General features: G+C 51.8%; 3 protein-coding genes across 6 annotated transcripts; 1 reads left to right on the forward strand and 2 right to left on the reverse strand.

Moving 5' to 3' along the window:
• Nucleotides 1–3016: 3016 nt before the first annotated feature.
• Nucleotides 3017–3844, reverse strand: C21H1orf216 (chromosome 21 C1orf216 homolog). The gene has a single exon (XM_074162198.1). The coding sequence runs from the start codon at nt 3842–3844 to the stop codon at nt 3017–3019; it is 828 nt and encodes a 275-aa protein (XP_074018299.1).
• Nucleotides 3845–19928: 16084 nt separating this feature from the next.
• CLSPN (claspin) lies at nt 19929–36338 on the reverse strand. Of its 3 annotated transcripts, none has more exons than XM_074161930.1 (25): nt 36258–36338; nt 35438–35567; nt 34405–34868; nt 33527–33691; nt 33107–33196; nt 32802–32874; nt 32157–32265; nt 30935–31479; nt 29742–29933; nt 28706–28893; nt 27972–28174; nt 27570–27634; nt 26956–27161; nt 26319–26479; nt 26003–26229; nt 25652–25763; nt 24899–24980; nt 24487–24581; nt 23716–23880; nt 23502–23623; nt 23216–23343; nt 22633–22738; nt 21819–21901; nt 21455–21616; nt 19936–21259 (listed from the first exon to the last, which is right to left on the reverse strand). In XM_074161930.1, exons 1-25 carry the CDS (start codon nt 36276–36278, stop codon nt 21146–21148), a joined length of 4008 nt encoding a protein of 1335 aa, XP_074018031.1. In that variant the 5' UTR covers nt 36279–36338; the 3' UTR covers nt 19936–21145. The 3 variants fall into 3 exon arrangements, with proteins under 3 accessions (XP_074018032.1, XP_074018031.1, XP_074018030.1); XM_074161929.1 differs by having other exon boundaries at nt 25652–25766; nt 33527–33694; nt 36258–36328; XM_074161931.1 differs by lacking the exons at nt 35438–35567; nt 36258–36338 and adding an exon at nt 35596–35957 and having other exon boundaries at nt 19929–21259; nt 25652–25766; nt 33527–33694.
• Nucleotides 36339–40532: 4194 nt separating this feature from the next.
• On the forward strand, nt 40533–53495 carry AGO4 (argonaute RISC component 4). 2 transcript variants are annotated; one of them, XM_074162196.1, is made up of 18 exons: nt 40533–40551; nt 43579–43744; nt 44406–44526; nt 45603–45784; nt 46183–46319; nt 46409–46543; nt 46719–46806; nt 47235–47382; nt 47951–48070; nt 48300–48428; nt 48592–48725; nt 49473–49657; nt 49765–49924; nt 50531–50846; nt 51091–51225; nt 52017–52118; nt 52321–52520; nt 52629–53495. In XM_074162196.1, the coding sequence occupies exons 1-18, from the start codon at nt 40533–40535 to the stop codon at nt 52735–52737; spliced, it is 2586 nt and encodes an 861-aa protein (XP_074018297.1). In that variant the 3' UTR covers nt 52738–53495. The 2 variants fall into 2 exon arrangements, with proteins under 2 accessions (XP_074018297.1, XP_074018298.1); XM_074162197.1 differs by lacking the exons at nt 40533–40551; nt 52017–52118 and having other exon boundaries at nt 43602–43744.
• The last annotated feature ends 12513 nt before the right edge of the window (nt 53496–66008 follow it).

The following is a 66008-nucleotide window of genomic DNA, read 5'->3' on the forward strand; positions in this document are numbered from 1 at the left end:
CCCAATAACCGAGGAGGAAGCCTCTTGCTCGCGGAGCAGATCCGCCACTTTGATGTCCTCCCGCAGTTATTCTTTCATTCCTTGAGCAAATAATCTGGATTTTCACAATATTTACCTTGGAAATAATTATTTGTGTAAAGAGTTCGACCAAGATAAACAGGGAATCGCTCGGTCTCTCCGCGGGGCTGGGAGGTCTCACGTTCCCCTGAACCTGCCGGAGCGTGTGCTCCGTGGGCAGCAGCCGAGGTGGGAAATGGGCTTTAACCGAGCACCCGCCCATCCCGACGGACCCTCCGGGGGCTGGGGACCAACCCCCTCCCAGCCCCGGCTGCAGGCCACGTACAAGGATAGAAAAATGCAGCCGCTCTGCCCTTCCCGAATTGCTAACCCAGCCGCTTTTACAGGGGCTATTGCATCCCCGAATTCCCACAGATTCAGGGGCTGTAAAGAAGCAGGAAGGTTGGGGGGGGGAAGGGGAGGGGTTAGAAAAAAGGTGAAGGAAGGTTCAAAGGGCTGCTACAGCTTTGGTTTTTCATCTCTAGTTAATCTCTGCAAGGCCTGAGGCGAAGTCACCTTTGGGTCAACACTCAGGTGTTTTTATCTGCCATCCCCATCAGCCCGGACCAGGGGGGGCCGCGGGGCAGGGTGGGGGCTGCCAGGGGAATCCGGTCCCCCCAGTTCACGCCAGGGTCTCCCAGGGCGGAGAGTGAATCCTGCACCCCCAGCACCAGCTCCCCACCACCCGGGGAGAGACGGGAGGAGCGGCACACCGGAGTTTTTAAAAGCAAAAAAGGCTTTTAAATGGAGCACGGATGAACGGCTGGCGCTGGCACAGGTCACCCAGGGACGGGAGGAAGGTGCCAGGACCTGTGCCCTCAACCGGCCACTTGCCCACGCTCCGGCGGTGAGCTCGGGTGGCTGCTCCCCAAGCCACACGCCTGGCGGGCTCGTCAGGGAGCCTCCAGGAGAGCCGGAGAGGGACTCGTCAGGAGATGGAGTGACAGGACAAGGGGTAACGGTTTTAAAATGGAAGAGGGGAGATTTAGATCAGATATTAGGAGGAAATTCTTTGCTGTGAGGGTGGTGAGGCACTGGAACAGGTTGCCCAGGGAAGTTGTGGCTGCCCCATCCCTGGAGGGGTTCAAGACCAGGCTGGATGGGGCTTGGAGCAACCTGCTCTAGTGGAGGTGTCCCTGCCCAGGGCAGGGGGCTTGGAACTCGATGATCTTTAAGGCTCCTTCCAACTCTAACCATTCTATGATTCTATGAAATACAGGAACAAATCCAGCCGGGGCTCAGCGCTTTCACCTCCAAGGCTTTTATTAAGGTGTGTGACATGCCCACGATCACAGCTCTGGGATACGACAGCGGCGGCAGGCGCTGGTGACGAGCGAGCGGGAAGGCGGCGAGAGCCTTGCTGGGACACTGCTGGACTCCTCCAGCCCCCAGCGCTGGGGACAGAGGGCGGCACAGGTCCCTTTGAGCCAAATGGCCACCAAAACGTCCTTTTCAGAAGCAGAACTTTGCAGAGATCCATATTTTACCTACCGGCTGCAGCCCCGGGTGGGAGCAGAGCCCGGCTGTGCCCGGTGTGGGTCAGGAGGAGGCTCGGTGCAGCCTTGGACCCCGTGCCGGGCTCGGTTGGGTGATTTATTCGGGACGGTTTATCCGGGGTGATTTATTCGGGGTGCAGCAGCATGTAGCAGTCGGTGAGGCCGTGATCTGCCCAGGCTGTGGCCGTCCCGTCCCGCTGCCACACGCTGCTCCCGGCACCAGAGCGGGGTCCCGGCCACCTCTCGGCTCCGCTCCTGTGACCGGCAGCAGGAAGGAATTTGGCTGGGGGATATGAGGGATCCGGCACCTCTGAAACGGCTCCTCGCCCTCCTTCCGCAGACGAGACGTGGGGTTAGTGCCCGGCTCTGCACGGTCATCCCGGGCAGGCTCAGCCCTCGCCTCCCAGCGAAGCCGCCCCGCTGCCCCCCCCCAACAGCAACTTCACTAGAATACACGTCATATTAACACTTAGTAAAACACAGCAAACAAACACAGCGTCTCCTTTGTAATCTCTATTTAAGAAGACTGTTCCTTGTATTCTGCGTGCAGTCCCCACTGGATAAAACGCAGATTAGAAAAAAAAAAAAAACAACAAACTCTCTTTGCTTTCAAATGATAAATTAATATAAACACCAACAGCACAAGTTTGCAAGCAGCTTCCTGATCATGCACCGTGTTAGAGCATCCCCCGCGACAGACAGATGTGCACATCCACACACTGGCTGGAAGGAAAAGTCTAAATTAACTCTTCTCTAATACTGAGTCTAAAAAAAATATATATTAGATTTGAATCAGTTGACACTTAAATTTATTTTTAAGCATTCTGAGGTCCCTTTTCAGAATGATTTTTTTCTTTTTTTCTCTCTCTCTCCATCTCTCTGCATGAGTCTAGATCTTATCTGCAAAGCTTTGACACGTGCTTCATTAGGCGGCGCACTGGGGCGAGCCCCGAGGAACAGCCCCGGACACGCTGCCCGCACCGAAAGCACGGGCCGTGTTTAGCGGTGGCCGTTTCCGTGCGGAGGCACCGGTGCGGGCACCACGCGGGGGATGAAGTGACCTCGTGCTGGTGCCCGAGCACGTGCTGAAGGGCTTCGCCCGGATACGTTTAAAAGCTTCGCTGTGCCAAGGCCCCCGCTGCCAGGACCACGCAAAGGACCATAAATTAGATTTAAAAGGTGAGCCTCGTCACCCCGGGCTCAGCAAAGCACAGGTCCTTAGGTCTACCCAGCCCCGTGTGCCACAGTCCCCAGCCCGGTGGGACACGAGTTCCCACGCAGAGGGAAAACTGAGATGGATGCTCTGGGGACCCTCAGCTACGTTGGAGAGAGATGGAAAGGGCAGGGAGGGCACCCAGGCACCCAGCGAGCGCTCTGCACCGGTGTGTGACCCCGAGACGCCACCAGCCAGCCCTGCGCTGGCAGGGGGGGGCAAAGGGGGGCCGGGCAGCGCCAGGGGCGCCTCAGGGGCTGGGGGCGGCTGTGCCGGCGGGACACGGCGGGCCGTGCTGCATGCAGCGGATGAGCTCCTTGCGGTTATCCAGGATGGTGTCGAAACTCTCCTGCAGCCGGTTCTGCTGATCCACCACTTTCTGCTGGAGGCCGTGGATCCAGCGCAGCAGGGCCAGGCGCCGGTACATCACCAGCTGGATGTGGTGCTTCTCCTTCTCCCGCTCCTTGAAGCGCTCCTTGTCCTGCAGGTGCTGCACGGCCTCCGCCAGCGCCGGGAAGAGGGTCCCCGGCTCGGGCTCCCCCGGCTGGGGTGGGCTCCCGGGGCGGGGGGCAGCGTCGGGAGGGTCCCAGGCACTCCCGCAGGCGCTGTCGGGGCTGTCGATGCTGAGGGAGCTGCTGGCGTAGCCGTTGTCCTCCGCGGGGGAGCTCGGGGTCTTGTTGCATCCCTCGGCCGGCTCCTCGGCGGCGGCGTTTTGGCCCCCCGCCCCGCCGACCTCCGCTCCCTCGGGGGGGCTGCGCACCCCCGGCTCGGGGAGACGCGGCCGCGCGGCGCCCAGGCTCGGGGTGGTGTCCCTAAGCCGGCCCTGGACCATCTGTCTCTGCATTAATAACAGCAGATTATCGGACGGATTTGTGGTGTTTTCGCTCCGGCTGGAGCCCTCCTCCGGCGGGGACCCCAGCGCTGGCCGGCTCCAGTTCTCGTTGCTGTCACACACCTCTCCCACGAAGTTGGAGTTGGAGTCCTGCCCGCAGCCGGCCCCCGGGGCGGCCGTGCCCAGCGCCGGGCCCCCCCGGAACGGGGCATTTGCCGGGGCACCCGGCGGGCAGACGGCAAACATCTCGGCGGTCTCCTTCCTGCAAGAGAGAGGCAGGGCTGTAACGCATCTGCGGGGCACGGGGGGGGGCACAACCAGAACTCCCATCAGCTACGGCGAGATAAAATATCCCCTCACTTTATTTGCCTCTCTTTAAAGCTGCTGACCCCGAGTCACGGGCTCATCCTTGCCCGGGGTTTGGCCGCTGCTCTCAGCATGTCCCCGGGCAACACCACCCAGGGACAACTCCTCACCCGGTGCAGGAGCTCGGGGCAGGCACCCCCCACCCATCGCTGCTCCCTGCGAGCTCCAGCCCAAACCCACGCTCCCGTGGGTCCCCCGTGGGGAGGGCATCGCAGGGGCTGGCACGCTCTGGGGTCTGCAGTGGCTGCGATTCACCCGGTGCTGGTAGAGGTGGGCTTGGAAGGAGCTGCTTTTCCAACAGCAATAAAATCTATTTAAGCAGGTGGGACTGTACAAACTCTGCCGTCTCCCCTGGGGTGGGCTGGGGGTCACGTCTGGTCTCCACCAGTGCCCAAACTGGTAACCCCGGGCTGCCTCCTCCTCTGCAGGACCGGGAGCAGAGGGGACCAGGAAAGGGAAGGTTCACCCAGCGTGTCTTGCCAGGTCACTGGCATCGAGAGCCCGTCTCCGAGCTCTCTCCCAAGAAGGACGTGCTCCCAGGAATCACACCAAGGAAAACCCATCGAGTGCCCCAGTTTCACCCTAGGAAAGCAGCGCAGAGGCAGGAGGGGCCCAGGGTGCAGCGTGGCCAGCCTGGGGGACGGGACACAAGCCCCAGCAGTAACGTGGCCCCAGCCAGGGGCAGGGAAGAGCCGTGGAGATGTCCCCCCCGCTGCCACCCCCCTCGGCTGCGCACCCCAGGGCTGGCGGGGCCCTGCAGCATCCACGATGCCCGGGGCAGGAGCACCCAGACCCACCAGTGCCGTTTGCGAGGGCGAGGGTGGCACCAGAGGGAGGAGGGCGACAGTTCGATTGTGCCCGGGGGCTCCCGAAGGCCTGGGATGCCGGGACCGCGCACCGATGCCCCCCCCACCCCCCCGACACCGATCCCCCCCAAAATGACACCGGCCATTTGCGCCATCAAGCCGCTCCGCCCCGTGGGAAGATGCCCCGTGGGAAGATGCCCCCCTGGGAGGATGCGCTGCCCCCAGGGTGGCGGGGGGGGGGGAGCCGAGGAGCGGCCCCGCACCCGCAGAGCCCCCCCCCCACCGCCAGCGGGGGGGGGCGGCGGGGAGAAGCGGCGGCGGCGGCGAATCCCCCCACCCGCATCCGCACCGCGCCGGGGAACGGCGGGGAGGAGACGGGGGGGTGCGACCCCCCGAGCCCCCCCCCGCGCCCCGCTCCCGCCCCGGCCCCGCACTCACCGCCGCCCCGGGCCCGCTCCGCCGCCGCCGCCGCCGCCGCGGGTGGGAGCGGAAGCGGCCCCGCGTGGGGAGGCGCCACCGCCGCACTTCCGAGCGCCGCCGCCGCCCCCGGGATGCTGCGGGGGGGGGGGGGGAGGCAGACGGGACGGCGGGATGGGGATGCCCCCGCCGCCCACACCCGCACCGGGATGCTGCGGGGGGGACACACACGGGGCTGTCCGCCGCTCCCCGGGCCCGCCCGCGTCTGCCCCCGCACCCCCCCCCCCGTATGTGTGTATGTGGGGGGGCACCAACAGCAGAAGGACACGGAGCTGTTGGAGCGGGGCCAGAGGAGGCCACGGAGATGCTGGGAGGGCTGGAGCCCCTCTGCTGGGAGCGGGGGCTGAGAGAGTTGGGGGGGTTCAGCCTGGAGAAGAGAAGGCTCCGGGGAGACCTTGGAGCCCCTTCCAGTCCCTAAAGGGGCTCCAGGAAAGCTGGGGAGGGACTCTGGATCAGGGAGGGGAGCCCTAGGAGGAGGGGGAAGGGTTTGACCCTGAAAGAGGGGAGATGGAGCTGAGATGTGGGGGAGAACTTTGCTGTGAGGGTGGTGAGAGCCTGGCCCAGGTTGCCCAGAGAAGCTGTGGCTGCCCCATCCCTGGAGGGGTTCAAGGCCAGGTTGGAGGGGGCTTTGGGCAACCTGGTCTGGTGGGAGGTGTCCCTGCCCAGGGCAGGGGGGCTGGAACTAAGTGGTCTTTAAGGTCCCTCCCAACCTGAACCATTCTGTGACTCTATGATTCCTCCCGTGTCTGCCCGGCCTTGGGGGGGAAGGGGGAAACTCCCACCCATGTCAGCCCAGGCAGGGAGAAGGGCAGGAGAGGCTCAGAGGGGGCAGGACAACGTGGGCTGGACCCCCACCGCCACCCACAGCCCCGGCATGGGGTGGGAGCAGGGCTGCGTGCCAGGCTGGGTGCGTGTGGGTGCATCCCACAGGCTTCGGACACCCTGGCTCCTTCCCAGCCCCTGCTCTGTGGGTCCCGTGAGCCTCAGCATGTCCCCGAGGGGATGGGGGAGACGTCGGGACCCACGGCCTCAATGGGGCCTTTATTACCTCCACCAGAGCTGGGGTGTTCAAGTGCTGGGAAAGGAAAAGGCTCAACAACATCAAAACAGCTCCCAGGAGCGCCAGGCTGGCACCGGGGGTCACATGAAGCACCATGAGCGTTTGGGGAGATAAAGAGGCTTTGTGGGGCTGGGAGGAGATGCGCTGTGTGGTGGTAAGGCTGGTGGCCTGGGGCTGGGAGCTGGGGCGGGGGCAGCTGGGGTGCTGCAGACCCCCCCATTACCCACAGGGCTGCCCCGAGCAGGGATGGTCCCATCTCCTGCTGGGTCCACCCCGTGTGGTCCTCACCGACATCCCGTGGTAGCTCTGGGATAGACATGGCATGAGCACAGCGCCACCACCCCAAGGGCTCCGCAGCCCAAGCCCACCCTGTCCAAGTTCAAACCGAGTCTCACCAAGGGCTTGGCACCTCCTGCCTGCCCCGAAGAGGAGGAGGAAGGAGGGAATGAGGGGGCTTTCAGAGTGGATGAAGATCATCTCCAAAGCTCTGAACTGTGTGAGGTGGGACACAGGGGAGAAGCACCAAGAGCTGATGTTCCTCCATGACATTGCAAGGGTTTGGAGCAGTGGAATAACACTAATAAGTGATAAATAAGTTCTTTTAACTTCCCATCTGCCTGACAGGCCCCCAGGCAGCCTCTCCGGCTCCTGGCTCCTCCAGCCCCAAAAGCTTCCACACTTCCATCAACCAGGAATCGGTGGGTTGGGACCGAGAGCTGTAACTGGGGCAGTTGGGCTGCAGCACTCCTCCGAGGAGAGCCCAAGATTAAAGAAAGAAAACCTTCCCGTCACACAGGAAAGGCAGAAACTGGCTCAGGCGCGTCTGTGAAATGGGCAGGAGAGAAAAAAGGGTTTGGGCAAACAATGGGCTCTGCTTTGCCTTGAGCTGGGTGTTTGCTTCTCCGTGCCGGTTTGCGTGTCCCTCCCATCAGGGGCCTGAGCTCAAAGCAAAGCTAAATATTCACCTCTGAGAGCAAGGAGGAAAGTTTGATCCATTCGGGGACCTTCTCCTCCACTTGACTGGGCGGAGGCGCAGCTGAAACAGGCCTTTTTGTTTCATGGGTTTGGATTTCACCCAGCAGAAGGAGGCTGGAAGCCCGGCTGCAGTTTGGCTCATGGGGCAGGAGGGGGGTTTGCTCCTCTCTCGGCTTCACTCATCCCCACCCCAGGGATTCCCGCGGGGCCGGTGGGTGCGGACGTGCCCGAGCCTGCTGCAAACCTGCAGTCATCCCCAGCTTCACTGGGGCAGGCGGGAACCTCCGTTTTGGGGGTTCCTCCCCCAAACGCCAGCCTTGGCAGGAACCGGGTGGGTGCTGGGTTTGAGGAGGGGGCCCGGAGCAGCAGTTGCAGGGGTCTGTCTCGCCGGGTGCAGCTCAGGTTCAGGCCAGCACCCCCAGCCCCGGGATTATCTGTATCTGATGGAGACCAGAGGGATTTGCTGCTTGCGAGGAAAACGGCTCCGTGTCCCTGTGAACCAGCCGTCCCCTCAGCCCCAGCTGCCCCCCACCCCAGGGACGCTGCCAGCGGGGACCCCAGCTTGGGGCGCAGGACAGAGGGGACACTAGACACGGGGAGGCTGGGCTGGTCCCTTTGGAGCAGGAGAAAAGAGAAGATTTGGAGGTGGAGGGGGCTTAGTTATGGATTTCAGAGTTGTCTTCCCCTCCACTTCCCCCACTTTGTTCCAGAAATAAATTAAAAACTCTCCCTCCAGGAAATTAAAAGTCATTTAAGAAGACAGAGCACGGGACCTGATGTGCTGGGGTGGCCGTGGTGGGGCCGTGCTCGGCCACGCAGTGATGGGCTTGGCCAGGCACTCTCATGGCAGAGAGCACCCGGGCACCCAGGAGCCACCATCCCACCATCCCAGGACCTTGGGGCAGAGGTGGGGGAACCCGTCCCGAAAGAGTTAAGGGTGAAACATCGCCAAAAAAAAAAAAAAAATTACAAAAGAAAAAAGTGCCCTGAACCACATGCGACCTAACCTCCCCAGCGGCTCATCTGAGTTTAATAACGGAGGAGGGAAATCTCCCAAAAAGCTCTCAGAGAAATTAAAGTAAACAGCGTGCTGACCTCCAACCCCGCGCTGCCCCGCCGCTGACTCGGCCCCGGCTGCGGCGGCACCGGCGACGTGGCATTCGGTGTAATTGTAAACACATTCGGGTAAATACGATGGGGGGGGGAGCAGTGAGGGGGTCCCGGGGGAGCCGGTGTCCGGGTGGGACCCCCTCTCCCAGCACCCGGCAGGAACCGGGGACCGGCAGCCAGGCAAAGATGTGGCCATGGGGGATGCCATGGACCGATGGCTTCGGGCTGCGTGGCCGTGTCCCATCCCTGGCTGCGAGGGGCTTCAGGAACTGATGTGACCAGTGGGGCCAGGAGCCACCGGGACCATCACGCTGCCCCGTGACTGCAGGGTTGGGGCTGGGAAACCTAACGTCAGGAGCGCTGATGGAGGGAGGAGGAGGAGGAGGAGGAGGGTGCTATAAAGGGCTTGTCTTCTTGGCCTCACGAAATGTAAAAACAATGCTCTTATTTCCATAGATCCTGGTCAGTTTTGTAGGCTGAGGGAAAGAAAAGCAGCCCCGGGCTGTGAGAATGCAGGAGCTCCTCTCCAGGGAGGGGACGGCAAAGCCATTGGCCTCGAGGGGGGAAGCGGGAGCTGAGCGTCGCTGCCAGCCTGGCCCCATCCCTGTCCTTGTCCCCATCCTCATCCCTGTCCCTGTCCCCATTCTCATCCCATCCCTGCAGTGCCCTCACACGCAGCATCCCATCATCTGCATTCCCCATGGGTTTTTCTGGGGAAAACACCACTCAAAGAGAGGGGAAGGGGGCAGAGGGGGCCGGATCCAGGTGAGCCCCACTCCTCTGCCCCACTCCCCAGCGCCTGGGCTGGTCCCCGCTGCCTGCCCTCTACCTGTAAACCAAATTATATTTCAATCAGAATCAAAGGCAGTGACAGACGCGCTGTATTTGGTGAAAAATGCCAGGAATCCGCAGCCAGATTGGGTTTCAGAGGAGCCGGGAATCCCACAGAGGCCAGATGGTTTCCACCGGACTGGGGATCAGAGCCCGCTCCCCCCAGCGGCTCCCACCCCAGGGATCAGCCCTTGGGATGCGTTGGGATACAGGAGAGAGGAGGAGGAGGAGGAGCAGGGGGAGGAAGGGCCTGCGGGGCCAGGAAGCCCAGTGGAGGTGTGAACCTCCCGCCGGAGGGACAACCCATCGGTGATGGGGACTCAGCTCTGTCCCCGGGACACGCAGCCCCATCACCCGGCGGTGGGAGAGACCCCCCCTCGCCCCTGACCCGCACCCGGGGAGAAGCCCCCTTCCCCTTTGCTTTCCCAACTCCCAAAAAAGGGTTTCTCTTGGTCCGGGGGATGTGCTCTGCCGAGAGAGTGAAGCTGGTGTCCCGCAGACGTTTCCTCTGGGGTTTATCCGCTGCCGAGCTACAAAAGGGGAATGTTGACGTCAGCTCCTCCCCTTCCATCAGACCGGGACCCAAAAATCACCGTTTCCTCTTGGCCTGTGAATCACTAATAAACTCCAGACAGAAAGGGATGATTAGGAAATTGTTTGGGAAACGGGGAGGAAGGGGGAGGGACCGGCTCTCGCCGCCTCGGCCGGTGGCTCTGGGCGGCTTTGCCCCTCGGTGTCGCCTCCCTGCCCCGCGGGACGGGTCCCCGTCTCGGGGTCCCCACGTCTGCTCCGGCCACGGGCCACGTCCAGAGCCCAGCCCAGGGGCTCTCCGAGTCTGGCTACAACTGAAGTCCACCATCGAGGGGATTTGTCTGTCTGCGAGGATTTGGGGATGAAAATCCCCGTGTGCATTTAAGGGTGTATTTTTCCCTTTGATCGCGGTCCAGGGCAGCGGCGCTGGGTGGAATCTCTCCGTCAGTGGGTATCCGTGGCTGGGCACTCGCCAACCTCTGGGCATGAGCTCCTCGGCTGGAGCCCAACCACCGCCTGTCCCCGGGCTGTCTCACGGGGGACCCAGCCACCAGCCACTTGCAGCCCGTGACACGGCGGGGCTCTGGGCAGGGGGCTCCCGGCTTGAAAATAATATAATAAAGGCAGGAATGCTGGTGGGTCGTGGCTCACTGCTCAGCCTGTGGTTGGCAACGGCGATGCTCTTGCCCTGACCAAAAGCTACGCTGAAAACTGTCGGTGCCAGCACTCAGGTGGCACCGTCCTTGTCCCACGCTGGTCCCCGGCCACCCCATCCCGCAGCACAGCCCCCTCGGCAGCGGGGGGATCATCCCCTGCCTCCCTGCAGATGGAGGGGTCCCGGCCGCCCCGCTCCCTGCACCCCCCCAACTGCTGCACACTTGTCCTGGAACAGCAACGCTCCACATTTGGACTTCATAAGGCAGAAAACTTCAGGATTTTGAAATTTCAGTCTTGGACACAAATCTGATGCATTCCATAAATGCTTTAATTTATCCCTTTGTCACAATATTCGATAAAAGGTTTGGTTTCAGCTGCCCTGCTTTGATTAATAACTGTAACAGATTCTAACCTGAAGGAATCATCTTATATTGCGTTTGTGGAAATTAAATGTTTGATTGCACGTAGTCAGAATTTTCTGGTGTGGGAACTGCTCCACTGGAGAACTTTGAACAAGCTCTAATCAAACAACACTTTGGGGTGTTTTTTTTTTCCCCCTCAGCTTCTCCTTTACCTATAACAAGTCAAAACATCTGTTAAAATTCAATCAGAGCAAAACTGGCTGAAAAAAAAAAAATAATTAAAATTCGGGGTGTACAATTAAATGCCTGCCCACGTTGCAGCCAGGTGGGACGGGGGCTCTGCGCACAGGGTGTGGATGTGGCCGGCACAGGCTGGGGGGAGCGGGGTCCCGTGGGGGCTTCCCACCGCCCCGGCCCCCCGGTACCGGCACCACCCGGGTGCTGCCACCACCGCGGTGATCCCTATATCCCTGTGAGCCTCACGCTCCCACTGGCACTGCCGGGGATGCCATCGTCGGGGACGATGCCGATGGCCCGTGGGAGGTGCCAGCCCCGGTGTGGAGCGGGGGGTCGCTGGGTTGTTGCTGGTTCTGGCCGGGCTCCCCCCAGCAGAAAAGGCCTTTGCGGCAGACGGAGCCTTTTGAACCGAAAAGGACGTTTTCCTTATGCTTGACATCCTCTGCTTTTTGGTAAAAATAGAAACACTGGAATTCCAGGGCTGGGCTTGTTTTCCTTTCTCTTCCTTCCTTTTCCACAGCAGGGTGAGGGGTCTGAGTCTCCCTGAGCCGTGAGAGAAGGCAGAGGGATGGAAAGCAAGAGGGAAAACCAAAATCCCGTGGGCACGTGGGAACAGGAGCCCTTTTCCATAGGGATGGTGTGAGCGGGTGGCCGCTGCTTTTGGGTGCTAATCCCGGCCACGGCCGGGCTCTGCCGTGCCGCAGGTGCCCCCGTGCCAGACGGGGAGCGGTGGCACGTTTTTGAGGTCAGAAAGAGGAGTTTTCAGCAATTAGAGCGGCGTTCCAAGATAAACCCCCGCTTCCTGGCGGGTCCGTTCCCATCAGCCTGGTTGGGTCCCGGCGAGACGGACCCTGGCGAGGGGCTCTCCTGGCGGGAACAGCCCGGCAAATTCTCTCTGCATGGGTGAAATTCCCTCTGCTACCGAGGTTATTATCTCCCAACAGGAACCAACAATATCCTTTCATTTAGACACTAATTTGAACAATGTGCGCCGGCCGGGGGAGGAAGGGCGCTCGCTGCTTCGGAGCCTTTGAAAAATCCAGGCGGGAGCCAAACCAGAAGGAAAACAAAACCCCACAGTGATGTGAGGGGCTCAGTGACGCGGGGCCACGGGTCGGTGCCACGGGCTCCGGTCGTGCTGCCGGGGCAAAGGGTGACACTGGAAAACTGCCAGGCCCAGGGACACGTGGGGCTCCAAGGCACCGTGTCCCACCTCGTGTCCGGGGAAAATTACCGTCCAGGCCCTCCTGGAGCCGAGAGCCCCGTCCATGGTGTGGGGGGGTCTCTTTTGCCCACTGGGGAAATTCGTCTCCTCTGCTTAACCAGCCTGTTCCGCCTCATAATTACAATTTCCATGGGGCTGGAGGGTGCAGTAAAACACTTCTAAACTTATTCTATCGTAAAGCTCACACGAGGCACCGGAGAAAGTCAGTGTGTGTAATTGATAACTGTAAAAACATTTTCATTTCCGTTTTTCGGGAGCAGACAAGACAAACACGGCAGGGGGAAGGGAGCACCCGCCGATGGCACACGTGTCCCCTGCAGCCCCCCACGTCACCACTCCAGCACCCAGGGGCTGGTGCCAGTGTCCGACGGGCTGCGGCCACCTCGCCCTGAGTGGTTTGCAGCGGGACCAGCGTGGGCTGGAGTTGTTCCCAAGAGGGATCTCTGCTGGCACATGGCCAGCAGCAGCAGCATCCCCATCCTCATCCCATCCCATCCCATCCCATCATCTATCCCATCTCATCCCATCATCTATCCCATCGCATCCCATCGCATCCCATCGCATCCCATCGCATCCCATCCCATCCCATCCCATCCCATCCCATCATCTATCCCATCCCCATCCCCATCCCATCCCATCCCATGCAATCCCATCCCATCTCATCCCATCATCTATCCCATCCCCATCCCATCCCATCCTATCCCCATCCCTGTGCCTGGTGGGATGCAGCATCCCATTCCCACTGGCCACTTGGGTGCCGATCCCTCCTGGGCAAACCCCGCGGGGGCTTGCAGAGGGAGATGGAGGGATTTCTACTGTATTTACTCTTAAAGTGTAGCCGTTATGAATATTCACACCCGCGTGGGGAGAGCAGGCGCGTTCCCCGACGGGGATATCAGTTGGAACATCATCTAATTGATTATGTGGAAATTGCTCCTGGTGGAAAGGGAAGCCCTCGCCTCGCTCTCGGTGAATTAATTTAGCTTGTGCCATTCTTCGCTGTGCTCAATTAATCTTGTTAAAGTGATATAATTTTAGCTCGTACTTCACACAGAGGGGTACCGGGGAGGCCCCGGCTGATAACGAGGGGAGGTTAGTTAATGACGGGGTGATGGGGGCTCGGACCCTTCACGCGGGAGGGGACGGTGGTGGGAGAGGGGCTCCTGTTTCTGGCCCTGGCCCTGATGTGCGGGATCGGCCCCGGGACCGGCGGGACCCCGGGATGCCGTCCCTGCTGGGGGTCCCGGGGCCACCGGGATGCAGGATGCCGGGTGCCATGGCGGGGATGCAGGATGCCGGGTGCCTGGGCCATCTCCAGCTCCGCACAGAGACAAAGAGCGCCGGTTCCCGCGGCCCCCCGGCAGCTGGCGTGGGGGGACGTAATCCCACAAAAGTCCTGCTCCGGGGGGATCAGCGGGAGAGGTGAGGGGCACGCCGCCGAGCCCCCGCCATGCCTGCCCCTTTCTATCCCCGCTATTGACTGCCTAAACAGTTCTTTGGTGATTACAATGTAAATATAGCTTTTCATGGAGTAAAGGCCTTTTATGGGATCCACACACACTTAACCACTTAACCCCGGCGACAAAAAGAGCAGTGAATTAGCTGTTTAGAGGCTGCTCGTGCAGAAAAGCGGGCGCTGAATAGGATTTGGGGATCTCTGTGTATCAATTGCTATGCTCCAGGGGCACTCAATGGGGCTTTTGGCGTTCGAGCATGTGCCAAAGGGCTCGCGTGGGTACGGATGGAGGGTCGCGGGGGGGAGGGAGGGGAAAGAAGAAGAAAAAAAGCAGCTGCTTCTCTTTAATAAAACAATGATTTATTCATAGCGACTTGGGGAAGGGGCGGGGGGGACACGGGGAAGTGCCAAAGCGATGCTCGCCCTGCTCCGTGCCCGGGAGAGGCTCAGGGGCTGAGCTTGCCCGGGGAGTGGGAGGCACGGGGACCCCCGGAGCAGCCTGTGGGGCAGAGCTGGGTCCTGCTGCAGCCCCCAGGGAGGGGGTCCCTGTGGCTGTGCCCAGGCACCTTTGCTGGGGTGCAGGAGCCAGGGGCTGGGGGACAACCCCCCTGCTCTTCCCCTGCCCCACGGGCACTTCTGCAAAGCCGGGTGGCAGCCGGTGCCCCCCCTGCCCTGGGGGCAGCAGCAGGGCCATGCATGGGTATGGATGCAGGGGCTCAGTGTGTGGCCCCCCCATGCTGGGACGAGGTGTTTTGGGGCTGGCACTTGGTGTCCTGGGTTAAATGAGCCCAGGCTGCCATGGCTGTAGCCACCAAGGGATGCTGCAGCTGGGAAAGACCCTTGTCCCGCTGGGGTGGGCAGCCCGGGCTGGTGGGGGGTGGCCGAGCCAGGCAGTGGGGGCCTGGAGCTCAGCGGCCCCCCCAGCAGCGCTTGCCGATGAACAAGAGGAGACTTCATGGAGCGGGGCCGGGGGGAGCAAACTCAAAGCAGATCTGAAATGAATGGCCTGAAACGAGGAGAGGCGGCCGGACAAAGCCGGGGCTCGGGGTGGCAATGGGGGGGGGGATCGGGAGGGGGGTGAAAAGGTGGCGGCACACGGCCGGGTGTGCGGTGGGAGATCGGCCGGCACCGGCAGCAGCCAGGCTCCTTCCCGGCGGGATGCAGGTGTCCCCACGGCAGCGGTGGCCGCGCGGGGCCAGGGTGGGAGCAGGGAACATTCGCTCACGGGGAACAAAAATAAGGGGGCGCCGGGACCCCGCAACGGCCACTGGGCATCGCCGCTCCGTGGCAGGAAGGTGACACCGGAGGGGGGACACCGGCGGGTCCCGTCCCTCCTCGCCGGGCCACAAACGGGACCTCACCCAAGTCACGAAGGGCTGACGAGGAGCAGATCGAGTCGGGCTATGGCCCTATTTTTAGGCCGGTGCAGATGGAAGGGTGAAAGAGGAGGGGGGGGAGGCAGGGCTGGAACGGGAATGAAAGACAAACAAACGCCAAGCAGATGTTGGGAGCCCCCTGCTCTTCCCCTCGCAGGATGCCCGTGCGGCTCCCGGTGACACCGGCTCTGCCGCCCTCGACCCCCAGAGCCCGGGGGGCAGCGGGGGACGCAGGGCAGAGCGGGGAGCCACGTCCCCTCCTGCTCGTCCCCCCCCACACCCCGTGGCTGGGGCTCACACCGTCACCCCGGGGCGGCGGTGCCACACCAGCCATTTTTGGCATCTCCAGTTTCCAAATCCCAACCCCTCCAGCCTTCAAGAGGGTTTGGGGCCTCGGTGCCGTATGAAATCCAGCTCCTCCAGCCTTCCTTTCTGCCCCCCCCCTGCAGATGTTCAGGGGGGGTTTCTGCCAATTGAGTTGACCCCATCTAATCTTTCCTTCCTTCCTTTTCTTTTCCCTTTCCAGCAGGGGAGGGGGCTGTTTGCAGCCCAGCAGCGGCACCCTGGGAGCTGTTATCATATTTGGGGGGGGCTGGTGTCATCCCCCTCTCCGAAGATGACACTAGGGGTCTGCGGGGCGGCTCGCCGAGGCACCCCGAGCCCGCCAGCTGGCGGGCTCGGGGTGCCTCGGCGAGCCGCCCCGCAGAAGAATCCATCAGCAGCACCATCCCATGCCATCCCCCACCCCGTGATTTTTGGGGTGGAAAAAGCCACCTGAAGGGGCAGTTCCCGTTATCTCCCATCCTGAGGCAGGGATGGGGTACGCACGGGGCAGGATCGGGCCCCTGCGCCCCCTCTGGGGCTTGTTGGGCTGGGGAGGAGGAGGAGGAAGAGGAAGGAAAAGCCATTTATTTTTTCTAATTGGGTCAGGGGGTTTTCAAAGCCCTCCTCCAGGCTTCGTGTAAAAATAGGAATGGGGAAATGCCAACTCTGCATATCCTGAGCAGCCGGGGAGGGGGCGTTAGCACCTCGGGGGTTAATTAGGCTTCCAGGCTCCATCAACTGGAAATTAGGCAGGGGAGAAGCTGCTCTGCTGGTCCACGAAGTCCTCCAGCCAGGACCTTGGGGCTGGGCACAGCGGCCACAACCATCCACACCGGGATACAGCAGGACACCCAGACTCCAAACAGCATCCCCCCATGGAAGAGGGGAGGGTTTGGGGCTGCTGGTGGCTTTTGGGGTGCTGGGTGGGTGCGAGGACACACATGAACATCTCACCTTCCAAAGGGAAGATGCCTCTCGGGTACCGACCCTCCATCACCGCGTGCTCCAACATCATCAAACACTGAAAAAAAAAAAAAAATCAATGGGCCACCGTAAGGGGAGCAGCACTGAGCGTGTTGCATGAAAACAGCCTTGAGGAGCAGAGAAAAAAAATATTAGCTAAAAATAAAATTAATCTCTCGCAAAGCTGCAAGATTTGCTTCTTCCTCCTCCCCCCTGCGCTGCAATCTTTTATGTCGTTTTCTTTAATTACAGCTGGGTTAGATCTCTGCTGCCGGGAGAGGCGGAGCTGGAGTTGGCCATAAATTGGGCTTCTGGATGATACGAGAGAAAATAATAACCCCCAAGGACCCAACATCTGTCCACATGGAGCACACGTGATGTTATAATTAATATTAATGACTAATAGTTAATATAGAAGGAAACTTTTGCTTTACAGGTGAGCTAATAAACCCAGCCCTGCTGCCGGGGCTATTTTCCATGTCATGAGCTCAGCCGGACTCTGCTCAGCCAGGAGCCCCCACGGCTCCATCCCCGGATCCTGCTGGGTGAGGGGGGGCTGCTTCAGGCTCCGCTCTCGGGAATAAAGCGGCGATCGGGGGGTCCCAGCCATGCCCGGCCCCTCACAGCTCCCCGGGGGGTCCCAGGGAGGGAAGGTCTTTGATTTCAGATTGGAATTAGGTGGGGGCACCCACTCCCACGGGCACAAGGCAACACCAGTCCCACACGGTGGGTTTTTCCCCGTTGTTATCTTTTCTTCTTAGCAAGGAAAGCAACGGCCTGTTAGTAACAGAGAGCTCTTGTTTTACTATATTCTTACACTGCATTTCTGCATTTCTTGATTTATCTACTCCCTTCCTGTTACACTACACCCATTCCTGCTGCTCTCTCGCCTCCCCTTTCCTAGGAATGGAGAGCCCAAAGGAAAGGAAAGAGATGCTGAAAACATCACCGGCTCCGCAGCCAAGCACACGCTGAAGATGTTTCTCACGGGCCCAAAGCCCTGCCCCGCTCGTGGCTCCTGGAGAAAGGATGCACGCGCTAACGAGCGGCTGGGAAGCCAGAGAGGGTAAATAACAGTGACAGGGCTGCTCTGGAAGCCACCCTCCCGTCCCCACTTGCGTGGGTGCCCGGGGGGGCTTTTTGTCCTTTAACCCTCATATTGGGTCTGGGGCAGGCGATGAGGGTGCAGGACGGAGGAGGTGCAGACGCGCCCGTGAAAAGCACACACGGAACATACACGGAACATACCGTGCCTCTCCTCGTGTGTCCACTCCGACATAATTTTTCACGTGTTGGAAATACAGATGATTTTAGCCTGGGTCCATCTGGTTTCCCAAATAACCTGTCTATTTGATAAATAACATAAATTAAATTAGACAAGACAAACAAATAGTTTTTTTTCTCCCCCCCCCTTTCAGTCTCTTGGCAAAAAGGAAAAAAAAAAAAAAAGAAAAGGGGAAAAGAAAACATAATTCAGTGACTGCCTTGAGCCCCCGAGGAGCCGCGCGGTGGTGAAAGCCATGATTATAAACGTGTCTGCAATGTTAACCTTTCACACACACCGAAGGCCGCTCTTTCCTCTGCTTGTAAGTTCTTTTTTTAATTTCTTCGCTGCCACCGGGGTTCCCGAGAGCTCCTTCTCTCTGCGAAGGCAGCAGGGGAGAGTGGATTCCTCTCAGCAGGGCTCCCGCGCTGTGGCCGAGGATCAGGGCAGATCCCAAAGGCTTTGGTCCTCCTGGCTCTCGTGGGGCTGAGGGAAACTGAGGCACAAATAGTGTGGTTACTACAGATGCTTAACTCGGATGAGAACCCTGGTGTCCCACCAAGGTGCAGCCACTTCTTTATCCCATGCAAAGCTGAAACCAAATATCAACCCCGACTCTCAGCTGGAACCGTTTGGGGATCACCCAAGACACGACAGAGGGGAAAAGCAGGGAGGGAAGGGGACGAAGCTCATCCTTCAGCCCAGGAGGGCCCCGCAGAGCTGTTTCTGCGCGGGCTGAAGCCCCAGGGCTGTGCACAGGACCCTCATTCCCACCCCGACCCCTCTCTCTCCACCTCAACCCTCCTCAGTCTCTCCCTCCCGGCCCCACACCACCCTCGGCACCTCCAGCAGCAACAGGGGGGGTGGATTTTCCTCCCCGTTAGCACGGCGGCATCTCAGCGCCAGGAGGGGCGAGCTCAATCGATAGCTGAAAATGAGAAGCCAAAGCGGTGTTAATGTGCCAGACGGGCTGGGGGGCAGCCCCGGGCGAGCGGCCGGGGGGAGGAGATGGATGAGAGGGAGCATGGGCGAGGGTCAGCCCAAACCCAGCTCTGCTCCCCACCGGGACCATGGAGTCTGGCACAATGAGCATCATCGGCTCAGGACATGTTCAAACCCTCCTGCTATTGAGATTTTGGTTCCTACAGGCCTCCCCCCTGGCCTCCCAGCCCTGCCTCCCCAAGCACAACATGGAATATACTGCCCTGCGAGGAATTCCTGGGGCACCATTTATTGCTCACCAGCAGTATCTGCCGAACCCCAAACTCCTCAAAGATTGTCGGGGGAGGAAACATTTACTCTGAACAACAGTAGCCAGAAATCTTCCCATTCTCCATATTTCAATTTATAAGCTCTTCAGGCCCAACAATAATTTTCTACTCTTGGCTCTGGAACAAGCAAAACGTATTTTGAAGGGAAAAACCTAAAGGGAAAGTAAAACAAATGCCACCGCTGTGGCCAGCGCGTGCTGAGGAAAGGCCAGTAAGACGACTGGGACAAAGCCAACCCTCTAAAGGTGCTCTTCAAGCTACTACCTTCTAATGCAAAAATGTAGCAGTTACAGGTGTATGTAAATTTAATCCTTTGCAAGGCCATAGAGCGTGGAAAACTAAGAATTTCCCTGAGTCAAGAGTATAGTTTAAGCTTTAATCATTCCCCTTCCCCTTTTGCCGGGGGAAGAGCATTCTCTTGCTGCTCTCTAGTGGCAGGTGTTACTGGCAAAATGCAGAGAAGATGCTGAATTCTGCGGCTTCGAATGATTTTGCCCAGTAAATCTGTGCTGAGTTAGTATAACTTACACACTAACCCTGATAAAGAATTAACTGGATATTCAGATATCTCCTGTCAGTTATGTTGTTCTTCAAGAAACACCTGATAAACGACCTTTCCTCCTTCATTCTTTCCCTAAACTTCCCATCCCAAACCCAGTTATACCAATTGTTAGAATTGCTGGAATGAACTGACATAGGCACACCTCAAGTCAATGATAAAGGACGTTTTGTCTAAGAAGTAACAAACCCAAAACTATTGAAGCAGTAAAAAGAAACATATTCTTAGGGCAGAGAATTCTAAGCAAACCTAAGTGGAAGACTTGAGGATTTACACTCCAATAAACACAGGGGGATTGTTTGTGTTGTATTCCAATATTATCACAGCTGTTCCTAGTGAAAGGCTTAGTTGTGGCTACAAAGGAAAAGCAGCAATGAAAATAAAACAAACAAAAAAAGAGAAAGATAGACAAACATTTTGGAAAAAACCCCACATACACACCACCCAGTGAAATCCCCTAAGTGAAGTCCAACTGCCTCCCAAATTAAAAACATGTTTTATTGTAAAGTTGCACTCCAATTAGTACCATAATTCTTTATAAACATAATATACAGTAAAATATTTTACATGTAGCACACCAGGTGTGCCCGTAGGATGTTACAAAATTTACAGATCAGGAAACTTCTCCGACAGAGCCAGCAATCTAAGGGTGGGACAGCGGGTCCTAGGAAGATGTCGAGTTGTCCAGAGCAGGTCCAGGTGTGACCACTGACCGGTCTCCAACACATGCAGTGCATCATCAGAAATGACAGCGATGCTGCATGTTCTGGCTCAAGTTTCTTTCACACTATTCAGAACAGTTGTGAATGATGGTGCCTTATTATCTAATTTCCTCATGCTAGAGGAGGCCTCTCGTTACAGGCTGCTCAGAAATGGATGAGTTCTCTCGGATGAGGGCACTTTGCACGAAGACAACAGACTTTGGGGAGTCCTCAGTTGGGCAAAACAAACCAAAGAATTACCCTCACAAAAAAGTGAATAAAACCCCCTGACACCTGCTCTTCCTCTCCCACACCTGTTACTCACATTCTTCCCTCTCCACACACACATTCATATGCACGTGTAGCAATATAAACAGTAATAAAAACCTGGAAAGAAGTCTTTACCACACTGCCTCACAAAAGACTAGGGCCTTTTTAAAAAGTATACATATCAAATATAAATTAGAGCTTCTTAAAATGCCAAGCTAATAAATGCTTAACGTCAGAGAAAACAAGACACTGGAGGAAGCCATGGCTCCCTTCGTACTGCAAGTGTAAACAACCCTCGTTCTGCCATAGCGAACACCGCTTTCTTCTTACCCCAATCTGCAGAAATACCTCCTTCATCTGTGCTTTAAGCTAACTGTGGCGTTTCTGCCTCATTCCTCTCCCATCAATGGTATTTACTGAACCACAGGAGGTTCTGAGGACAGTAGAGAGTAGTGTAAGTGTCCGTAATGCTTGGGAAAGAGCAAGCGAGCATTTCACCCCAAACCAGGCGTGGGGTTTGTGCTCTCATTTACCACGGAGCACTGAGAGAAAGCAAAGGGGAACAAACAAGACCATTGCCTGGAAACTACTGGAACTGTGAATGAAGTGGCAGCAGGAGAGTGTACAGCGATTTGTTTACCTTCCTGAGGATTGCTGGCAGATTTGTAAAACAAACCACAAGTGGCAAAGAGAGGAGATACAACCTCCGGCCCTAAACAGAAATATTCAGCTCTCCAAGTACTGGAATATGCTTCGGCTTTGACTCGTTTCCTCTGTGCTGTCCACCCTGGGCCGTTTGGCCAGAGATGTTATTACTGCAGTAGGACCCCTTTTCTTCACCTGCAGGGGAGTAGGATACATTAGAATATATAAAAATCTTCAAAAAGTTCAAGTTCTGAATTGTCAGAGAATTATCTGCCGCGAGAGCACACACGAGGAAATCATAGAGAATATTTAAAACTACTCGTCAGTGCTTAGCGCCTCTATATCTAAATAACCTACACAACTGGCAGCACATTCCACACAAGTCTTTACCTGAAGTTTTGATTTCTCCTTTGCCTCTTCACTCTTCTCCGGGGAAAGCGTTTGGAAGACAAAATTCCTTGAATTTCGAGGTGCGTTTGGATTAAGATCTGACATCGCTGCCAGTTTCTGAAGGACAGCTTTGGGTCTGTTCAGGAGAGACCCGTTTTTTATCTGAGGAACAAAGAAATGCTGCATTAAACCACTCACAGGAACTAGACAGCTCTTGGAGTGGGTTACTCTTCACAGAAGAGACTCCCTGCTAAAACGTTACTCCTGGTCACACAAACCAGAGACAGCAGGACCCCGGGGCAGCTGACGCTGCTGGGTTCTACAGAGGCAGTTTGGAAATAGCATTTTGGGAACCGTTACCAACCTGGGGGTCACCAGTGGGTCTGAACGCTTCAAAAGGGTTCCTGGGTAAGAGCGTTGTGTCCTGTACCACGACGGCTGGGCTCGCTGGTGGAGACAGAGGAAAGTGTCAGTTTCTGAACTTCAAAGAATATAATTTCTTATCAACCAAAGAAATTAGAATTGACAACAGACAGTAAAAACAGTAGGGAAAAAAAAAAATCTGCATCAAATAATACAAGTCACACAAGTGACAGATGACTGGCAATTAGTTCTATCAGTTAGAAGGGAAAATTTGGGTTTGAAGCAGCTTCGCACACTTGAAGTCGTGCTTTTGCCACAACCAAGGAAAACTTAACATTTATTTTCACTCCATGACATAGTTTTTCCTTAAGCCACAGACATCTGGAGAAACTGCAAGGCTGAGTGTCACTTACAGTCTACTCTGCAATTTAAAGGCAAGTAAATGAAGAATAAAAGAATAAAGAAAGATGTAGAGGAATTTATTTCCACTCTACAATTTTTCTTTCTAAGCAGCAGCATACTATTTTGTTAAGAATCATAGAATCATAGAATCGTCTAGGTTGGAAGAGACCCTTGGGATCATCGAGTCCAACCATCTACCCTACTCTACTCCTCAACCTTGCAGTTGCACGTTTCCAATCCTTTTACACCTTTAGCTGTTCAAGTTCTGAAGACACGAGCTGGGACTGGTGTAAGAAAACTGGGCACTAGAATTTTCTGATCCGTCGTGTGCTTCACTGGAGACCATGGTGACAACTGGAAGTTAAACCTTCTTTCTCTTATTTGATTGTCAATTCAATAAAAAGTAAACTTACCTTTCTTCTGCAGGGACTTCGCAGTTACTTTTTTCGCTAGTTTCATGAATTGGCTGTCTTCACCAATTCCTTCCTCCTCCTCCTCCTGCTCTTCATTTTTTTCCTTCTGCAGCAGAAAGAAGACAAATTTGTAAAACTGGAAAAGTCCATATTAAGAATTAACATTTCATTTGGTATTTTAATTGAGTCTTTTCCTTATGTAAATTAATATATTCATTTTTATTTACTTTTTACTGTAAAAGTTTATTACAATTTCTTAGCTATTTTATCATCCTCATTCTATCAGTGAACACCAAACATGCAGCATCACATTCAACTGACAAATCTGACCCAATACTGAAACTTCTAAAGCGTGGAGTTATGCTCTCAGCATGAGAGGCTTATTCCAGCTTTGAAGCTGACTTGTTTTGCCTCTCCCCTCTGAATTCTCTCTACAATACTTGTAGAAGAGCAAAATTCACAATATAAACCAGAGACAAACAGTACTTTTTCCAGAGTTTAACTCGAGGAACTAACAATTGCACATCTAGCAATGGTGCAGAGAAAGACTGAGCAAGGTGCCTTTCTTGAAGCTAATAAATACCTGCTCACGAAGCCACTGCTCTCGTTCAAATCGCTCTTTCCTCCATTTCACTTCTGTCTCATCGAACTGCTCATTTTCATCCTCATTATCTGAATCTCTCTGAAACAAGTCAATCTGTGAATCGTAATCTAGACAAAGGGAAAAAAAATAATTAGCTATCAATCTTAAGAGAGGCATAAAATATTTAGACTAGTAAAAAAACCCCCAAAATCCAAACAAACTATCAAACACACACTCTCTTTCCAATCTTTCCCCCCCATCTGCTAACTCGGGATCAGAAAGGTACCTATGTTTTTCCATCTGAACCTCCTCATTCTGCCAGGGCCATCGCTGTGCAGGTCCCCATCGATGAGGTATCTCTCCTGGTACAGGCGCAGCTGGCGCTTGTCATCATCAAGCATCGCCTTCCTACCGACACAGGAGAGAGGGAGGAGGTCAGACCAGGGTATATCCCAGCCAGGACTTGACACACACAAATAGACACTAATAGTGTCACTGACATGTGAAATTTCTGTATTTGATTTTCTAGTTCCATTTCATTAGGGAGTTCCTCATCAATCATCTCTTCTTCATATTCATTCAGGTCTTCACCATCGTATTCATCCTCGCTTCCCACATCACTCCCCGACAGCTCGGCCTCGTCTTCCATGAAATCCTGCAGTTTTCTATAAAAGAACATTAAGAAAGTTCAGCTCGGTAGACCAATAATCATCACACAAATCTTCCAAAAGCAAGTTTTCTCTTTTGACATAAAATTAACATGTATCTTAAGTGAGAAATGATGATTCATCTTTAATTTTTGATAAGACTAAGGCTTGAGTTCTTGCACGTTTACACACACAGTCTGCCAACATACAACATCCCGAATTATTATCAACCACCAGACTCCTTTGCCAGTTGCCACCAAACATGATGGCAATGGTAACTGCCAGCTGGATGTTTTACTAACTAGAACAAATAAAAATCTTAAGACATGAGGAATGACAGCAATAGTCTTGCACCCCCTTTTTTGGTTAAAAAAATCTTGCATTGCTTTCATCAAATGCCTTTTGATTTCCATCCATAATGAGAAGTATAACAAAAATCCTCTACAAACCACTGGCAACGTAGTTAAACTCATGTGACGTGACAGCACCAAAGCAAAAAACCAGCCAGACCCAGCACCACACAAAGCTACTAATGCTGGGGAGGGAATAATTATACAGTAAATATCTAGTACTATTAATATTCTATTCTGCCTGGCAATTAAGATACAAAAAAGATGTACTTACAGTTTTTTCTTCATGCCCTGTCTATGTCTTAGCAGTTCTTCCTCTTCGTCGCTCATTTCTGCTTCTTCAGCATCACTACCTCCACTTTTTTCATCCTATCAAAGAGAGAATTTTCAGGAATTAAGGAGTTTCTGGGAGTGGATTGCTTTGCAATGACAGCCTCTTCTGTTCTTCAATCAACAAACACAGACTAAAGCACCAGAGATTTTTCAGAGGATTTGCTATATCCAGTGTATGATATTATTTAGGAGACATTTTAAATGATCCAAACATCGCTCTTAAAAACATTTCAGTAGCTTGTTATGGAAGTTGCAATGTTTTGCACTGATGGTTATATTAAAAGAAACAAGTAGATAAATGGAATTCTCTCCATCTGGGGCTGCAGCAGCTGCCTTGCTCCATCAGTTCCTACCTCATCACTATCAAAGACGTTGTCATCTGTTACAAGCTGAAAATCACCAAGTTCTTCATGCTCTTCCTCATCTTCCTCTTCCCTAGGGGAAAAGCAAATGAGGGAAGTACACGTTTTCATTTCACCTCCAGTGATGGCTTTGCAATAATTCAAGGCAAAATTTAAACCACATCAGCTGGTCTCAGGCAATTACCTGTGAGTGCTCAAAGAGCTCCAGTCTCTCAACAGCATTTAGCTTTAAATGCCCCAAATCCCCATAAGCATTAATGTTTTAAGACCTCTGGTCTTCACTTGCAGAAACCACAGGACAAGTACTAATTTCTGAGTTTGTTTCCCGCTAAAATTAGTCTTGGATCCCTCTGCCATTCCTATTTGTTAAGCCTCATTATCCTTTTGTCAGGCAGCCATAGACCTTCCCAGTTTCATCAGTGGAAAAAAACGCAAGTACCCAACTTACATTTGGTCATGGTTCCTGTAGTTTAGCAACAGTCCAGAAAAGAACCCAGAAACCCCACATTCTAGCAATCTTGTCTCAGTTTGATGAAAGTTTTTCAACATTTCTTTCACTATCAGTGAAAGGCAAAGATTTTCCCTTCACAGTAGCTGTGGGAAACAGCATATGCTGCTGATTTAGAGTGATTGCTTTACCTCCAAAACAGACCACACTTTGAAATTACATCAAATAAGAAGACACAAAGAGTGAAGCAAGACAACTACCACTATTTTGTAAATTTTGGGAAGAACAATGCTAACCTGTCTGTGGGAAAGGAACCTGAACAAAGCGCTAGAGCTTCTGCCATCGGATCTTCGATGTCACTGTCCTTTTCTGCCTTGGAAGACACTGAAGAGGCCCACGTTGGAGAACCTGCTACAAAAAGTAATAAGACAGCAACTTATTAGACAGGTTTATTTCTACTCTGAAAATGTCAGAGAGCATCCTAGAAATGACAGTGAGCATGCTCCCACAGAAGTGACAAATTGTGAGAGCTCTCAGAAGTCTCGAAGTCCCACGTTCTGCATTAGTGCCCAGAACTAAAGGGTACCTTTGTGTAAAGTTTATAAACCAAGCAACCAGCAAAGCTGACAACAGAATTCAGGACATACTCTGAGACACAAATTTTCCTGAGCAAAGATTGAGCAACTCTTCCATGTTCTGCTTTTTGTTGCTGCTGGTGTTTGGCGTGTGTTCAGCTTGGCTGCTAAACTGTCCTGAACACAAGTCCAGCAGTTCATCCATATTGGCATCCATGGCGTTCTCATCCATACTCGCCAGCGTCAGCTGATGCTTTGAGGGCTGGTACTTAGTCCTGTGCTGTCCAACATTCAAGAACCTGAAAGAAAGTTAGGACGTACAGATCAGCAAGATTTTTCTATTTCTGGTAAAGGGCACAAAACATCACCCTTCACACCTATCACTTACCCGTCTGCATCAAGCAGCTGGCTCTGAGTGTCATCTTCCAGAGAAAACTGAAACTGAGACTCCCCAGCCCCTGGAAATAAACTCTTTGGCTCAGGAGAGGCGTTGTACAGGTCCTGGGAATCTTCTATGGGAAGAGAGGGCTCAGATGTCTTTCCTGAGCTCTAGTCAAAGGAACATAAAGTATACAAGTTATTTGTTTTGCAATCCTAGAAGTCAGAAGTAAGAAAGGGATAAAACATTTAAGCTATTTTAAAGAATTAACACCACGCAGAAGTCAAGTATGTCCACACCACTCTGATAAATCACAGGAGTTCACTGGCATCAGATATTGTGTAGCTCATGTAAGCATGCTTAAAAAAAATATTTGATGTATGTATTTTAGATACCAAAACCAAATTATATTCTTAAAAAAAAAAATCAAATGCTATGTTTTTATAACATTTTTATCCCTTCCAACGTGGAAACATTTTAAACTCCAGGAACAGTTTGCTTTTCTGAAATCTTACTCATATAAAAGCATTTCACTAGATGCCTTCTCCTAGTATTACTTTTTGACACATATGACACTCAAGATAAAATCCATTTATTCACTACCCATTGTGTTAATGTATCACAGGAACAGGACCAAGAGTCTCACCTTGGAGGCAGAGCTGATAAAGCTTGTTTTGAAAAAACCTGGGGAAGGCGACCTGAAACCTCCTGCTGCAGAGAGGAAGTTCCCTCCCCGAGAGATCTGTCTGTTACAGGGCTGATAGGATGGAATCATGGAGCCGATCAGCTCGAAGCTGCTGTTATGGCTGTTCTCCTTTGCTAGTGTTGGTAGAGAAAACGAATCGTCATCCTCTGGAAAGAAAACAAGTATTTAAATACAGTGCTACAACTCTTTTTTTTTTTTGTCATCCAGTAAAACTTCACGATACTATTTTGCAACTCCAACACCTTGCTACAAATTCCTTATTCTGGGCTCATGTTGGATTTCTTTTTTCATAGAGGATGCATGTTGCACTTTTTTACTGAATTTCATCTTGATTTCTCACTGTTTTGATATTTTTTCAGTATCGTTTTGAACTTTACTTTCCTCTAATTTTCTCAAGCTCTCTCATTTCTTTCATCAGTCTAAACTTTTATAATCACACTGTATAACTCTACAGGTGATGAAATAACAACACTATTGAATACCAATCCCAAATAGAAACTTCTATGTGTGCCATGTGAAAAAATATGGGAGCTACAATAATAGTTCTACTTTACCTAACTTGCTGGGTCCTTTGTCTGCAGCTTCTTCCATTTCGAGTTTCTCATCAGGAAGAGAATACCTGAAATTCATTAAATAAAATGCATTTACTAATATATACAAGATGAATTGCTATTGTCTGTCAAACCTAATTGCAAAAAACCAAAGTAACACACAACAATACATCTAGTACACTGATTAAGATACAGATTATTCCACTACACAATCACAGTCATTAAGTTTTTTTAAAGAAATATATATGAATGCACATATAACTACTAGAACAAGAGAGAAAAAATACTTATTAAAAAAATTACTTTAAATCAAACCACCTATGTTTATTTAAAAAAAAATTAAGTTTTTTAAATTTAAAAATTTAAAATTGCTCAGGTACCATTTTTAAAGCTTGGTTTATTTACCCCATTTTGGAGGAGCTGTCCTTAAAAAGCATCAATGTAGACTCTGTTGAAGGCGGTTTGGGAACAGAATCACAGTGCACAGATTTCTCCAGCTTTTCTCCATCAATTGATTCTTTGTCGGTTTCTTTATCACCATCCTCAACATGTTTCTCTTCTACATCTTCATTATCTTCCTCTGCTTCATCCAGCAGAAATTCTACATTCTAAAAAACACCCCCAAACACAGCAGAGATACGGTGACCATGGCTTTGATCTGGCAACTTCCTTGCGTGCTTTTCAAGAATATGTTTTAACACATGGAGGACGAAGCTGAGCGACATTCACTGTTCCTACGCACACCTATTCCCCTCCGAGAGAACCGACACAGAGGTGCTCGAAACGGCCAAGCTATTCTGATCCTTTTGAAAAGAAAAGGCCATGGGAAACTCTACCCTGACCTCCGTTTGGCCCCACTAGCAATGAGCCGAGGACATATGAAAAGAGAAAGGGGCACCAGAATCTTTTATACACTTGTATTTGTTTTTAATATTGTTTAGACAAATAAAGAAAATACTAATAAATTCAGTTTTAGACAATCCAAACCCTGAACATACAAACTGTACCAATTTTTTTAGTTTCTAGGAAGAATTCTTGGCAATTTCCCTAATATTTATAGTGTACAAAAGTCCCGTTTCACTGGGGAGAGGCAGCAGAACTGAAGCTGACTAGGTGATATAGAAAAGTTGCATACAGACCTCATGATTGCCTTCTTCCTCTTCCTCAGACTCATCTGTCATGTCTTCTTCCTCCTCCTCCTCTTCTTCCTCCTCCAACATCTCCTCATTATCCAGTTTGAACAGCGCTTGCCGCTTCTGCCGTTCCTCAGTCCTGCGGAGTTTCATGGCCTCCTGGAGTTTAGCCTTCAGCGCCTGTAGCTTTTCACCTGGATAGAAAGGAATAAATTAATATATTAGATGTACTACAGTGAACCCTTAACTTCAGTGCCTTCAAGCATCCAATCTAATGTAACTACACACATAAAAAGGGAATTAAAAAATTGCTTGTTTTTAAATGTTTGTCTGAATTGATCTGCCAGCTGGAAGAGCTGGAGCCATTAGTTTTGATGAGCTCAGTTTAGAGAGACCACACAATGTCATGAATTATCAAGATTCCTCATTATCCATAAATGCCAGCGGTGCAGCACTCCGAGAAGGGGGTCTGTCTCTCCTGTGTGTCTTTTGGGAACAAGAGCATCCAATTGCCACGGGCAGACGTGCTACAGCACATGAAATAATTAAGAGCAGCTAAAAATAATACGTGCCCATAGAACCAGCCAAATAATCTATTTCTTGTAATGGACACTATGGGAGAGTCACATTCCACACCTTTTTGTTTGCAAATACATAAAATTCTATTAGAAACTGTAGTATAGAAATAAGGAAGCGTGAGAGATTTAATAAATGGTAATACTTCACAAGAAGCCTGGGAGTGACATTCTGAGAGCTGATGGAAAACAACTCTAGACATAAATTTATATAGATGGGGAGATATCCAGAGAACCAGCTGTAAAGCTCTGACCGAGCCTGTCCCACTCTGGCTGGTGCGATTGAAGAGGTCTATCGAGACATATTTTTAAAACAATCTCTCCATTAGAGGGAACAGATAATTTTACAGATGAAGACCCCTTCATCTGTATTTCACAGGGCAGCACTGGCAAAGGAGAATGAGAGAGGAAAAGAAAGACAAAGTGTTTTCCAATTGAACCATCATCACTTCTCCTCCCAAACCCACCTGGCTTCGTGTGGATGGCTCTATCCAGGCTCTCTGCAGCCAGCACTGCTGGCACCACGGCTGCTTTCAGCTCCTCTTTTCCTTCAGACGTAGTCTCCTTACGAATAATGGTCATGTTTATGGTCCGTTCAGCTTTGGATTTTGACGTTTTAAGGGTGTGCTTCAAGAAACGTGCTTTCAAGGCTTCTATCTCTTTAAATTAATTACATTTCAAAATGCAAATTAGATATCTGATAGCATTTAAAAGCATTGAGTGTTACGGTTGTATCAAGAGTAGATCTTGAGAGTCTTGATTTTTTCAAGGAAGTCAGTTAAAAACTCTAAGCCTTTAATACTCTAATATTTGCAAACCCATTCTATTTGAGTACCAACAACAAAACGTTACAGTATATTTTGCTCTAACTTGTACTTAACTGATATTAGCTAATGTTAAATTACCCTACCAGTAACTATGATCTATCCATGAGCCCTCAGCTCACTCCCAGCCTTCCAGGCACCAGGCCTCTCCACATTTCTGCTCACACACACCTAAAACCAGGCTGATGCCCGACGGAAACGCTGCTTCTTGGCAGAGGACAGTTTCCTGCGCACCCAGAAGTAGTACCCAATCCAGAGAGCTTCTTAATATCTTCTAATACATAATAAATTTAATGGAATTCTAGAATTGCCTAACCATTTGCAATCTTTCCCCGAAACAGGGTCAACTATTTAATATTCATTAAGAGATGTTCAAAATTCCAGTACGTAAAAGACATTCAAAACATTCCTGCTACAACAGTAAGTTTTCGTTTGCTATCCAGCCTTGCCTTTTAACAGAATCCATGGAAAACGCTCTGGAACACAGGCCACTTTTGTTTCCAGATAGTTACTGCATGCCTTGTTTTAAATCAACTTGAAAAAAGTGCTCCCGTGTGCTTTAAATACCAACATAATTCACTATAGCAAACTGGAAATAAATCATTCATCATTAAGTAGTTATCACTGAGCATCCCCTCAAGCTTCCAAATATTAAGGACTCGGAACTTCCCTTTTAAACATCAGCTGAAAGAAAAGGGATACCAATGTCAAGCAAAGACTCTGCAAAGTGAACACGCCTGACTCTACCACCTAAACATTTCTCAGATATCCCAGTTAAAGTCAGATTAACTCTATTTACTTGGAGATACGTTACAGGATTACGATCAAAGAGATACCTTTATTTGAATCGGATTCCTCAAGGTTTATAAAGGATTCATTGCCAGAGGAGATTCTTGGCTTGATGGACAGGTCGATTCCCAGTTCACGAAGTTTATCCAACTTGGACTTCCTCACTTTCTCAGGCTGTGCCCCCAGCCCAGTCCCCACTTCTTGATTGCTTTTTTCACATTCCAACTCTGGTGCTGTTCCACCTCTTTGCTCAAGGGCATCTCCTCCAGCTGCTAAAGGAATTTCATTCTCCTTCTGTTCACCATAGTCAGTGCTCAGGAAGTCAGGGCGCTGCTGTTCTGTGCTATTATCAGTTGTATCAGTCCTAGTTGTAAGAGCCTCATCACTGGGCTTTTCAGCACAGTCCTCTGTTGAGCTCTGCCCTACATCAGCAAGAGGCTTGTTCACAGAACTATCAGCATCTCTGCCAAGGCTTGTTTCTGGTTCATTAGCTGCCGATGGATCACCTTCGATCTGCCCATCTTTGCAACCCGTACTCAAGTTCTTAGTGTCTGCAGATTCTTCACTCAGGGATAGCTGGTATTTAGTGGACCTAACGACAGCAGAAAGAAATCTATCACCCGTGGCTATAGTGAAAGCGGAGAAGAGGCTGAGAACAAACTCAGAGAGGAAGCGATCATTTTCTAATTATTGTCATTAATGTGTAGGAAGAGGTGAAGGAAAGAAGTCTGGAAAACTTCATTGTGAGGAGATCAGGACGTGCAAAGCAGCGTAATGAGTTTGTATTAGTTACATTATCACAGTAAAAAGTTTCTGAGAGATTTTGTGACTACAGTAGCTTAAATATTTTACTACACATTACTCAAAAGAAGAAACAGTCTACTTAAAATGTCGTGGCCCAGCCTAAAGCACATTAAAGTAACTGCACAAGCATCTGACTTCATCTGGAGTCACTACTTGGCCCCAATGACTTCAATAGTACGACTGGGTCATGAGGGCAGCATTGCCTTATGCCAACAGCGACACACTCCTCATTCCCAGGTGTTCACAGAATTAAAGAAGCCTCACAAGTTTCTTAATAAAACTTTCCAGTCAAAGCAACAGGTAAAATCAAACAGGAAAAAAAATCTGTGACTGTACACAGATCAGGTGTGTACATCATACAACACCTACAGCATGCAGAAGTCTGGTTATGCCCAAAAGCAAAGCTGGGATATCCTCAAAATATGAATATTTATGAAAAAATAGGAGGAAGGTTTAAGTCCTTACTTCAGCAATGCCATGGCATTTCCTCGACACACTGGTCGAGGTCTACACTTGAAGAAGTCATGAACACTTTTGGCCTCAGGCACATGATATGGGAGAGACACAGACGATTCTGCCAGAGAAAGGAGGTGAAAGAAAATTTTAGAAGTCAGAGGCATTGATTTGATATCTCTGAAATTCAAAGGCGCTTGACACAAGTATTTTGCAGCAAAGGCATCTGACTAGGCACAAAGAGCAGCGTTTGAACTTGAATACAGCAAACACTGCTGTTTGGGAGAGAGTTCCAATAGCAACAGTCTCAGAGACCAAATTTGCAAGGTGTCCATGGATTCATCAGGAAATTAACTGTGATGTTAGTACTAGAATGGCAGGACCAGATCCAATTCTATTATGTGCCTATCCCACTCTAAATGTTGCACTAACTTTACAGGCTCAAGTATTTGTACAATGATCTTTCTTTTTTTTTTCATTAGTTACAAAGGTATCGTTTAACAGGTCCTTGAATAAAACTGGTCATGCACCCTTCAACCCTCAGTAACTCATGGTGGGTGAAAGAAAGCTCTAAACTTTTGGGTAAATTCTTTCAATTTCTCCCCTGAATTTCTTAACAGTTTATACCCATCTAAGTACAAAGAATTTAAGTTTTACCTCTAATAAGCCGTTGGGTCTCACTATGCAGTTGTTTAATGGCTTCTTTACTTAACCTTGCTGCTTTCCGCTCCTTCGGGAAAGGAAAGAAAAGAAAGGCTGAAGTCAGAAAACAAAATATGGGACTCTATCTGTACTTTCTAAATAGCTTATTCTTCCCTTTCAAACAGAAAGAAGTCAGAATAATGCAGCCAGTTAAAAAAAGATTGAAAATAGCAAATCAACAAAAACATTGGACAGCGTGCATACAAAAATCATTTGAGTCACTACAACAATGGAGAGCTTTAAAAAGAAGGATACTTCACCTTCCTTTTTGGTTCCTTTAATACAGGTTCCTCGTTCTCATCATCAAATACGTGTTTGTAGCCTTCACCCTCAGAAAACCACTCTTTGTTCTGCAGTGCGTAAAAAGAGATTCACTTATTTGTCTAGATACATAGGCAAACAAGTAAAAAGTAATTGTATAGAATCATCTCTAGTCATCAAAACCAGCAAGTACTCTCATAAACCAACACAAATGCCCCATAATACTCATGGTAGATTTCCAAAGCTTCTATTGTAGCATTATCTTTAAAACTTTCCAGGACAACATTCCTCCACCTTTAAGAACAAAAAGCAGCGGACTATTCTTCTCCTCTGTCACTGCAACAGAAGCGCATCATTGTAAAAAGGAATTTCATAATAATTGGTTTCACCAATAATCTTGTATAACTATCAAATGTTACCTTATATTTTTTTATTTTGTTTTTCACTGCCGCTCGTATTGATTCTATCGACTCCTCATCCTCTGGGGGGTCATAATTTTCCTCTTCTAAGCCGTTATCAAACAGTTCTTTGTCATCAAGAAGACACCCGCTGTCATTAAAAGGAAACCTCTCGCCACCATCTACCTGCTTGCCATAAGAACAAAGTATTTGTGTAATTCATTTCAGAAGGTCCCCTTCAGTTCTTTGACATTAATTTTACTGCCAAAAGGTCTTGATGAAAGAAATTAGAAAAAGTACAAGCCATCTTCAATCCAGCATCTTTTGTGTCCATACAAGCCAGTCCTATTCACGTTATAGCACTGTAAAGCTGATAAGGGAATTCATGGAGCAGTGTTCCCTACACCTATGGTAAGTAGGGAATTTCAGTAACTACTGAAGACCAAAACGGCTCAGAGAGAATAAGTTAACACTTGAAATATGCATTTTATAAATAGCAACAATATGCAATCTCCCAAGCAGCCATTAATTTAGACCAGAATTCCAATTTGGAAGTAGCCTGAAGTTTCTTCCAGAAAGCAGCACAGCAACACAGAGAAAAGCCGAAATACCAATCAGTTTGTGCACGTAACAAACCCCCAACGAACCCAAAGAACTCAAAGAATTTCTTCCTGGCCTAACACGCACTGACATTAAATCATCAAGCGTTGGGGTTTGTACTTTCTTTGCAGAGGAGACTTGCAGAGGTATGTGGTGTTCCGTGGATCCCTGTGGATCCCACACCTGCTGCAGGAGCATGGGCACTTGCAACGCTGAAGCATTGAAACACAACGAGCAAATGCAGTAACAGATTTAACTTAGTTGAGAAAACAACTGAGATTTTCTGCCAAAATACATACCTCTGTTCTAGGCTTCTTTTCTTTTTTCAGCTGTTTAATGGACTCAAATCTTCTCTCCTTCTCCTTTTTTCTTCTTGATTTTCCTCCAGCTGTTTTTGCCATCTCTTCTTCAAAATCACATTTATGTTGTTTATGTTTTCTGTACTTTTTTCCGGTTTTTAGGGATCTCTCCTCTTGCAACTTGTTCTCAGGCAAGCCAGAATTTCTGCTTGTTTCAAGGTTTTCAATCTCCAAACGGTCACCAGTATCACTATCATCACTATCCAGCAGACCTTGGCGAATCCGACGAGGTTTCTTGTTCCTCTGGGCAGTAACGTTCTCTTTTTCCTCTTCGCTTTCCTTGTCTCCACCTGGAGAATCGTCCTGCACAAAAGAGCCACCATCCTCTCCGTCTTCGCTCTCACTGTCCTGAAGCACCTTCTTTCTTTTTGTTTTTTTATGTACAAAAATCTCCTCCTCTGAATCTGACAAAATACATTAAAAGAAATGATTGAAAGGAGAGGAAAATTCCACAAGTTAATTAACAAACAATCAGCAATACTTAACGTTACACATCTGTTAAATTTCACAGATGCCAACAATTCTAGCAAATCAGCTTGAACTCAAGTTTTCAAAATCCACGTCTCCCCGTAGCGCAGTAGAGAATTGACCCAAACTGATGTTATGGGTTTTAAGCTTTAAAAAAAAAGGCAAAGCTGAAAATCCTTCACCCATAGATTAGCAACTTGCCTTGAAATAGTAATAAACCCCACAGTAAGTAACTAAATAAGTACTTAAGTTAAGCAAATTATAAAAGGAAAGGAAATAAGCAATTAAGGCGCTCCTATACTATTTCCTTTTCTCTACCCCAAAAAACACTTTTCAAAGATTTACAGGTGTCTGCCCACGTTCCGAGCAACACAAAAGGCAATTTGGATTCAAACAAGTCAAACAGCAACAACTTCCTAAGCAGATTATTTATAAAATAAACAAAAAACGCTGCGCTGAAGGCAGCGGCTGCCGGGCACCGCAGGTTCACGGGAACAGGACAGACCTCCACCATCGAGGGACGCCGTCCCCTTGCTGAGGTGACCCGGGGAGGCCGTTTCACAGCTGCCCTGTCCGCTGTCAGAGTCACTGTCCAGGGGCTTCTGCAAGTCTGAATTCACATCTTCTAACGGAAGCTACAAAGGAAAAATAAAGCGTCCTTACTGTGACAAATGTTGTTTCTGTAGGAAGGACTCTTAGAGGCGAAATTCATTCCAAAGCCTTGGGTGAGCCCTTACGCAGCAGTACATACACACACCACGGCTATAACGAGAGAATTAACTGGCGTTCACCTGAAGGGAGACCACGCCACTCTCATTAGCGCTGAGGGCGAGCTTCAACGCACAGAAAAGAGAGCGGACGCACAGACCGCTCGCCACTGATTATTATTTAAAGCCATTAGAATGAAAAGAACACTGAGAGACGTAAAAATCTACGGTTCCACACCCGCATTTCACCTATATTAATTAAATTCCAGGGGGCGGGGCGGCTCGGCCCGCGCGCCCCTCCCAGCATGCCCCGCGCCCGCCCGGGCCCGGCACCGCCGCCTTCCCGGCGGGCACCGCGGCGGCCAAGCGGAAGGGCGCGAAGCCGGGTACGCTGGGAAGCGTAGTCGGTGCGACGCGAGGGGCGAGCCCGGTGAGGGAGCGGTGCCGCCTGGGTTCCAGAGCGGCCCAGGAGGCGCCGCCACTGCTGCTGCCTCGCTCGCTACCCCTCCTGGCCCTCTACCGCTCCGCAGCCAGATGACGTCCGACACTACTGGCAGGCTGCGGACTGCAGCTGCTGCTACCACCACCAGCTGGTTTTGCGGAACGGCAGCGACTCACCTCAGTGGGGGCCACCGCCATAGCCCCGACCCGCCACCGTTCCCGCCGCACAGCCGCGTCGGAAACCGCTTCGAGTCTTCGCGCGCTGCCCCGGCCCCGCCCAGCCCCGGCGACAGCCAACGGCTGCCGAGGGTTGCCCCGGAAGTTCCGCCCCTCGGCTCTTGATTGGGAAATTTTTCCGCGTAGCCCCCGCCCTCTCCGCCTGGGCCAATCATCGCTCGCGCTTCGAGGCCACTCGCACGCCCCGTAACCTCGCCCTGCGGCTGAGGGGAGGTGAGGCGGCGGCGGGACCGCGGGTCTGGCGGAGGGTGGCCCGGGGGGCTCGGCCTGACCCCGGCCGTGAGCACAGCCATCCCGGTGCGGCACTAGGCTGCATGGGCGCATCAGGGGTCTGTGGGCCCGGCCCGGCCCCGCCCCGCCCCCCTGGGGTACGCTGGCCCCTCAGAGTTCAGGCCGGGCCCTGTCCCAGAAGGGGCCTGTGTTGAGAGGGCAACTTGGCCCTGACTCCAGAGCCAGTGTGAGCGAAGGCCATTGTCTGATCCTGCTTTACCTCTGGAGGCTGCAGACCTCCTCCCGGGCATCTTGCAGGCTTGTGCTAGTGGGAGTGTAAAAGCCTTCCCCTTGCGGTCGGTACAGGTGAGTACAGATGAGTCTGAGTAGAATGAGACCCTCCCTGCAGTATTGCATCCATCTCTGGAGCCCTCAGCACAGGAAAGACCTGTTGGAGCGGGTCCAGAGAAGGCCGCGGAGATGCTGGGAGGGCTGGAGCCCCTCTGCTGTGAGGACAGGCTGAGAGAGTTGGGGGGGTTCAGCCTGGAGAAGAGAAGGCTCTGGGGAGACCTTGGAGCCCCTTCCAGTCCCTAAAGGGGCTCCAGGAAAGCTGGGGAGAGACTCTTGATCAGGGAGGGGAGCAATAGGATGAGGGGTAATGGTTTTAACCTGAAAGAGGAGAGATTTAGATGAGATATTGAGAAGAACTTCTTTGCTGTGAGGGTGGTGAGAGCCTGACCCAGGTTGCCCAGAGAAGCTGTGGCTGCCCCATCCCTGGAGGGGCTCAAGGCCAGGCTGGATGGGGCTTTGGGCAACCTGGTCTGATGGGAGGTGTCCCTGCTCATAGCAGAGGACATTGGACTAGATGACCTTTAAAGGTCCCCTCTCACCCAAACTATTCTGTCATTCTGTAAGTTTCTCTACGTCTGCTCCCTACAAAGTGCTGCCACCACAAAACACCACCAGAACGCAGGGCCCCTATTCTGCCAAAGAGGGGAAAGGCTGGCAGGTTGAGCTCAAGCCTGATGCTCAGGGGGCTTCTCCAGATCTGTAGCAATTCATGGAAAAAACAGAAGTATTTGATCTGGTTAGGTGGCTGCAAGGTGTGTGACGCCTCTTCTTTCCCTCCCCAGAACTTGGAATTTTGAGGGGTGTTTGCAACCCACTGCTGATAGCTGGAGGGCAAGCAGCCACCTGAGGCGAGTGTCAGGGCCCTTCTGAAGGAGAGTGAGGGATGTCTGGCATTTTTGAATGGTTGGAGTCAAAGTACAGCGATCTGCTGTCACTCAAGGCAAGCTCAGAAAAGAAGTACGTGTTCTGGAGTTTTGGTACAGGCTGCGGTTCTGTGGGGTATCAGGAGCAGACGGACTAATCTGCTGTGATAGTTCCCCTGGAGCCAACCAGGCTGGGAACGGAGGAAGCGAGAAAAGGAAATGTCCATGAAACCCACAGCAAACATCGCAATACAGCCCTGGTTTCCTGTAGCTGCTACAGGAGCTACAGTAATTTAAGAATTGCTATTTAGTAGTGGAGGGGACAGATGCGGACTCTGCAAAACCACCATTAATCCATATAATTAAGAGATTGTCTCTAACCCGCTAGACAGAGAAAAAACAATCCTTGGTTTTAGTAACAAATGAAATCGCCTGCTTTTGAAAAAGGTATTCGCATTTGTAAATAAATAAAAAACCATGGAGTTTTCAGAATGTTGTGCAAATCTAAACAGAACATATTCAGGTAGTGTTTAAGACCCTCTGCCCTTTTTCTGCAGAACACTGTTCTTTGCTGAAGAAGCCCTTCGCTGTGCGGACATTTGCTTCCCGATCCTGTTCTTTGACTGGTAACTGGCAACACAGAGCGGGTTGTGGCATTACACTATAAATTCCAGGACTTGGGGGATCTTTCTCCCAAAAAGATTAAAAAAAAACAAAACAAAACAGTTTATTGTACCTACTCACAGCTGTAATGTCATTGCTGGGTTCGGAACAGATTTGGGAGTCAGCTGGCTAAACGAAATTCAGACTTTTTTTTAGCTCTGGGTAAAAGCTAGTTTGTGAATCTATTTTTTTACGAAGTGACATACCCCCTCCCCACCTTCTGGGTGAGATGTTTAGAAGCAAATCTTCAGAGCTCAGCCTTGTCGTAACCAAATTAGGTCTTTCCACTGGAACCGTGTGGCTGTTCCTGGTGAAAAGGAGGGTTAAGGAACAGAAACCGGGCTCTGAAGCTTTGGCAGCCACGGTGCCTCAACGGGTGCGTAATATTTATCAAGTTAATTGCTTTGCTGACTTTTTTTGAGTTCATAATGCATTAAGTATAGGCTTGAGTTGTTGGACTCAGCATCTTACAGGACCAAGCCTTTGTTTTGCAGGTTTCTTGAGGCAGAGATTGTATCTTTGGTTTTTATAAAGTACTGTTTGCGTGGCCCTTACATACATGTTTTTTATCCCTAGATATGGGGAATAATGGGATGGAAACGTTGCCAGATGGAGAACGTCACAGGTGGTTGTTACTGGTCATGTAAAACTGGTGTTTCCTTAAGTGTCAACTGGTGTCAGGTGATTGTATGAGAATCTCCAATTTAATTCCATTTTAAAATAGGATTTTGATGTTTCAACTCCGGGAATATCAACCATGCAGGTTAAAAAAAAAAAAAAAGGGGCAAATAAAATGGACTCGGCATTTATTATTTAAAAAATGTTTTGGCTTGTGACCTTGTGAGTCAGGTGAGAATTGTTGGCCAAACAGAACGTGGGGTGTGTGCAAGGGAGCAGCTCACCGGAGTAGCACAAGCTGCTTAAAAAGGCAAAAAGCGCGTAACCCCCTTATTTAAGGGCACTTGGCCTGAAATGTTGGCTTTTAAAAAGATGAATTTGTTGCCTGGGAGCCCTGTCCCTGCCAGCGCTGGCCGAGACCAGCCCCGGGGGATGCTCTCTGACAGGCTGAAGCGGGGCCCCGGTGCCCCATAGCACATTGCCCATGACGGTGGGGCCTGGCTGGTTCCCTGCTGCCGGGGGTGAGCTCCCGCGATGGCTATCGATCTCTGTGCGGGTGGCCAGTAGCCATTAGCCCTCACGCTGGGCCCGCCATCTTGGGCCCACAGAAGGGCTGTGGGGACGGCCCTCAGGTGTGCGGAGCCCAGAAGGTTCACCCGACTTCCACACCTCAGGTGTTTTAAATCTCATTAGTGCTGTTCAGCTGGTTTATTCGAGGTGTAATTCATTAAGCCGGGCAAGTTCCCCGTTCCGGGGGGGGTGGGGGGGGCGGCAGCCGAGGTCCGGTGGGAGTCGGCGCGGGGTGGCCGCGGGTGGAAGCGCCCACGGAGTGTTTTCAGGCGCCGTTCAGTTAATTATTAAACCGGCGAACAGATGTGGGCTTCGGGGAGGGGGTAAAGCAGGAGGGACGGTACCGGGGGTGTGGGGGGGAGCGCGGACACCGGGCAGCCCCTCAGGCGGCTCCCTCAGGCGGGCGGCGGGGCGGGGCCGCGCGCGGGAACCCGCCGCCGCCGCCGTCACCTGTTGCCGCCGCGGGGCCGCGCCGGCGTCGAAAGGGTGCGGGCGGCGTGCGCGCCCCCGCCGGCAGGGGGCGAGCGCGCGTGCGCGAGCCGGCGGCGCCGGGCGGCGTGGAGCGGCCTCGTCTTCCTCCTCCTCCTCCTCCTCCTCCTCCTCCTCCTCCTCGCCCGGGGGGCGCGCGCGGCGGGAGGCGGCGCGTGCCGGCGGCGGGGGCGCGCGCGGTGCTCGGCGGCGCAGCGGGGGGATTGTTTGCGCCGCCGCTCGGGGAAGCGGAGCGCGGGGAGTGACACCCCCCCCCCTCCTTTCCTCCTTCTCCAGCCCCCTCTCCCCCCCCGCGGCCCGCCGCCGCCCCCCCTCAGTTCTCGCACCGGCACCCCCCCCCCCCGCTGCCAATATTCCCGAGATCAAGCGCTACGCGGCGGCGGCGGGGCCGGCGGCGGGGCCCGGGGCGGTCGGCGGGGCCGGGGGGGACCGCAGCGAGGCCGCCGCCGCCATGGAAGCGCTGGGACCCGGTGAGAGCCGCGGGGGGGGCGGCGCGGGGGCCCGGCCGGCCGCGGCCTGGCGGGTGGCGGTCAGCGCCGGCCCTGTCAGGCTGCGGGCCCGGCGGGCCGTGTCAGCGTTGGGGACGGAGGCCGCGGGCCCGGCCCCGGCGGGGGCAGCCCCCGCCGTCCTCGGGCGTTCGCGGCCGGGCCGGCAGCCGCCGCGGCCTGGGGCGGGCGGTCCGGTGCGTGCCGCGGGCCGGGCCCGGCGGGGAACCGGCAGCAGGCCGCCGGCGGCGGGCTGACACGCCAGCGGGCTCGGGGGCGCGTTGGCAGCGCCGGGCGGTGAAGTTTGGGAGCGGGTCTGCCCTCGCAGCCCGTGAGGGGCGGGCGGCCGGGGTCTGTGCCGGGGCTGCGGGGTGAGGGACCCCCGGGAGCGAACGGGCCGCGGGGGGGACAGTGACAGCGGGAAGGGGGGGCCGGGGGGGGGCTTCGGTGTGTGCTGTGCAGTGCTCCCTGCACCCGAGTCCTGCGAGCTGCACCATAACAGGTTGTGGTTTTGACATGAAGCTGTTGCTAAGAGTTTAAGGTGATGCTTTCTGAACATAAAGACGTTTTTTTTTTTTTTAACAAACTTTGGGTAAATGTCGGTGGTATTTTGCCTGTGGCACTTTCCTGCTTGTGTCTTATTCCGTGACTATTCTTCTATCAAATGCCTGCAAGATGTATTTCTTGACCTAAGTACTCTGCGCATCTTACCCATCAAGTTCCCGATGGAACTATTGGTGGTGTTAATTTTGGGGCGATAGGAAATGTTTATTGACACAAAGTGCAATTCCAGAAGAATCCAGATTTTAAGCCAGCGGAGGGCTGGCTGGGAGAGCCTGCTGTGTGTATATGTGCTGTTGCCTGTCCTCTCTGGCTTCCCACTGTAGAAGCAGATCCTCTTTTAGTTTTGTAAAACTGCTTCCTGTCTGAAATAACTTGGTCGAGGGTGCTTTGGTGCATAATCCACGCAGAGCAGAGGAAATTAAAAGAGTAACAGCACATGTCACCCTAGTCAGGCCGATCAGGTAAAAATCCGGATGAAACTCAGTGTGACTTGCAGGGCGGCCTGGCTTCAGATGGGGAAACGGTTCTTAGCTTGTTGTCTGGAATCCTTTGAGAAATAACTTTAGGAGGTGCAAGTTTTATCTCCCTTGATCAAAACCGCCTGAGGTCAGCATTGCCATGCTGTTTACAGAACTTGTCAATACCAAGGGAGGAAAATGGGTAAATATAGTTGTCATTTAATCTCTTGCAGGAGGTCAGTGCCTGCACTTACTTCAGACTAATTAGCACGGGATTAATGGATCATCTCTCTAGTATCCAAATAAGCACAGCAAACTTTGATTGCCCTTGATGATTCATGCTTGACCAGACAGCTGTAGTGTTTTAAAGTACCAGCTGTACCCCACAACTGGTTTTGGTACGGTGCTGTGAGTCCCTACTGTCCTGGTGACAGTTAGTCAGGGGGTTGCAGAGGCAGCGACGCGTGGCGTGGGACGGCTGTGGCCCGGCAGCCACCCCGCTGCTGTGGCTTCGGGGAGCTGACGTGTCAAGTGGGCTACGGCTGCTTGCATGCTCTGAGTGCTACTTCTGCTTAAAAATATGCCAGGGTTCCTGTCCTCAGACCGGCAATTTTAATGGGTAATGTCATAGCCATTGGATGGCTTACAAACCCGGTGTAGAAGGTGCCTTGGATTTGGTCCTGGCTTTAGTTTAGGATTGTGTTGAAGTTTGTTGCTGCACCCTGAAGTGTACCCAAATGCGGCTTTCATCCTCCCTCAGCTGATCTGCCTCTCTTCCCTCCCGCTATAAACTCTGAATCTCTGACTTAAATGGATACTGGCAGGTTGGCACAGTCTTACGATACTAAATTTGCCCGAAGTTCTATGATTGGTTTATTATTGCATTCTTGTGTTGTAATATTTTTCACCCCCTCTCCTTTGCTACTCTACAACAGAGGGAGAAAGCTTTGATCACAGTAAGCATTGGCAGATACAGGCAAAATCCATGAAAATACACTAATTGAGTTTGCTTTATATGCGAAGGCTGTGATAGATATTTAGAAAAAGGTCTGTTTAATCTTGTTAACGTGGTATCTCAGATCTTAACACTTTGAGGAAGTTAACTAAAGACTTAACTAGTGACTAGCTTGCGTGAGTACTTTTTCAAGCCTAAGAATTTCCTCCTTAGAACTGTTCCTGAAGCTCTTGCTTTTGTCCAAGTAAGTTCTTCTCCACATCTCATAGGAGTCTATACCTGTTTTATGCTTTCTCCCTTACTCTTCTTTTTAGAAGAAAGCCTGAACCTTTCCTCACTCCTTTCTTCATGTTGGGAGTTTTAAATTGGCTTAAATTGTGCTGTAGGGGAAAAGTATTTCACTACTAACAAAAGTGATCCGTTTGTGATGTAAAGGAAATGACAAAACTGTTTTAGCTTAGATCCAGCATGGAAATATGTTTTTAATTTAGTTTAGAATAAAAATACCCTTTGCCTATTTCCAGATAATATCAATTTTCAGATAAAAATTGGGGATGTATGTCCTAAATATGCCAGGAGTGACAACTGTTAACATCTGGACTTTAACTCTTGGGGGAGGGGGGCGGGAAGAAAAACTGTGGCTTGTGTGGCTATCGGCTAGTTCTAGAAATGGTGGTATGGTGGGAATATATTTGTCTTTACATTATATAAAAATACTTAATATGTAGATGGTTGCATTCCATCTCGGGACTCCGTAGAGTTCGTAACCACAGTCATGAATAAATGTCACTAAAATTTTGAGGATGAATTATGGCACTAACCTGTATATGCTTTAGGGAACACATTTTTTTACCGGGAAGTTCCGAGCAGCTGGAAGGCTGTGAGCCACTTGGAACAGCTCCATTTGCAACCCCAGCGAGCTACTGAAGATTTCTTTCTGCCCTGTCAGAAAGATGTTTCAGCTAAAGCACACCTGAAATGATACTGCACTGAATGATGCGTCCCATCTCATGCATATTTATTTGCCTTCCCCAGGGCCCCCGGCAAGCCTTTTCCAGCCGCCCCGGCGCCCTGGCCTGGGAACTGTTGGGAAACCCATCCGCCTCCTGGCCAATCACTTTCAGGTTCAGATCCCCAAGATTGATGTTTATCACTATGATGTAGATATCAAACCAGAAAAACGCCCCCGAAGAGTGAACAGGTAAGAGTTAATAACAAAAATTAAAGAGTATATATATGCCTCAATTTAAGAAAACTCTACGTCCTGGAAATTCTTCATCCGCTAAAGGCCAGGTTCTGTTTGTACCGTGGTTAGCAGTTGCTCTTCAGTGAACTGTAATATAATAGTCTCCTTATTTTTATTAAGATGTTTTGCAATTGGCCTGTAATCTGGAAGGCTCTAGGAAATGTACGAAGTGTTGAACCACAGCTGGTTTTATTTTCCAGTTTACAAGTGAATGTCCCTGGTAATTGTTCCTCGGTCTATTACACAAACACGTGTGAGCGGCTGAGGGAGGGCATTCAGTTTGCAGGTTGATGCCAACGTTTCAGGGTCCACACGTTGATTGATCCACAGACCACCCTCTCCCACTTCAAGGCAAATGTGTGCTCCCGTGTTTGAGCATCTCTCCAGATCCCAGTGCTCGTGTCTCTGCTGACAGCACGGGTACCTGCCTCGCGTGTAGGCACCCGTGTGCTGAAACCTCCCTGTCTGAGCCTGGAGGTGACTTGGCTATTCTCTAGTGTGTTGCTGTTCTGCTGCCTTCCTCATTTAAGAAAATGGGAAAAAGGAATTTTAAACTGTATAAGACTATTGCTGCATTCTTGTGTTCTTCAACCGAACCCGGTAACTCCCTCTGCAGAGAGGTGGTGGACACTATGGTGAGACACTTCAAGATGCAGATATTTGGGGATCGGCAGCCTGGCTACGATGGGAAACGCAACATGTATACTGCACACCCGTTACCTATCGGCCGGGACAGGGTAAGTCTTACTATAAGCAGTTCTAAGCTTTTGTGGGAAAACTGTTACAGTGTTTGAAAAGTGCTCTTTTATTGACATAAACCCCAAATAGTCTTGGAAGTGACAGGTAGTGCCAGTCAGGGATCTCTAGGAACTTATTGGTGTTCTACTAGAGTTTGTAGTCTTTGAGTTTCTGATTCCCAGCTCTTTAGTTGGAGAATGTGTCAGTGTGAATTAATACATTGTGCTTTTTCAACTGCAAGTAGATTTTTTTTTTTTTTTCACCCCGATAGAAATTTCCTTTTTAATTTGTTAAATGATAAAGTAGTTGTAGATGACAAAATACGCTGTTTTGGTTTGGCTGCACTGTTGAGATACCTCCTCCTGTTCCACAAGAACATGTGGCACAAGTACTGGCAACAGCCACACCAGCGGCACTGGCCCTGCGTGTTCTGGGTAACGGATTCCAGTCTGCATTAACCAGTCCTGATACACAACTTAACCCGTCTGCTCGTCTCCCTGGGGATCTGGTTATTGCTGGTACAGTGCCACGAGGAACACATAAAATGAGTTCACATTTATGCTCGGGGATGATGGTGTGTGAGAATAATCACAGAATCATTGAATAGTTTGGGTTGGAACGGGCTTTTAAAGGTCATCTAGTGCGACCCCCCCTGCAACGATCTCAGGTGCTGTGCTAGAACTCTGAGACTCGTGTTTCGCAGTGAGCCTTCTTTCTGACCAAAACGGGTTTTTTTGCCTTCCATTTGGTTCACAGACATCTGGGCTGACTTAATTGGTTGACTTAAAAAAAAAAAAAAAAAAAAAAAAAGTGTCACGGTTCTCCGGAGCTTTGATGTCACCATACTAATTACTACTTAAAACTTATACTTAAAGATACCTCACTGCAGTTTCTCAGATGAATAAATTACAAGCTTTCAAAATTCCAAGGAAATCAATTGTAATATTTCAAGAGAATTACACAAACTAGGTGTCAAAAATATAGATTTAAAGGTTACCTAGGAGAAAAACGCAAGGTTGGGATAGTCCGCAATCCATAACAAAAGCTTGTGCTTTTTTCTGTTTGATCCTCTCAGGTGGACATGGAGGTGACGCTTCCGGGAGAGGGGAAGGACCAGACATTTAAGGTGTCCATTCAGTGGGTGTCCGTTGTCAGCCTTCAGTTGCTGCTGGAAGCTCTGGCTGGACACTTGAACGAAGTTCCCGAAGATTCTGTCCAGGCGCTTGACGTAATCACACGGCACCTTCCCTCCATGAGGTGGGTGCTTTGGGTGCCTTCCCGACTGCCACGATCCCATCTCTCTCCTAACGTTTGTATTAGTTATTACTCGCTGCTATTCTGCTGCTTTTACGCTTCCCTGCAGTAGAAGGGATGAGGGATGCTGTCGTGTAATCCAACGCCTGCCTTACAAATTTGCACTAGAATAGGGAAATCTGATCTGAACTCAGGACCTGTACCTGCTGGTCATGTTTCTAACAGGAATTTGCTGTAGCCTTTCCAGCTGCGCTGTCGGTAAAGCCTTTGTGTGCTTGCCGTAAGTTAGCTCTAACAGTTCTAACGGACTGTAGAAATTATTTTAAACACTATAGGCATGAATGTAAAAAGGTGTATCGGAAAAGAATGATCAAAGGGTTCATGTTCTTATTTTTTTTCAGGTACACTCCCGTCGGCCGCTCCTTTTTCTCCCCTCCCGAAGGTTATTACCACCCCCTGGGAGGCGGCAGGGAGGTCTGGTTCGGTTTCCACCAGTCGGTCAGACCTGCCATGTGGAACATGATGCTCAACATTGATGGTACATGGGAAATTCTGGCTCGCTAGTGTATCAGAGTTCGCGCTGCTTCTAAATTAAATGTCCTCTTTTTTTTTTTTTTTTTATCCCAGTGTCAGCAACTGCTTTCTATCGTGCCCAGCCTATCATCGAGTTCATGTGCGAGGTCTTGGACATTCAGAACATCAATGAACAAACCAAGCCCCTTACGGACTCCCAGCGTGTCAAATTTACCAAAGAAATCAGAGGTAAAGGCTTGTTCTAAAGCTGCTGCAACAAAATACTGGAAACCTGCTCACATTACACTGTAATGAAAACTTGCAAGGCGTTGGGAAGCCGGCACATTCCTTTTTGCCCTCGTCTTTCCCAAAGGTGACTCCTACGCCTGAATTTATTTAGAGGACTTTTGTGTTGGGTTTTCAGGTCTAAAAGTAGAGGTTACCCATTGTGGCCAGATGAAGAGAAAATACCGAGTGTGCAACGTTACTCGGCGACCAGCCAGTCACCAGACGTATGTACATGAGCACTTTCTGACCGTTTTAAAAATCTTGAGCCTGTTAGATATAGTGGGTACATTGTTCATGCAAGAATAGTTGATTCTGGAGGTGGAGCAGCTGTCGCTTTACAAGAATGTTTAGTCTTAGTGGAGAAGAGGAGTAGTGTGGGTTTAGACCACTGCTTTATTTCCTTCAGCACAGGAAAATTGAAGCTATATCCTGACTTTTTAAATATAGTTATTAAAGGCTAAAATTTTTAAAATAGCTATGAAAAATTCAGTATGTAGCCTATAAAATCTTTTCATAAAAGAAAAGATACAGTGGCTAAGGAAAATAAATGTTTCCAGCATTTCTAGTCTGGAATAGGTTTTTCCATACCATTTTTTTCTTTAAAAAAAAAAAATTCTTGAAAAGTCTAACCAGAACAAATCGTCCTTTATAGGTTTCCTCTGCAGCTGGAAAACGGGCAGGCGATGGAGTGCACAGTAGCTCAGTATTTTAAGCAGAAATACAGTCTGCAGCTAAAATATCCGCACCTTCCCTGTCTCCAAGTAGGACAGGAGCAGAAACACACGTACTTACCGCTTGAGGTGAGAATCTCGCTTTCTCTTGCCCTGCGGTGTATCTTCCGTGAAGCGGTGCCAGGCCCCCTCTCGCTGTTCTGGGCTCCCCAGTTCAATAAGGACAGGAAACTGCTGGAGAGGGCACAGCAAAGGGCTACAGATCATGAAGGGCCTACAACATCTCTTATGAGGAAAGGCTGAGGGACTTCGGTCATCTTAGTCTGGAGAAGAGCAGACTGAGGGGGGATCTGATCAACACCTATAAATACTGAAAGGGTGGGTGTCAGGAGAATGGGGCCAGTCTTTTTTCAGTGGTGCCCAGTGACAGGACAAGAGGGAACGGACACAAACTAGGACATGGGAAGTTCCATCTAAACATGAGGAGGAACTTCTTTTCTGTGAGGGTGGCAGAGCCCTGGAAGAGGCTGCCCAGAGAGGTGGTGGAGTCTCCTTCTCTGGAGACACTCAAAACCCACCTGGACACGTTCCTGTGGGACCTGCTCTGGGTGGACCTGCTTTGGCAGGGGGTTGGAGGAGGTGATCTCCAGAGGTGCCTTCCAACCCCATATCATTCTGTGATTCTGTCCCTGTGCAGGTGTGCAACATCGTGGCAGGCCAGAGGTGTATCAAGAAGCTCACGGACAATCAGACCTCGACGATGATAAAAGCAACTGCACGATCTGCACCGGATCGGCAGGAAGAAATCAGCAGACTGGTAAGTGTTCTTTCCAGCTGAATAGTTGGCATTTGTCACTTCTTATGGTTCTTCCAGAAGCATTGTAGCATGTGTAGTGAGAAATAGAATGACCAACAACTGCAGAAGTTAAAAAAAATCCGACTTCTTTAAAAAAAATCCTTTTAAATAGAAAGCCTATTCGTGGCAAAGAGGACAGAGCCACCTGAAGCATTCCTTGTAGCTACGTAAATACTTTTCTTGTCACCAGGTGAAAAGTAACAGTATGGTTGGTGGGCCCGACCCGTATCTGAAGGAGTTTGGAATCGTTGTGCACAATGAAATGACAGAGTTGACAGGCAGAGTTTTGCCAGCACCGATGCTGCAATATGGGGGCAGGGTGAGTTCCACATCTTGTAAAATACCTTGTCTTGAGGTTATTTACATTAATTAAGTGGTCCCCATATCTTCCCGTGAGGCTTCCTTTGTACGAGCGCTGTGTTGGGCTATAGTCAAGGCAAAGCGGCATTTTGTTTTCAATTTGCCTTTGGATTTTTACCTAGAACAAGACTGTGGCGACACCCAACCAAGGTGTGTGGGACATGAGAGGGAAACAGTTCTATGCTGGCATTGAGATTAAAGTTTGGGCTGTTGCCTGTTTTGCTCCTCAGAAACAATGCAGGGAAGACTTACTAAAGTAAGTATTTTCCTCTTTATTCGGGGAACTTATTTCAGGGTTTATTTTACTCATATTTCTGAAAGGCGTTATGCAATATAAGTTGATCTTAATGCATCTGAGAGTAGAAAGAGGAAATCATGGTTCTGCAACATCTTAAATATTTACAATTTGGGAGGAGACTGTGACAAAGTGCCTAGTTGGCCAGTGACGAAAAGCGTTAATTCCCTCACCACCAAGGCTGCGTTTCCTGCTCTGGAGGCTGCTTTCCGTTTGTATTCTGCTGTTTTTACAAATAACTGATGATGGTCATTCGTTGTAAAACAGGAACTACTTTTTTTCTTAACCTTTACTGCCACCCAGGCAACATACACCACATTCGTCCCCTGTCCTTCAAATTTCTCTGCAGAATCCTAAAGATAGAGGTGGTGTGAACCACTGAAACGTTTGGAAAAATCGCAGCTGCAGTAATGCTCAGATAAGTTTGGTGGAGGAGTAATGGTCTGCCAGAGCATCAGTATTAGTTTGGGGAAATCTGCCTCAATGTTCAACTCAAATGTATGTTTGTTTCCCCAAGACTTCTAAAATTGCAGAAACTGGGGCTTATGGAACCTCCTCAGACAGGATTGTTAAGAAATAATTACTGTAGTGTCAAGTTGCAAGTGCTGTGAAATAGCTGAAATAGCTTAGATCTTGTTGATAAAATTAACGGCAAAGTGAAACATAGTGGAAAAAGCCAGGACAAATCCATTTATATTTAATTTACAGGAGTTTTACGGACCAGCTGCGCAAGATCTCGAAGGATGCGGGGATGCCCATCCAGGGCCAGCCCTGTTTCTGCAAGTACGCCCAGGGAGCGGACAGCGTGGAGCCCATGTTCAAACACTTAAAACTAACGTACGTTGGTCTGCAGCTGATCGTGGTGATCCTACCCGGAAAGACGCCCGTGTACGGTATGGAGAAAAGACTGTCAAGTGTTAGTTATTTGTACGGCGATGGAACTACTGACTGTTCAGGACATTGGAACCACTAACTTCTTTTTCTTCTTTTTCTGTCCCAGCTGAGGTAAAGCGGGTTGGTGACACGCTTCTAGGAATGGCCACTCAGTGTGTTCAGGTAAAGAATGTGGTAAAAACCTCACCACAAACACTGTCCAACCTGTGTCTGAAGATAAACGCAAAGCTTGGAGGAATCAACAATGTGCTTGTACCTCATCAAAGGTGAGATTAAATCTAAAGCTCTCCTTGAAGTCTGGCTTGTCAAGCAAAATGGTGTCATTTTGTTTTGCTTGCTAAAATGGTACCTTTCAAATCATTATGTGCTTTAGAAGTACCCACAGTCTGAAGTGGACAGAGAAGGATGCTTCTGCGTTCAGACTCTGCCGAGTGAGCCCTGTGCTGAGGCTCATCTCTAGAGTCAGAGCCACCCAGCAGTGGGTGTGAAGACAACCTCACAAAGGCTTTTTTTTCCCCCAATATCTCTCTTTCCTGCCTTTGGGTTCTCTAAAGTCTTACCTTTTCCTCTTGCCACAAGCATACTGTATTTCCTTCCAACTTGAAAGAAAAAGGAGTAAGGAGGGGCGACTTGTGATAAATGCTTGTAACTTTGTCTGACTTTAATCCTTTCCTTTTCACTTTCTGTTCTCTGTGGACTGTAAGAGCTTGACGCAGAGAACTTTGTCCTTAAAGATTCTGACAGGTTTTAGTTCTGTTGAATGGTCTGGATATACCTTCCTTGGATGTAATTCTTTTTTCTTCCTCGCCACCCTTGTTTGTATTACTGTTGTTATTACTTATTATTTAATAAACCTTAATCATATCAAACAGGCCCTCGGTGTTCCAGCAGCCAGTGATCTTTTTGGGAGCAGACGTGACTCACCCTCCTGCTGGGGACGGGAAGAAGCCGTCCATCGCGGCGGTGGTGGGCAGCATGGACGGGCACCCCAGCCGGTACTGTGCCACCGTGCGAGTGCAGACCTCGCGCCAGGAGACCTCCCAGGAGCTGCTCTACAGCCAGGAGGTGATCCAGGACCTCACCAACATGGTGCGAGAACTATTGATCCAGTTCTACAAATCCACTCGTTTCAAGCCCACCAGGATCATTTACTACAGAGGGGGAGTATCAGAAGGGCAGATGAAGCAGGTATTGTCTAATGATTTCTTGCGGCTTGTGAAAATTGATTTGCCTTGAAAAATATATTTATGTGGACTGCATTTGCTAAGGGGACAATTAACAGTTTCATTGAGTTTTCCTGGGCAAGCACAATGTGCAGTTATCCTGTCTGATCATCTTCCTTACGAAGTGGCATTTGTACGTGGGGAAAAAAATGAAAGTAATGTTATATGTACTGAATTCAGCACCTTATAGTGAAATCTTCTACTTGTAGGTAGCTTGGCCAGAACTGATAGCGATCCGGAAGGCCTGCATTAGTTTGGAAGAAGATTATAGACCAGGAATAACCTACATTGTTGTGCAGAAAAGGCATCACACCAGACTATTCTGTGCTGACAAAACTGAAAGGGCAAGTAATGTTGACCCCATAAGAAGGAGGTGATGGCAGCAGGAAAGTAAGATTGTTTGGTTAAGTGGGGTGGAATCCATCTCGCCCACTAAAAGGGAATTAACCTGCAGGAGCAGTAGCAGTTCTGTGCGGTAACAGGCTTTCTCTACCAAAATAACCAGTTCCTCCCCTTTTTTTTATTGCTCTAGACCAAGTGGTCAGATGGAACAGCTTGTTCCCAGCCCCTTTTGGAGTGGGCGTACTCTGTATCCCTGTATTTGTGTATCTGGAGCTGGAGCCTGGGTTTTTATGGTCTGGGATTCCTGACTATAAACCGAACTAGCTGTTCAGTTCGTTCTGTCTCCAGACGCATCTGGAAGATTTGCCGATGGCACAAATCCACAAGCCGACTAAAGAACCTTCTGTAGGAAAGTTCTTGATCTCAGGTTTGCTTAAAAAATACAGATCTCTGGGGTGCGAGTGCAAACCAGGGTATGAAATAAATTTATTTCAGAAAGCCTGCATTTTCAGATCCTGAATTACTTGTGTAGGCTTTATCCCACTCTGCAGTTTTAATGGTACTGGCAAGTATTTTATTTTTCTCTGATGACACACCAATTGGATTTAGTGAAGTTTCTAAAAATGGATTCTCGGAGAACATTTTCGTTCCTCCTATGTAAATGACCTTGATATTTTTCCACCTTCTTGAGCAGTAAATGCTCAAACAGCTTTGAGTGGAGCCTACCTTAGGAGATATTTTTGGGTCATTTCCAAAAAAAACCCATGGGCTAATAATAACCTTCCCTCACTAGGTGGGTAAGAGCGGGAACGTACCGGCAGGCACCACTGTGGACAGCACCATCACGCATCCTTCTGAATTTGACTTTTACCTCTGTAGCCACGCGGGAATTCAGGTAACGTTTCAGCTCTGCTGTGCCACTAAACCCTTGTGGTTGTCCCGATGAGTAATGTTGCTTCTATTTAAAGCTTGGCAGACTTAGTCACAGCAGTTGGGTGCCGTTGGGCACTTACTCTCCGTTGCCCTGGTGGAAGGTGCAACCTGCCGGTCCCACCTCTGTCTCTGCTCTCCGGCTCACGCTGCTCTGTCCTCCACAGGGAACCAGCCGGCCCTCCCACTACCAGGTCTTGTGGGATGACAACTGTTTCACCGCAGACGAGCTCCAGCTGCTGACGTACCAGCTGTGTCACACCTACGTCCGCTGTACGCGATCCGTCTCTATTCCAGCTCCTGCCTACTACGCCAGGCTGGTCGCCTTTAGGGCCAGGTACCACCTCGTGGACAAGGATCATGACAGGTAAGGAACTGTGTGCCTCGTCGTCTCGGTGGCCGGATAACAGACCCGAATGATACGCTGCTTGGCCCAGTTGTTGATGGTTGCGTGTGTGTGTCTGCGTCCTTGCAGCGCTGAAGGCAGCCATGTGTCAGGACAGAGCAACGGCCGCGACCCCCAGGCTCTGGCGAAGGCGGTGCAGATCCACCATGACACTCAGCACACCATGTATTTTGCTTGAGAGCAGCTGGGGAGATGAGGCAAAACCGACAGCCCACGCAGTCCCGAAGCATTTGAATTCCAACTGCTTGGCTGGGGCCCGGCTGACCCCGGCCTGCCCACTACCAGCAGCTCTGAACAGTCGCACTGAATCTGGACTTCACAGCAACGTCTGATGCACCAACACAATTGAGCCATTTGTTTCATTATTTTATGTAATAGAAATTCATAGACTGTCTTTTCTGATGCATTGGACTGAATTTTTACCTCAAAGCGCAAAAGGCCGATCATCCTGAAATTTTTAAAGGACTTGGCACGAAAGGTTTCTATTGAATATTTTGCTAGCTCTCGTTTTTAAGTTATCTCCTCATCCCATTAGTTCATCGTGAGGCCGGATCCCCCGTCTCCGTGCGCTGCTTCGTGAGTACGCGTAGTACGGCAAAATGTTCGACTCCAGTTAAACGTAAGCGTTGAATTGTGTGGGGCCATAGATTTTTTTAATGGAGATTTTAGACTTCACTACTGTAAATGCCTTTTAACGAACATAACTTTCACAGGTATTGCAGTTTTTTGTCAGTTTGACTGATTATCTTTTTAATCTCTGCAGACTTCGGCTGCGAAGCAATTGCACTATTCTGCGAGTTCAAATAGGTGGTTCTTGTTCTGTGAATGTGTAATATAACCAGATAGTGATGCCTGTCAGTAGATTTTAATTATAATGGTTACAAATAATACTGCCATGGTATCGTAACAAGTACTGAACCATCATTTCCCCCCTCTAAAAATGATAAAAACAAAAAAAAAAAAAATTAGCTTTTAGGTATTTTGCAAACTTTTACAAAAGTGCCCACTTTATGCTGCTGTGTGGTTTGATAAATCTAAGTGATTTTAAAACTTTTTTCTCATAGAAGGTTTAACTTTGGCAATAAATATTTGTTTTTTAAGCCCCCCCAACAGTGTAATTTTCTAGCTGAGGATTGTGCATGAGTTGAACCAACATTCTCGTGTCGTTTTCTGAACACACAATTTGGCAGTTTCTGAAACTAATTAGAAAAGACGCACTTCCATGCTTTTTTTAAGAATTATTTTTAACTGTTTTATATTCACTGTTGGTGTCCTGTCTAAAACATTTTTTTATAAGCTTGGAAACTGGGTGTTACGTGTAGGAAAGGCTTCCCAGCCTGCGCGGTCTAAGCGTACTGTGTGACAGGCAACCTGAGGACTCCTACCAGCATTTGAACCTTTTTTCCCCTGGGGATCTGGGTTGCGCACACAACTGCATCCAACAGCATCCTGAACCAACGTCCATCTCGGAATCTGATTCTGTCCCAGCCTAGAAATTAGGGTTTTTGGGTTTTTTTTTTTTTAATCTGCTTGGCTTTTTTCCAGCTGCAACGTGTGATGGAGACGAGGGGCTTGGTTTCACCGAGTGCTCTTGGAATCCAGGAACAGAGCAGGTTTAGGAGTAGATTCCTCGTAGTGTTACCGTGAGTTACCGCAGATTAAAAGCTTCTTCCCAAACGGAGCGGAGCCGACAGCACTACTCTGAGGAGTGCGAGGATTGCACTGTGGTCTCCGATGCCCGAGTGGGCTTTGCTGCTGCGTTGTCCGCTGTTCCAAAGCCCCCTCAGAACTTCAGCAATAGGAAATGCTGTTTCCTTCAGTCTTTAAGCTTGTAAATAAATTAAAGTTTACATTTCTAAATGCTGGGGTTTTTTTCAGTTGTACCAGAGTACGCTGAATTAAGTCTTCAGTTTTATAACCTTCTTTCAAGTAGTATGTCTCATTAAATTAAGTTTAAACTTTTTTCGGTTGACAATGAGACTGAAGCAAACTCTGCTCTTGGCACGTACTGTGGACAGGTTTAGACTGAAAAAAGATAAAAAAAAGGTTCTTTTTAGGTTTTTTTGAATTTTTTTTAAAGAATACCTCACTTGTGTAATAAAATCAGGACATGTGGGTGGGAGACTGACCGCTGCTTCAGCTCGATGGCTGCTTTTCTCAGTACTCGTTCAGGGAGAAGACAAAAAAAAAAAAAACTTTAGAATGAACTTTGACTGACCCAACACACGGAGAACTTCGGCACCTTGAAAAGAAACTGAGCACCCTTTTTTTTTATTATTATTTTTAGGTTATAGGATCAAAGATCGCTGTTTTGAGTTTGTGCACTAGGCGAGAATGTGACTGGTTTAATCGAGGGTGCGTAAAATAGAGTTAATTTTCTCACCGGTGAGTTAGTTGTCCAGTGCCAAGCACTCCTAGTTCAGACTGAGTGAAGTGAGAGCCTCTCCTTTGTTTGCCTGTGACCGGACGGAGTATTTACCCTCGGACTGTGCGGAGTGAGACCTCGGCTGGCCCCGGGACACTGGGCCCCAACCGTGGCTCCGTCTCCTGCTGGAAGGCGGTGGGAGGGGAGCGCTGGGATCCCTCGGCACAGACGGGATCCGGCTCCGGGCAGCGCTGTCCTCCCCGCATCCCAGTCCCGGAATGGACGGGCCGGAGGGACCCCCTGGGACTGACCGAATCGTGATGCATGTGTCAATCAATGGGAAGATGTGCATTCTGTAGATGTAGTTCTTTAGGGTGTTTTGGGTTTGTTTTTTTGTTTTTGAGTTTGTTTTGGTTTTTTGTTTGTTTTTTTTTTTTTATAAATAAAGCCTGTTGGCCACTGTTTAGCTATGTGGTGTGAAAGATTTTAAATGTAGCAAAGTTTAAAGAGTTGGGGAAGGGGGTGGTTGACTTTAAAAAAAAAAAAAAAAAAAAAAAAAAAAAAAAGGGCAGAAATCCCATTTTTCCACCCAGTTCTGCTTGCGTTGTGACCAGCTGAATTCTGACCAAGCTCTGGCAATCAGTAGTTAGCCTGTCTCGGCCATCGGAACAGCCCGGCTTCCGTATTCCCGTTGTGAGCACCACAGTCCCGTCTCGTGCCTGTAGCTGCATCCAAAGGGCACAAGCGGTGGCCGTGTCCAGGCACAGACTCCTTCCCGTGGCGCCTCTCGGAGCTGCCCGGCCCCGGGGAAGGGCGTCCCCCCCCTCCCTGTTCAGATCCAGTGTTTGACGGAACCTCCCCCCAAACTACCTTTGTGGATGATGTGCTGTAGGATTTTTCTTGCTCAATAGCGAGGGAGCGCCTCTGCCTTCGTTTTGGGAAGGCGGGGAGCGGGGGACATGGCGCCCACGCCGTCTCCACCACCGGGATTCCCTTGTGCACCGGAGGAAGGATCTTGTAATATCACTTACGGATTTTCTTATACCTTGCTATTGACATTTTCATATTTCTATGTCTAGAGGCTGAAACTTCAGTGTGAAATGTTTGCATTTGTTCATTTTGACTTATGATGTAATTTTTGTTTCTATATTGTTAGACTTGTAATGTTTAAAACTGTATTTTATTAACTTTGGACTGGATGTATGTCTCTAGCAATACGAGGTACTCTTTCTAAACTGTTATGGGTGGGTTAGCAGCCCCATGTTGCGGTAAGATGCTGGTCGTGTACAACTTGCAATGTATTTTATTATTTTTTTTTCTTTTTTTTTAGCCTGCAGGGATATTTTGTGTTCATGTGTCCAAAAATAATAATAATAATAAAAAAAAATATTGGCATTCTTGTGCCAAATGTTCTGTTTTTCCTTGTTGATGTCTAATAAATGCAATGTACAGAGTGAGCAACCGCTACTGTTGCCTGTAAACAAATGTCTTAAATTATTGAACTTTTAATTAAAACTTGTACACAATGTGTAACCTGTGGAACTCATTGCCACAATATATTTATTTCTGGTAGGATTTGGAAATTGACGGAAGTAGAGGTGGGTGACACCTGCAGTGACACTGACGGGAGGCCTCACCCCGCCTGGACACGACCGGGGGAGATGTTCAAAAGGGGCGGAATTTTTCATGCTCTTGGCAATTATCTGGCAACGTCTAGAGAAAATACGGTGTCAACAGACCCTGTGTCTGCCTGGAGAAGTGATTCTGTATTAGACAGCGGCAAATTCATAAATAGCAGAGCCGTTCACTGATCACTATTTCAGGTGAGGGTTTGTTTCCTCAGACAACGGAACTTCACTGAAACTACTACTTTAAGGACAAAAAGCTTCTGGATGAGGCCAAAATGCAACAGCTCTGAATGGCTTAAAGTAACCCGTGTCTTCAGCGACCCCCTGCGCTGGGTTTTAATTGTTTGCAGCGGGGATCCTGCGGGTTTGGGACTGGGATTGTTCCACGGTGAGGGATGTTATCCCAGCACCAACCCAGAACGGGGGGAAAATCGCTTGGATGGAGCCTGGGATGCAGGGCTGGAGCTGCACGAGGCCTCCGTGGCCACCGCTGTGCGGGGGCATCCCCTCACGATGTGTCGAGGAGCAAAAACGCCTCAATAATTGGAATTTCTGTGGCCTTTGTCCATTACCTGACACAATCCAGACTGGGATTACAAACCCCCTCCTGCTTAGCCTCTTGAAGCAGCGCTCCTGGGGGTTTCTCGCTTTTATTACCCAAGTCGTGCCACAGGGTCAGTGCTTCCGCTCACGAGTCTAACAAAGATAGTGAAAACCGGGGTGTTTCTGCCCAGTTTTCGTGGAGCGGGGTCGCGGGGGGGTTCCTGGCCCGTAAGGCCCTGAGCACCTGAGGACTGAACAGAAGCTGCCGAGGCCAGAACTGGCTCCCCCGCTGCCTCCCCCTGGGCCTGGCACAGCATGGATCAAAAAAAGGAAAATAAAATAAAAAATGTTTCTGGCTGCGGAGCTGAGGGCAGGCCCGAGTGTGGAACCTCACCCCCGGTGCCCCTCGCCCGCCGCCACCAGCCCCGTCCCGCCCGCGCCGCCTCGCTGGGGCCCAAAATGGCGTCGGGCGCGTCGGGCGCCGCCTTTGTTGGTGGCGGGGCCGGGCGGCGGCGGCGGCGCCTGCGCGCTGAGGCGCGGCCACAGGCGGCTGCGGCGGGCGGCGGAGCAGCCCCGGCCCCGGCCCTGCCCGGCCCTGCCCGGCCCCGGCCCCCGCCCGCCGCCCCCGGCTCGGAGCGGCGCCCGCGTGGATGGGATGGAAGCGGGACCCTCGGGAGCAGGTAGCGGCGGTGGCGGCGGCGGGGGGCCCGGGGCGCAGCGGGGGGCGAGGAGCGTGTAACGGGGGAGGCTGCAGCGTGTGATGAGCGTGCAGCGGGGCGGGGGGGGGGGGGGGATGCACCACGGGAGCCCGCTGGGGGCGTCTGTAACGGGGGGCGGTGAGGTGCGGGACCCGGGGGGTGCAGGGCGATGGGGGGAGCCCGCAGCGGGGGGTGCGGGGTGTGCAGCGGGGGGGCTGTGCCCGGGGAAGCGGGGGGGTGCGGTGGGTCCCGGGGGGGGGGGGGGGCTGTGCGGCGGGGGGCGAGGGGCAGAGCTTGGCGAGGGGGGGGGTCTGGGCGATGCGGGGAACGCGGCGGTCTGGGCCTGCGGCCTTCCCTGGGGGGCTGCGGGAGACGGGGGGGGGGGGAGGTGATGCGGGGCTGCGGGTGGGCGCAGCGAGGGGACGGCGGGCCCGGACCCCCGGGGGGGCCCTGGGGAGGGACAGCGATGGGGGGGAGGGGGGGACGGTGCGGGGCAGGATCGGGGTGCGGGGCCGGGAGCGTGGGGAGCCCCCGAAGAGCGGTGCCGGCCCTGCGCGGAGGGGAGGCCTTGCTTGGCACGGGGGACCAGCAGCAGCATCCCCCCCCCCCGTGTGTGTGTCCCCCCCCCGCCCCGGGTCCCCGTATCCCCCCGTATCCCCCCTGTGCGGTGTCTGGGGGTGCGGGGCCGGCGATGCTGCGCGTGGTGACAGCACGAAGCGGCTCCTCTCCCCGCAGCGGGGGCATGCGCGGAGCCGGGGCGGCGGGGGCTGAGCTCTAGGGTCACCCCCGTGTCCCCCCACGCAGCTGACGGCGCTTTCGGTCCCGGACCCCTCGCACCGGGATGCTCCGCGGGGGCTTTGGAGGGCTGTTCCCCAAAACTCACTCGCCCGCATCGGCAAACGCTGGCTCGTGAGCATCGCGATCTTGTGCTGCTCTGATTTGCACAATTTTGGTGCCTAAAACACGTCGGGAGGAGGGGGGAGCCGTGGGGCGCGCTGGCCTTTTGGGGGTCTCGTGCTGGCAAGTTTGCTGCCCGCCGTAACGCGGCGGCATGGTGAGATTTTGCCCCCAAACCGCTGCACGGCTGCAATCAAACTTTGGTCCTTCCTTACGGTATTTAATTTTGAGTGTGGCTTGGGGATCTCCTCGTGTCCGCGTTGCCTCCTGCCTGCCGGCGCTTTGTGTTTGGGGCTGATTTATTGGCCTCTGGAAGCCGTGATTTGGCGGCTCCGTGAGGGTGTCGTGGGCTTTGCCGGCACCTCGGGGCGACGCAGATAACGCTGCCGGCACCCTCCTACCGCCGGCCTTCAATAATTCTGTTAAGGTGCTTGAAAACAACCTCTCGGATGGGATGTGGCCATGGCCACGCTCGGGGCGGGGAGAGGTTTGGGTTTTGGTCCCACTGATGGCACTGGGGTCCCCGGGATGGTGGGGGCTGCATTGGGAGCGGGGTCGTGATGCTGAGCTCTTGGGAGTTTCCCCTTTTCTCCCCAAATCTGGCTGGGGGATGTCTGCCCCGTGTCTGCTGCAGATCCCACCCTGCCTTAGCATCCCTTTGCCCCCCCACGGACCCCAGGAGCGGGGCTGAGCCTCGCGTACGAGCTCTGACGATGCCGGGCTGCGACCTGCCAGGGTAATAGAGCAAAAACCCAGCATGTGCCTGGATGTGCCCAATGTGAAGGTGCTGGAAAGGTGTTGGGGGAACCCGGGACATCTCCTGGCTCGGGGAGGCACACGCATAGCTGATTTTTAAAAACTAAAGTCGGTTTCCCCGCCAACTTTTAGTTTTCTTTATCCCTCACAAACTTCCTAAAAGCTGTTAATCTTAACCGTTGTCTTCCTGTGCTAAACCCTGCAAAAACCCCAAAGCTGTTCCGTCTGTTGGATCTCTTTATCTTCAGGAAACACGAAATCGCACGTGCCTGTTTCTGGGACGGGATTGTATCAAGAAACAAAGCCGGGAGAAGCACCTTGCCTGGAGACACGGCACGGATGATTTATCTCTAAACACTTTCTGCAGCCTCTCTCTAAACCCAGGGAAGAACAAAACAGGGATGAGTTATTAAGATGGCAGACGTTAAAAAGAAGCCAAATCAGGCAGAAAAGCGCTGCTTTTTCGGCAGGGTGATCCGTGGCGGAGCCGAGTGTGGGTTTTAACCTCCTCACCGGACCCCCCGGGCCGGCGGCTCTGCGGGGCTACCCGTGGTGGGACACGGAGAGGAGCCGGCGTCGCCTTTGTCCTGTCCCCTCGGCGCTGGGGCTGCCTTTGTCTGCTGCTCGCGTCCCCGGCTGCTGCCCGGACGGTCTGCGGGAGCGGAGCGAGACCCCACGGGGGGCGGGCAGGAGGGGTGCCCCCTTTGCCCGCTCCCAGGTGCCGTTAGCGGGGACACCGGGCTCATGGTGCGGTGTCACACAGTCCGGATGAGCCACCCGGTGTGTTCGGTGCTCTCACGGTGCTGGGTCACTTCTCACAACCCATCAGAGGGACCAGAAAGGGGGACAAGGAGCCGTTGGGCAGCCAGGGCTGGTTCAGCAGGACCCTGGTTCGTGCCACCGCGGGTCGAGCCGTGTCTGTGCCGCTGGCATCGCCGCCCCGCTCTCCCTGGAGCCAGAGCAGCTGGTTTCCAGTCCCTGTGGATGGGTGTGATGGGGGTGGCGATGCTCTTGCTGCCGTTCGTTGTCTCTGTCGTGCCATCCGCAGGTTCGGTCTCTGTCCCAGCCGGGATTGTGGGATTGCGCTCCCGGGGGTGCGGGGGCACCGGCCTCGGCTGCAGCAGGGCAGGTTTTAACCGTCACCCCTCATTTCCGAGCGGAAAGATGAAGTTTGACACAGCACAACGGTGCCCTTTGCAGCGCTTGGTGTCGGGGATACAAAGCACTAAACTGCTTTCAGAAGAAAATACCGTAGTAAAACAGATTAGAGCCCGTTTTGGTGCATTTCTTGGACCCAGGCACCGAAATGCAGGGCAGGAGCAGTGCTTGGGCAGCTCAGACTGTCCCTCGGAAGACGGGCTCTGGTGCACAGGATGGCTTTTAATTGATGGCTGCAGCCGGAGCCCTCTGCCCAACGTGGGCATCATCTGCTTGGGCTCAGTTTAGTGCCGAACCCAAAGGCACCCGCGGCCGCCCGAACCCGGCTGTGCTCCCGGCGAGTCGGGAAGGAGCGGGTGGTGGGTGCCCCGTCTGCGTTGGCAGAGATGAGCTGGTGCTTTTTGAGGTCTGGGCTTCATCGAACGGTGTCGGTCGGTGCTTAGAGCCGGTGGTTTTAAAGACGTTGAGCCTAGAGATTGGGAAAACCAATTTTCCTCACCCCGCTGGCAGTTGCCTTTCCTGCTGGTGCTGCCACACAAGAGGGGGGGGGTTCACTTGTCTGGGCATTTTTTGGGCTGTTTTAGGGCTGGAGGTGGCTCAGGGTGAGGAGGGACCGTGCTGCGTGTCCGGCGGCGTTTGGTGTGCCGTAGCCCCGCTTCCTCCTCTCCCGTTCCCGCTGTGTTTTGGCGGGGCCGGGTGTGCGGGGAGGGGGCCGTCGCACCCGCCGCCGCCGCAATAAAACTCCCTTTTGTCTGGGCCCCGTTCCCGCGGCCCCTCGGCTGAATGCGGCGCTGGAGAGGATTTAAATGACATGGTAATTTCATGCCGTCCCACCGGCGGCTTTGCCCGGGCGCGGGCAGCTGTTGGGCAGCGGGTCGTGTTCCCCAGCTGTTACAATAAATAATAGAAACAAAGCCTATCCCAGCGCTAATTACCCCAAACGGACTTTCACCTTGGCAGTGCTGCCCTGGCCGCCGTCTCTGCCCGCCGGTGCTTCGCCCGCAGCCGGTGAAGGGGTGGCGGTGGCGGCGATGCTCCAGCCGCCGGCAGCGTCCCCAGGGCACGGCTTTTGTGTGCGAAAGTCTGTGATTTCTCCCGGGGCCGCTGAATTTATAATGGCAGGCGGATTTCATCCCGCTCACTGGCCGCATTGTGCTGCAGGAACAACACTCCAGCCCCCGGCCCCGGCCGCCCGCATTTACATGACAAAGTGGGAGCCTGCCCCGCTTCGCCATGGAGAGTGGAGGTATGCAGAAGCCCCCCCTGGCTCCCGGTGGTTTGGGTCCCTTTTTAACGAGGCTTCTTCTGCCGAAGGGGACGTTTTGCCGCTGACCCCTTTGCTGCTGCTCTGAGCCACAGCCGGGGGCTGCGGGCACAAGGTCCCCGGGGATGCCGCATCGCGCTGCCCGATGTTCCCTGGCACAGCGTCCCCCGAGCCAAGCGGAGGGCAGCTTTCAGGAGGATTTGCACCGAGGCAAATGGTGGGGGGGACCCTGAGCACCCCAGGGCGGGGATGTGACGCAGGAAGGGGTGACCCCAGCCTGCGTGGTCACCAAAGGGCTTTGGGGTCTCTGCCTTCTTGGCAAAGCCAGGTGAGAGCCTGTCTCGCACACCGGAGGTGCCGGGTCCCACAGCTCCCCTCGGGCGCTGAGTGTCACCCCTGGTCCCCCTCCCTGTGCTGGCTGCCACCATGTCACTGTCCTTATAAATAGCCATGTCCCGGGTAGGCACTGCTGCACTGTGCGCAGGCACTGGAGGATAATGGCTTTTAAAAAATCTTTGAATCTCAAAGTAATTTAGAAAGGACAAGTCATTATCACTCCCCGCTTTGTGGGGTGAGCTGCGGGCAGGCGGTGTGACCCCTGCGGGGATCCTGGGGCTGGGCTGCGGGGGCGGCCGCTCCGGCTCCTCGTGTTTGAGGACCGTGTATCTGTGGTCACCAAAATAAAACCCTCCGAGTCAGCCCAGGGGTGAACGTTCCCATCCTCGACGCTGATCTTGTGTCCTGCCCTGATCTTTGCAGAGCATCTCCCTGCCGTCGCGGTGCTGCTGCCCCCAGCCAGGCTGCCCGTTTATATCACCTTGGGTTTGCGATATCTCGTGGCTCGCGTCAAGCTCCTGAGCCAACTTTTGTGTTGCTGGAGGCTGAACTCCTTCATCTGTGATTCACGGTCCTAATTGCGAGGCTTTACGTTCATAAAGCATCTGGTGATCCTCCGGCGAGAGGGTTTGTATGGCAAAATGTTCTTTTTGGGCAGACCGGTGTGGTGCCGGGGTTGTGGGATGGATGCGGGGCCGTTTGGTCGTCCCTCTGCAGCGCGGCTCCTGCTGGCCCCAAACCTGCTTCAGCTCCTCTCTGGACAAGGTGTCACCGGGCGGCTGCCACCCCGTGTTCCCTGCATCCGCAGGGACACCGCGGGCATGCAAGATGCCGTCCTGCTCACGCACAGCTGCCAGGATCCTCTTGGGTGGGAGAAGGTGTAGAAGAGGAGAAACTGCTGGTGCTGGCCTTGGTGTGATCGCAGGGAAGGCAGCGAGAGCTGGAGTCCTCCGGCTGTGCCGGGTCTCGCTCAAAGGCAGAGCAGGGACCGGAGGCTCCAGCAGCGCTGGCAAATACCTCTTTGATTGCGAACCACGATTTAAAAATGCATTAGCTTGCAGCCAGGGAGCTGGCGATTGCCAAGAAATGCTCGTCATGTGGAGACATGAATTACACCGCGAGTAGCTCATCTGAAAATCAAGTTTCTTAAAATGAGCTGCCCCTGGAGCGCGGCACAGCCCTTTGTCTCGGGGGGGGCTGGTGGCCGCCCTGTCCCGGAGCATCTGTGAGTGCCTGCGGGGTCTGAGCCCCGCGTTGGCCTCCGAGATCCCTGTCCTGCTCGTGGGACTGCTCCTGGTCCCACACTGCCTGGCCCGAGGAGGCACTGGGGCTGGGTTAACCTCAGGCTCAGGGTTCCCGGCAGGTTTTGGAGCTCCCAGGCTCCTGCCGTGGGGCAGAAGCGAGAGCAGAGGTTGGTTTTGCAGGACTCAGTGCTGCAGTTCAGCCCCTGGGTGCTCACAAGGGTTGTCCCCATCCCCGTGGTGTCCTGTGGCAGGGTGGCCTTCCAGCAGGGGGAAAAGTCTTGCAGAGATGGGGTGCAGAAGTAAAAAGCAAATTTGCAGCTTAGGTTGCTGCTCTTCTGCTTTTCTGCTTCTGATATTTTTAGCCTGGAATTGAAATTTGGATTTAGAAAGCGTGTGGATGGGAGCAAGGGGTGCTAAGAGCACCATGTGTTCAGGAGCCAAAATTGGATCCGGGACGCTGTTTGGGGGCTGGCTTGGACAGTTGGCCACCCAGACGGAGAGCTCCGAGTGTCCCCACGCTGTGCACCCCGCACCTGGCCCAGCTGGCCGAGACCTCGCGGGGCTGGAGAAACGGAGAGGAGATGCAAACTGGGATAGATGGAAAACAGGCAAAGTGGAACGGGGCAGGAGGGGCAGGTCTCGCCTCGGAGAGCAGCGGTGCTGGGTGTTTCTTTGGTAATGTTTTAAGATACCTTTGTGTCCAAGGGTGCTGTCAGTTTAGAAACGCAATTCAGTCCCGTGGCCGCGCGCTGGCACCCGTCCTTCCATCTCCAGAACTTCATTAGTAACCCTGTATAATGGGCTTTGTGGAAAACCTGGTGCTTTCCCCTCCGGGTTTGGGGTCCACGCTGCTTGAAGTGGGGATTTCAGTTTGGGTTTTTTTCCTGCTACCTCCCGTAATCCATAGGAGGTTTTAATCAATTTGTTGTTAATTGTCTCTGGTTTTATCAGCAGCTGCCCTGGAGTTACCCTTCCTCGTCGATGTGGCTTCTGTTTTTTTGCAGAAGAGCAGTTGAGAATTATGCTGGGGAGGGGTTAAGGATAAAAGGAAAGTTCAGGTGCTGGGACTCAGGTTATCCTGCGACCTGGAGTTTGAAACGCTGCCGTTAATCTGTATAAACCCAAAACGAGCTGTTATCCGGCAAAATCCAGCAGTTAAATAATCGCATAGTGCAGATGCAATAACGTGTTTCCTGTTTCTTGTGGCATCCTCCCTCCGGCAGCCGGTTTGGTGGAGGATGGAGGGGAAAACACACATGTCTGCAGTTCCCTGCTGACAGAGCATCCAGGGAATTGCATCCCCTTGGAGAGGGGCAGACGCTCGGTGCTGGTGGAGCCGGTGCTGCTCTCCCATTGGAGGCGGCAGATGCTGCAGCCGGTGCCACACGAGCCGGTGTGGAGGGAGGTGGTGGGGCCGCTGGCAGCCCCCCAGCCCCTCGCTTCGCCTCCAGCAGAAGTCCTGGACATCTTGACGGGGCCGTATTTCTCTCCGCGGAGCAGACGGGGTCCCTCCCGCCGGGCAGAGCCTCCCCATTGTGCCGGCACTGGCTTGTAAATCAGCAGGACAGGGGCTGGCCCGGCCGCGGGACAAAGGCTGCCTCTGCTGCCGGGGCGTCCTGGCTGAGCTCCCCACAGCACGACCACCCTGGCACCGAGGGGCCCCCCAAGCCCCTTCCCCGCTAGAACTGCCCCCGGGTGTTCAGTGAGCTGAAGAGCGATGTATTTGGGGGAAAAGGCGTGGAGGAGGAGGTGGAGTGTATCCACTGGCCACAACCGGTGGATGTAAAGCGTGGAATTGGGCAAGACCGCTCTGTTCATGGCAAAGCCCCTTGGCAGAGCTAGATGGGTGCTTTCTTCTTCGGGGTTCACAGCAGCACCCCATTTCGTCTCGCCCCGCAACCCAGCGAGTCCCCTGCCACCTCCTCGGCACTGGGGAGCTCTCAGAGCGGGGCTGTTTCTGGAGCTGCCCTTACAAGAAAGCTCTGCACGTTGGAGCCCAGCGGGGCTCGGCTTTGGTGTCGCTGTCGTGCCACGGGGCAGGCCGTGCTCGGCCCTCTCTGTGCTTCTTGGTCGGCAAACACCGTCCTGCGGGAGGGGATGCTGGGGATGCCCCCAGAGATGCTGCCAGAGGAGCTGGGGAAGGGACAGACAATAAAACCACACCACAGCCCTGGGAGGACTGGCCTTGGTCTGAGTGTATCTCCGCTAATTCAGTGTGCTGGTGTCTCCCACACGCCTCAGGTGAAGCTGCAGGCCCATGGCGAGCTGTTGGCACAGAGATGAGCCTCTACGTGCATTTTAAAGATGGAGAGTTTCTTGCCACTATTCTGGTTGTTTGCATAGCGGGCGCCTTCAAAGCTCTTCTAACATTAGCTAGAACCTGTGCTCCAGTGTCAGGAGAACCGAACATGGTCTTCTGTCCCCACATCTGCCCAGGGAATTGAGTTACATGCATTGCGTGTACGCTGGGATGTGTCTGTGCCCATTGGGACGGGCGGTGGGAGTCCCTTGTCCTTCCATGGTCTGTAGCGTTGCCACGCGTGGCCCCGGGTGAGTTACC

The sequence above is a fragment of the Numenius arquata genome, chromosome 21 (assembly GCF_964106895.1).
Source record: "Numenius arquata chromosome 21, bNumArq3.hap1.1, whole genome shotgun sequence".
Taxonomy (NCBI): Eukaryota; Metazoa; Chordata; class Aves; order Charadriiformes; family Scolopacidae; genus Numenius; species Numenius arquata.

Bases quoted from the DNA above. Each gene is read 5' to 3' on its own strand.
- C21H1orf216 (XM_074162198.1), bottom strand. From the start codon at position 3,844: ATGTTTGCCGTCTGCCCGCCGGGTGCCCCGGCAAATGCCCCGTTCCGG.
- AGO4 (XM_074162196.1), top strand. The intron at 46,320-46,408 runs GTACATGGGAAA...TTTTTATCCCAG, and splicing joins CATGATGCTCAACATTGATG to TGTCAGCAACTGCTTTCTAT. The intron at 52,119-52,320 runs GTAACGTTTCAG...TGTCCTCCACAG, and splicing joins GTAGCCACGCGGGAATTCAG to GGAACCAGCCGGCCCTCCCA.
- CLSPN (XM_074161929.1), bottom strand. From the start codon at position 36,278: ATGGCGGTGGCCCCCACTGAG. The intron at 24,582-24,898 runs GTAGGAACTGAT...TCTCTTTGATAG, and splicing joins ACGTCTTTGATAGTGATGAG to GATGAAAAAAGTGGAGGTAG. The intron at 22,739-23,215 runs GTATTTATTAGC...TTTCTGCTGCAG, and splicing joins AGCAGTGGCTTCGTGAGCAG to AAGGAAAAAAATGAAGAGCA.